The sequence below is a fragment of the Vicugna pacos genome, chromosome X, assembly GCF_048564905.1.
Source record: "Vicugna pacos chromosome X, VicPac4, whole genome shotgun sequence".
Classification (NCBI taxonomy): domain Eukaryota; kingdom Metazoa; phylum Chordata; class Mammalia; order Artiodactyla; family Camelidae; genus Vicugna; species Vicugna pacos.
In genome coordinates, this window is record NC_133023.1 from 109,174,699 (window position 1) to 109,246,787 (window position 72,089).

Consider the following 72,089-nt stretch of genomic DNA (forward strand, 5'->3'; position numbering starts at 1 on the left):
TGTTTGTTGGAATTTCTGCCCTTACTTTCAACTCTTTGGAAGTCACCAATCTTAAAGACTACACTTAAAGGGATTTTGTGGTAATCCATTAACAAGGGGAAATTTCCAAACTGTATTCTGGGGAGAGCAAACAGACTGGTTCTGAGAGCCCAGAGCATTTAGACTGGTAGGATGTTACAGTGCTAAATTCTGAGAGTCTTAAAGTAACCAGGCATGCAGAAATGAGGAGTACCTAGAAGAACTGATGAAAAAGGGACAGAAGGAACTGAATGCAAACTTATCTACCTAGCATTTGGGCTAAGAAGTAGATTTAGTGCACTACACAGACTTTTCAGGTTTCAAGTCCCATGCACTCACTCATATACACAACAAACAGGTTACTCATATCTTTGAGATGTAGGTGTTTGATTAGAAAAAGCCAGTAGCAAGTAATTTTTTAGAAAGCACTCAATATCTTCAGTTGTGTGATAGGTGGTCCTGGATATAGAGATGTACAGGGCATAATCTTGACTTTGAAATTTACAGTGAAGTTGGGGAAATAAGAAAAGTATACTGAAAAAGACATCTAATACTATATATCCTGAATGTCTACACCTGATAGATACAGGACACTCTATGATAGCCCAAAAACAAACAAACAAATAAAAAAAACAAAAAAACCCCACTATGAACTGGGGAAGTCAAAGACATTTTAAAAAGATAACAGGACTTGAGTAAACCCTTAACTCATTGACAGAGCTCAGCCAATCAGGAGGGATAGGCATCAGGCATTTAAGGCAATAGGAGTACTGGGTTCAAAGATGTGGAGAAAAGACTGAGGAATATCAGTTGGTGAAAACTAGAGATAGATTTAAGCTCAGCATAAAAAATAACTTTCTTACACAGTGTTTTCCAAAGAGAAAACAGAGTACCTTGAGATAAGTACATTGACATTGTATGCATTTATATTAGATACTAATTAACTAATTTGTGCAGATGTTCCAGACAATGTTCAAAGTTCAGATGATACTTAAATGTTACATCTGTCTTAAAACTGAGGCTTTATGGTAATACTGCAATTCTTGTTCCCAGATTCCCTATCACACCATCCTACTTGCCTGATGAACTGGGTCACACTGACATGACCGTCTGTTGGTACTACCAACAACTGTCTAGTTTAATACTCTTTACGTACTGTGTTCTATATGCCCATTTTAACATCATCCTATCACCTACAGATATTCCCAACTTCCAACTTATTTTCTCAAGAAATAACTGGTCTTCCAGGTCTGGGCGTTCTCATATAAGCTTGAATCCAAGTTCTCATTCTAATTCTTAATTACTTTCCAAATATATGAGAACAAATTTTATATAAACACCATAAGTCTTTCATTTTTTTTGACTGAATAACATTATTACTTACACTATGCCTTTAAAATTCTTCAGCAGTTCACTTTAATTCATCATTTCTCATCTTAAAATGATACCCAGTTTCATGTATATGATCTATCCAAAGCACAGTAGAATTAAATTCTATTAGCCATATGACTAAAGATTTTGTTTTGGTTCCAGTTGAAGTGGGTGAATTGAAATGTATGCAGAAGCCTCCCTTTCATATCTTAAATGTCTAAAATTATAGAAATAGTCTAAAAAATAAACACTTAAATTGTTATTGGGCTTCACACAAGAGGAGGAGACTTTACCCATCATAAAATATGAAAATCTCTTAAAATATAGAAAGTTGGAAAAGACGAGTTGGTGGGAATGTAAATTGGTGCAACTGTTATGAAGCCAGTCTGGAGACTCCTCAAAAATTTTAAATGGGATTATCATGTGATTCAACAATCCCATTTCTGGGTATACATCCAAAAGATATTAAATCACTATCTTGAAAAGATATCTGCATCCCCATGTTCATTGAGCATTATTTGCTATAGCTAAGACATGAAAAAACCTAAATGTCCATCAATGGATAGATGGATAAAGAAATTGTGGGGGAGATATATATATATAGAGAGAGAAAATTTAACCACACATGTAGCTTCATATAATCACCACTATATATTTTTTTCATATATATACATATATGAAAAATATAAATACACAGAATGGAATTTTTTCCACCATAAAAAAGAAGGAAATCCTTCCATTTGTGACAATATGTATAAACATTGAGGGCATTATACTAAGTGAAATAACTCAGAGGGAGAAAGACAAATATGGTATGTTCTCACTTACATGTACAGTCTAAACTAAAAAAGCTCAACTCATAGAAAAAGAGACTAGAACGGTAGTTGCAGGGTCTAGGAGGTGAAGGAAATGGGGAGATATTGTTCAAATGGTACAAGCTTCCATCTGTAAGATAAATAAATCCTAGGGATCTTACACATAGCATAGTGACTATAATTAACAATGTATTATACACTTGAACGTTTTGAGTAGATCTTAAATTTTATTAACACACAAAAGTGGTAATTATGTGAGGGGACAGAGGTGATAACCTTACTATGGTAATTACTTTGCAATATATATATATATTAAATCACATTGTATACCTAAACTTACATAGCTTATTTGTCAATAATATCACAATAAAACTGGAAAAAGAAGTAGAAAAGATAAGATTGAAGATCCTAGTTTAATACACCTCTTTGTTGGAATACTACATACTTACTAATAGGAATGAAGTATACCTATCTGAGGTAATACAGCAAAGTATACAAGCTCTATTAAGTGAAAAAATGAAAGGTGCAGAACTGTATATAATTTGTAGCATTTAGAAAAATATATTCAGGGATATATACACATGCTGGAATATACTTTCTTGTAAAGAAATAAATGCTTAAGAAGAGGTAACTCTCAGGGGAAGAATTAGTGGGTAGGAGTTATAGTAATAAGAAACATTCACTTCATTTTGTAATTTTTTGCATTTTATAAATTTAAACATACACATCTTTTATGTCAAAGGGGGGCAAACTTCTTATTGTCTTATTTGTCAAATTAAAGAAGTATAATTTTTTCTCTAATTTGCTAATAAGTGATTATTTTTATCTGATAATGTATCTGGATCTACTGAAACAATTTTACTTTTTCTCCTGTAATGCTATCAATTTTGGATGAGGATCTACTGAAATGATTTTACTTTTTCTCCTGTAATGCTATCAATTGTGGATGATTTTTTTTTTTAAGGAGCCAACCAAGTCCCAAGGTACTTTTAAGATTTTTTTTACAGACTGCTGAACATGTTTTAGAGATAATTTCATTTGGTGTTTTTTACATTTATCTTCATAAGTACGATTTGTCTATACTTTTCATTTTCTAGTACGCTCCTCATCTATTTGTTATCAAGAGTAGATTAGCCATGTGGGCACATCTATCTCTCCTTATTCTCTTTATTACTCTGCATAAAACAGGGTATGATAAAATTTGAAATTATGGTAAATCTGACCCATAAAACAGTTTGGGTCTGATGCTTTGGGAGGAGTATGGCTGGGAAAGAATTTAATTCACTCACTATTTTTAATGTTTATTTTATTAAGGTTTTCATTTCTGTTTAAGTCAATATGCACAATAAGTTTTCTCTATAATTTTGCTCATTTTATCTGATTTTTTAAAATTAATGAACAGATATCATAATTCTTTAAACATCCCTATTCTACCTTAATTTATAAAACTTTTTCTGATTCTAATATTTATTTTTGCTTTGTCTTCTTAATATTCCTGACAGAGGTTTGTCTATTTTACTAGTCCTTTCAAATAACTGGTCCCTCAGTTTTATTCTTATTTTCCATTTTATTAATTTATGTTCTTATTTCTATTATCTTGTTTTATTTTATTTTTAACCATTTTTAATTGAAGTATAGTTAATTTGCAATGCTGTGTTACTTTCAGGTGTATAGCAAAGTGATTCAGTAATATATATATTCTTTTTTTAAAACTTGTTGTTTATCTATTTTATATCTAATAGTTATAGTAGTTAGTATCTGGAGATCCCAAACTCCCAATTATATATATATTCTTTTTCAGATTCTTTTCCATCATAGGTTATTATAAGATAGTGAATATGGTTCCCTGTGATATAGAGTAGTTTCTTGTTATTTATCTATTTTATATATAGTAGTTTATAACTGTAAATCCCAAATTCCTGTTTTATCCCTCCGTCATCTTGCTTTCCTCTTTGGGCTAACCATGAGTTTGTTTTTCATGTCTGTGAGTTTGTTTCTGTTTTACAAATAAATTCACTGTATCATTTTTTTTAGATTCCATATATGAGAGATATTGTATGATATTTATCTTTTTCTCTGACTTGCTTCACTTAATATGATGATCTCTAGGTCTATCTATGTCACCGCAAATGGCATTATTTCAATCTTTCTCAGGGCTGAGTAATATTCTACTGTATGTGTATGTGTGTGTATATGTGTGTGTGTGTGTGTGTATATATATATATATACCACAACTGTTTTATTCATTCATCTGTCTGTGAACATTTAGGTTGTTTTCCTTTCTTGGCTATTATAAATAGTGCTGCTATGAACATTAGGGTGCATATATCTTCTTGAATTAAAATATATCCCCTGGTGTGGGACTGCAGGATCATATGGTAACTCTATTTTTAGAGTTTTAAGGAAACTCCATACTGTTTTCCACGGTGGCTGCATCAATTTACATTCCCACCAACAGTGTAGGTGGGTTCCGTTTTCTCCACACCCTCTCCAGCACTTATTTGTAGACTTTTTGATGATAGTCATTCTGACTGGTGTGAGGTGATACCTCCTTGTGGTTTTGATTTGCATTACTCTAATAATTAGCAATGTTGAGCATCTTTTCATGTGCCCATTGGCCATTTGTACGTCCTCCTTAAAGAAATGTCTACTTAGGTCTTCTGCCTATTTTTTGATTGAGTTGCTTTTCTTTTCTCTTTTTATTTTTGATATTAAGCTGAGGAGCTGTTTGTATATTTTGGAAATTAATCCCTTGTCAGTCACATCATTTGCAAATATTTTCTCCCATTCTGTAGGTTGTCTTTTTGTTTTGTTGATGGTTTCCTTTCCTGTGCGAAGCTTTTAAGTTTAATTAGGTCCCATCATCTTCTATCTGCTGATTTTTTATCTTTATGAGCCTGGGTTTTCAGGACTAATTTTCCTTTTTTCACCATCTCTCCCTACTCCTCCTGCCTAGTGGCCGTGGAGTTGCCTCCACTTGATACACCTAACCCAAGACTATACACAGAGTACTGCTAATCCAGGTATCAATCCAGCAAGTATTTTAGCTTATCCACTGATCATGAATTTACATCTGTGCTCATCTGTTCTCCTAGGACTTGAAGTTCATATAAGCATTGTAACTCCCAGTAGTATTCAGAAATAACTGAGTTCAACTTCCACTCATGACGAGGGATAAACTTTCTCAGACTTTGGTCTTAAGCAGTGTGCTTGGCTCTGGATTCATACCTTAGGTAAGGACTTTTAGCCTACTTTAACCATAGTAGATTTTTTTCTCATCTACCTCTGCCTTCATCTGAAGCTAAAGACTAGCAATTAAGCATGTTCAGTCCTGCTCTTCACTCTGTATACTTTTGTTTTATTCCTGGCCCATAAAGATATTTATCTTATTTTTATTGCTTTATTTTTTTCTTAGTATATTTTCTTTTTCATTACTATGTTTCTGGAGCAGACAGAACACATCTTGATCAGAATTGCTAGAGCATCTTCTTGACACTTATTTAATATTATTTAAAGATTTACATTTTTTGTAATTTATTGAGTTAAAATCAGTTTACAATGTTATGTCAATTTCTGGTGTACAGCACAATTCTTCAGTCATATATGAAGATACATATATTCATTTTCATATTCTTTTTCACTGTAAGCTACAAGATACTGAATATATTCCCCTATGCTATACTAAAGATTTACATTTTTGATGCAGCAAAGACTAATTATTATATCTAGCTGTCACTAACCCCTGTCATAGCTAAAGGAAAATACATGAACCACAAAAATCTGCTCAGCATTTTAGTGAGTTTCTTCTGTGAGAAGTCGTAAGGAACTAGGGAAGGATGTAGGATCTCAGGGCTTAGGAAAAAGACAAAGGGGCATAATTAATGTGATAAAGGAATTTCATAATTAGGGTAATGAAAAACAAGGATATATATGCTTAGACCTCTACAAGGAAAAAAATTTCCAAATGTTTTAGATGGCATAATAGGCCCTAATCTAAAGCTTCTGCACTGATGATGAACTCTGAAAATGATTTTTTTTAAACATATTCTTATTCAGTATTTCCTAATGACGTGTTACCTTGGCTAAGACAGCTGTACTTTCTGTGCTTCATTTTCTATTTATGGAATACCAGGTTATTACTCATTATGCAATTCACAGCACTACTCTGAGCAGTACCTAATAAAAGTGGTTATAAAACGCAATCGACAAATGTTGATTTAGATCATCAGTGACAACACTGACACAGTGCCAGAAACGCAGGTGAAAGTGCTTGCCACTGCAAAGCAAACAGACTTCCAAGTTTATATATTAACAAGTTTATTCTAATGAATATGATTTAAGAAGTATATCTTTATAGATGAATAGATAACACATAGAGTCTTTTAGAAGCTGAATTTCAAATTCAAACTACTCATTTTACCTATGATCAACATCGAGACCTAAAAATACTACATTAATAACATATAATAAATTCTTATAATTTATTTGAAGCTAAGTCATACAAAAATACTGGGAGGAGCAGACAAACTTAAGTGATTCTTAAAACTGTAAAACAATCTTCAGCCATCCATTCAGCAAAATGTTATTGAGCACATATATGGAAGACATTGAAAACATTCTTGGGGATATAAAATTATTAATAAGATGTTCTTTCAATCAATAGAATTATTATATAGTAGTATAGGTGAGACATTGTGACAAGGACTATTAATTTTCTCTAAATATAGATTACACTCACCATATTTGGTAATAAAACCTCAGTTTTTAGCTTGGTATCTCATCCTCCAGAATCAAAATTGCATTTCTGGGCCCTCTTTGAGGCATATATGTTCCCATGTTAGTTAGTTCTGGCCAATGACACACAGTAAGTGTCTTAAAAGCCATCTAGGAAGTAAATGTAAACAGAGGGAACATGCTCACTCTTTATTTCTTCTTCATTCCTGCTGGCTGGAATGTAGGTATGATGGATAGAACTGAAGCAACTATCCTAAGCAATACAGTAGAAGACACAGGCTAAAGATGATTGAACAGTGTAGACTGATGCCATTTTTCTGATGCTGTAGAGTCACAAAACAAACGTGGACTATCTTTTTCTATACCACTTTCATATGGTGAGAAATAGGATCAAATTGTTGTTTAAGCCACCATAATTTTGAGTTTTCTGTCCTGTACAGGCAATCCTGATCCTAAGTGAAACAGAAATGTAAACAAATATACAGTGAAATATCTTAAGTTCAGTAACAGAAGAGTAAATTTCCATAGGTGTTCAAAATGGAAAGATGGTAGGTATTAGGGACTACTCCCCTTCCCAGGCATCAAAAATTTCTCATGTTCTAACGACTTTGAGTTTATAATCAAAAATAATAAATCACACAAGGAAACAAGTCACCATGAGTGAAACTGAGATCAAAATACTCAGAAACAGCCTAAATGTTAGTATCACAAACATAAGTTTCTAAAATATTTAAAGAAGTGAAACAAAGAATTAAAATATGTGAGTAAAGCACAAGTGATGATAAAAACCAAGATATATAAATATTCAAGTAAAATTTCTTAGAAATAAATATGATATAAGAAAAGAAATTTAAAACTACTTACAAGAATCTTTGCTTGCACTAATAGCAGAACACTTTAGTCATAATAACCCCTCAGAAGACAAAAATTATAAGATGGACAAAAGACTAAAAGCAGTTTTGTACAACCATTTGAATACAGTGGGAAGCAACATAAAACAGGCAGAAATTGATCAGAAGTCAACTACTGAAAGATAGGAACTGTACTCAGTAATATTTGGGTCTTTATATCATTTTGCCTAAGGGCACTTCCTGAACCATGTAGCATGTTGTAGCAGAAAACTTTGCTCTTACTGTCTTGAGACGTTATAGGAAGAATTTAATGATGTAAAATGGCTGGTAAACTAAAGTGACAAAACTTTAGAAAGAAGGTACAGAGGAGTGAGCCCCCACATCAGTGCACGAATTCTGCCCAAAATCTTTGATAACCATCAAAAGACACTTGTGTGAAGAAGATCTCAAGAGTCTGGGCCAAAACAAGTCTTGAAGACAAGCCAAATGGCGATTTCGTCTGTTATCCACCACAGGAGAGACAGACTTAGAGGTTCGAGTTCAGCCAAGACAGTTATTTGTAGAAGAAAAATCAGCCCTCTTCCAAGGAACATAGCTGAGCTCATGGTTTTTATAATGTATAATCTACTATGCCCACCATAATTTTTTTTAATTACAAGACATACAACAAAGGAGAAAATGTGAAATATATTACTCCCAGAAGGAGAGGAGAAAGAAAAAGAGACAGATAAAAGATTTGAAGAAAATATTGTCAAAACTTTTCCAAAAATGAAAACTGCATCATTACAGAAAACTTACATATCAACTTAGAGATTTTAAAAGCTCAATGCCATAGGACCTTGTTATTTATTCAAGGTCCTACTGTATAGCACAGGGAACTATATTCAATATCTCATAGTAACTTACAATGAAAAATATGAAAAATAATATATATGTATATATATAAAACTGAATTACCATGCTGTATATTAAAAACAGGACATTGTAAATCAAATATACTTCAATTAAAAATAAAAATAAAAATTTTTAAAAGCTCAGTGTATACAGATACAAAGAAAAGATTATACTTAAAATGTTTAAGTTGAAAGAGGAGCTCTTAAAGATATCAAAAAATAACCCATTATACAGAGAAGGAAAAATAATAAAAAGGACAGTTGAATTCCCAGCATATACAGGAGAGGTTCGTGAAAATATAATGGCACCTATGACATCTTTCCAGTGCTGGAAAAACAAGCTGTGAAACAGAATCCTATATCCAGCGATAATATCTTTAAGCAATGAAGAATAAATGAATATATTTTCAGGTAAATGAAAACTGATTTTGTCACAAGGAGGCATAAGCTACAAAAAATGCTAAAGGAAGTTTTACATATATACTAATGGAAAACGATACCAGATGGAAATATGAATCTACAGGAATAATAAGGAGCACATAAAGTTATAAATATGAAGATAAATATAGATGTCTACATGAAAGGCATGGAGGAAACTTAAATGCATATTACTAAGTAAAAGCAGCTAGTCTTAAAAAGCTACACACTATATGTTTCCAACTATACAACATTCTGGAAAAAGTAAAAGTAAAACCATGTAGACAGTAAAAACATCAGTGATAGCTAGGGGTTAACGGGGTGGGGATTAATAGGTAGAGAATGGGGGAGTTTTAAGGCAATGAAACCATCCTATATGATACTATAATGGTAGATACATGTCATTATACATTTGTCAAAACCTACAGAACATACCACATCAAGAGTGAACCCTAAAGTAAAGTATTGACTTTGGGTGATTAATGATGTATCCAATATAGGTTCATTAATTATAACAAATGTACCAGTCTGGTGTGGGATATTAATGATAGAAGAGGGTGTGAGTGTATGGGGGTAGAGGGTGTATCAAAACTCTCTGTACTTTCTGCTCAGTTGTGCTAAGAATCTAAAGCTGCTCTAAAAACTAATGTCTGTTAAAAGAAATTTGAACCTAACAGAAATTAAAACATATATCCACACAAAAACTTGTATGTGAATATTTACAGCAGCATTATTCATAACAGCCAAAAAGTGAAAGCAATGCAAATGGACATCAACCAGCAAATGGATAAACAAATGTGGAATCCATACAATGGAATATTACTCAGTCATAAAAATGAATGAAGGACTGATACATGTTACAGCATAAATGAACTTTAAATATATTATTTTAGGTGAAAGAATTCAGTCACAAAAAACACATAATATATGATTTCATTTTTATGAAAGTTCAGAATATAGAAACCTATAAGGGACAGAAAGTTATTTGGGGGTGTTTAAGGCTGGGAACAGGGGATGACGGGAAAGGGAATTGTTAACTAAAGCATATAGAGTTTCTCTTTGAGGTGATAAAAATGTTCTAAAACTGACTGTGTGGTGGTGGTTGCATGTATTTGTGAATATACTAACAATATTGAATTTTATACTTAAATGAAAGAACTGCTGATATGTGAATTATGTCTCAGTAAAACTATTAAAAATAAAATGAGGTATGTTTATACACATATTAGAATGACTAGAATATATTAAAAAAGAAAAATTCTGACATTAAAAAGTTCTAACAAGGATGCGAAGCCACTGGAATTTTTGTTCATTGTTGTGAAAAATGCAAACTATTACAGCCACTTTGGGAGTTTAGTAATCTCTTATTGTAATAGAGAAGAACCTTTGTATTCTATTACAAGTTAATCACTCATGGGATGTTGCCTATAAGCTTAAATTATACATAATAGCCCATCTCTAGGAACCTTGCCTCCCAAGTAATGGACATTAAACTAAAATACCTCTGTTTAGCTCACAGGAAACATCCTGACTAGGCCCACCTGTGAATGACTGCAAGACGGAAGAAATTAACACATCCCCTCTGGAGTCTGGCTGGAACCAGGACTGCTCGGCTCCTTTTAGTACAAAAGAAGCCTGAATTCTAACTTGGGGAAGATGGTTCTTTGAGACACTAGTCCACCGTTTTCTCAATCTGCTGGCTTTCTGAATAAATCTGCTATTCCTTGCCGCAACAACTCATCTCTTGATTTATTGGCCTGTCATGAGGCAGGCAGTATGAGTTGGACTTGGTAACATTATAAATTCAAACTTATGTTAGTCAGCAATTCCATTTATAAGTATTTATCCAAGAGAAATCAAAGTGTAAGTTCAAAAAAACTTTATAGAAATATTTATAGTTGCTTTATTTATAATTCAAACATCAGATTATCCAAATGTCCATCACCTTCTTAATGAATAAATAAATTGTAGTATATCTGTACAATTGAAACCAATCAAAAGGTTCCATGCAGCAGCAAGAATCTCAAATGTTGTATGCTAAATGAAAGGTGCCAGACTGAAAAGCTATATACTGTATGGTTCTATTTATATGTCATTCTAGAAAAGGCAAAACTATCAAGAAAGGATATAGATCAATGGTTGTCAGAGGTTGAGAGTGGGGAAAGGTGATTGAAAAATACAAGAGGAAACTATTTGATGTGATGGCAAAGTTCTAATATTTTTATTTTGGTAGTGATTACATGGATGCATGTATTTGTTAAAAATCATAGACCTGTACCGCTAAAAAGGGTGAATTTCAACATGAAGTTTCAATATGAGGTAATCTATTAGCATAACTCATCACATATGATTTTGATAGAAACCTGAAAGTTAATTTATAATCTCCACCCATGAAAGGATTTAAAGGAAAAATTGGAGATAACTTCTCAAAATCATTAACAGATTTCAAAATGAGAGAAAATAAATCTTTGGTACTAAACTCAACAGAACCTATACAGAAGAAAATACAAAACTTGGAGCTGCATAAAAAAAGACAGAATTAATGAGAAGACATCATTTTCCTGAAGTAGGTAGCATTATAATGTACCTATAAAACTTTTCCCAAAGTTAACATATTAATGTAAAGAAAATAGATAATATTTTCTTTAACTTTTTCAAAGTAATTCTCAATGTTTCAGTGGAGGAATATAAGTAAGACTTGTCAAAGATTTTAAAAATTACTGAGTGGATAACTTACACTATGAGATATTAAAAGCATAAAAAAACATAATAAGCACTCTGTAGTAGAGTCTATGGCATGTGACTAAGAAGAAACTATAGTGACTATAGGACTATAGGAAGTGACTATAGGAAGAAAAACCTATAGAATATAAATAAAAATTTGTAAACTTATCGAAGTTAATTCATTCAATAGTTCCATTTTAAGTCAGTGGAGAAAAAATGTTTCTTTAAATATTTATAAAAATACTATTATGCTTTGTATTTCATATCAATTCATAAGTATTAATTTCAGACACATATAAAATATAAATAAGAGACAAACCATAAGACAAAATGTTAAAAGCTATGATAACATTAAAATTTGTATGTTAAATATCATAAACTCAAATTTAAATAATACTTGGAGAGATATTCTCTTTATGGTAGGCTAAAAGTTGCTATCTTTTATACTAAATATATATTAAACATATTAAAAATTAGAACATTCCTCATCTCATACTATTTCTAAGCCCCCTCAAATTAAAGTATAGATATAAAGGCAATTTCAGGCAAAAAAGAAAAAAAAAGTTTGAAAGGAAAGAAAGATAAAATAAATAGCCAATAAATATAAAATAAATTTCAAACAAAGGAATGGAAAATGAACTTATAGTATCATTGTAATTATCATTGCTGTTTATTCTTTAAATTGGGAAAGTTAAATTTAAAAAGTAATGCATTTGCTCTGTAATAGGCATGTTCCAACACTGCTAGCAAGAATGCAAATTTGCTCACTTATAAAAGAGAATTTGGCAACATGAATCATTAAACTTTAAAAAGGAATATTTTTTTAACTTTTATTCCAGCTATTTCATTGGTAAGAATTTATGCCAAGGTAAGTATCATAAATGTGTACATATTTACTGCAACGTTATTCTTGACATGAAATATATTGTAATAATTAAAAATTACTGTGCTCAGTAATATTTGATGATATTAGAAATTCTCAAGTCATATTGTTGAGAAAATCAAATTACAAAGAGTCTGTGGAGTTTGATGTTAAACTCAGTTTGAAAATTTCCACTATCGAGCTATTTTCTTACTACACACATATTAACAGAATATATCCCCTAAGGTTAACTGTTATTATCTCTATGTGGCAGGATTAAGGGTCTTTGAGCATTGTAGAAAGAGTAAGTAGAATGTATTTGAAAGTCACTAAGATATAAATAAAAGGATTACAAAGTATTTGGAAGAGCTTCAGCTAAATGTCGTAAGTGGTTGACTTTGCCACATAATTTTGTTAATTCCCTAATAGCTCTTAACAGTCTAAGAACAGAAGGTGAGAAGTCAATGACTCAGGTTTGTGGACTGGCATGATGGTAATCATGCAAAGTCAAAAGTCTGGCCAATTCTAGGAACCATGCAAAGATATCAATTAAAAGGTTGATTTATTTCTACAGGCCAGGTAAGGAAGTAGATGATATCAAAGACTGTTCTGACAGACATGGAAAATATCATGAGATCAAGGGATAAAAGATTTTAATGATGGTATAAGCAGGAGTGAGGCTGGGAGATGAAATGAGTATAATTAATAATAAGGTTGAAAGAGATTTCTTTTTAATTTTTTGCTTTAAATGTTTAAAATATTATTTTGAAATAATTTGAGACTTTCATAAACACTGCAAAAATAAAAATAAGTCTTGTGTACCCTTATCCAGGTTTGGTAAATGTTAACATCTTACATAATCAGAGTACAGTTATTAGTCACAAAAGGAGCACTGATACAATTCTATTATCTACTCTGAAGATATTATTCTGCTATCATCAATTTTCCTCCTAATGGCTCCTTTCTTGGCTAGGATCTATTCCAGGATCATGAATTGTATTTATTGCCATGTTATCCAGTCTTAAAAGTGGATGGATTTGAGTAACAGTGTACAAGTGCCAGGGCATGACTGAGTGGAGAGGTGGCAAAATCACACTGGAGAAGATCACACAAGTTTAGAATACCATTCACTTATTTATTCCTTCATTTATTCATTCAGTAAGTTCTTCTTGATTCCTTAAACATGTGTCAGACATATAATTATATGCTGGAGGTTGGCAATAGTAGAGGAACTATGTCATAGTCTCTACTCTCAAAAATCTCTAAATCTCAGCTACAAGCCCCTTTTATGATTCTGACCAAAACATAAACAAAAACAAAGAAACCAAAACCCAAAGAGGTTAACACTTTTATTAATTTACCTGAAAATATCTCTGTTACCAAAGCCAAGAACTGTCTTGTCAAGTTATATGTTTTACATTTCCCTTGGCACATTATTGAAATTTAATAAAAGTTAGTAAATGATCATAAGGAGCATCAATCCCTAAAGATCAAGATCACACATACATCACCATCCTCAAATATAAAGAAAATAGAAACATGAATTAATTTCATTCTTCGTATGAGATTTCATATAGAGAATTTTTAATGTCGTATATATCATGAGCAGTCATGCTAATAGTTGAACTACTACTGCGCTTCCAAATCAGTGCCTGCATTTCATGTTAACTAATAACTAATGGAATGCTGAAATGCTTCACCCCTGAACAAAATTAATTACTGGCGGTATTCTATGGCTCCCCACTGCCTATAAGATAAAACTACTTACTTAGTTAAACACTGAAGCCTTTTTACAACCAAATTCTGACCTTGTAATTTCTATCCTTCATGAAAGCCTTTCTCCATTTCAAACACTGATGCACAAGATATCCTGTATGCTGCCTCTTCCATTTGTACTGTTCATCCCAAATTCAAAATCTTCTTCCCTCCTAATTACTTAAAAGTGTACCCCTCCTTTGTTTCCCTCGTGCAGTAATTGCTCAATACTTGTTTCCTAACTAATTCTCTAGAATCCTTGCCTAAATTTTGAACTAAACAAAACTGTAACATCACTCTAAGAACACTGTCCTTTACCTATCAACAATACGAAGGCAGTTATCAAACAATGCAAGTGATGAAGACCCTGGGGATTTTCACAAGTATTCCTATTTAGAAGCTATCCTGGTTGTTTCTGCAAAACATGCACTTTCTTACAGAAACTATGATAATAAATAGGATATACATTTTGGTCCTCTGTATCTGCGATTTCTGCATCCATAGAGTCAAACAACTACAGATCAAAAATATTCAGAAAAGGATTCCAGCAAGTTCCAAAAAGCAAAACTTGAATTTGCTGCATGCCAACAACTATTTACATAGCATTTACAACATATTTACAGCTATTTACATAACATTTACATTGTATTAAGTATTATAAGTAATCTAGAGATGATTTAAAGTACATGGGAGGCTGTGTGTAGGTTATAAACAAATACTATGCCATTTTATATAAGAGACTTGAGTATTAGCAGATTTTGGTATTTGTTGAGGGCCCTGGAACCAATCACAGATACTGAGGGAAGACTGTAAATATCTCTTAAAATCCACATTACATCGTGTTTCCAAGAGTTCATTCTCCTGAGTACTATATATTATAAAATCTCAATACACATAGTTCTAAAATGTAAAACACTGAAAACAAATCGAATATTGTACAATCATTATTATACAGGCACCTTCAAAGAAATATCACAGAAGTAATGATTGTTGCATATAAAGATTTGTTCTTCCAAGATTAGGGAATAATGAGGTTCAGTTATGCAGAAAAATTGAATAAACTATTATTAAGTGAAAAATATTCACTCAAGAAGGTGGCATAATTTTCTTAAACAAATAAGCAAGTTATTACTCCAGTCTACTTTCAAGTATCAGCAGCATCAACCCCTAAAGATCAAGATCACACATATATCACCATCCCCAAGTATAAAGAAAATAGAAACATGAATTAATTTCATTCTATAAATGGCTTAGGGTGGTGCCTTGCACTACAGTATCCGTGGTCTATTTACCAATGCAGTGAAAGTGGTGAGTCTCTCCTGGTCAGTGCAACATCATCCCAGAAGGTGGCGGCATGTTGTTATGTTAATGTTACGTTAATTGCATATCTGTTCCATCCTAAGCCAACCATAAAGTACATGAATATGCTATCTGACCCTCCCAATTTTCAAACACTGGCTATACTGTATGCTGAAACAATCATCTCTCTATATCATATCTTTCTCCCGCCACAATCTTCCTTTCTGGTGTTTTCAACTGTTAAAGAGTTCAGACCAACAGTCAGATTGGTACTGTGAATGCAAAATACTACAAACCATATCAGTAAACACAGAATGCTGAAGCTATCAAGTCATCAGAGGCTGCCACCACCCCTCAGTGAAGAGAAGCCTGCAGCCCTGCCTCTGCAGCCACTCACAATGGTGCACCCTGAGGGGACCCCGAATAAGAAAGGACAGGATACTGGCCCTAGATAGCTAGGTGCTTGTCAAAGGGATGAACTCAATGAACCCAAATGTTTGCTCCCTCCCATGCCTAGAAAAGAGCTAAATTCTTTTAACTTGAGATGCCTGCTTTTCTTTAGTTAACAACTAATCTTGTAATGTTCCAACTACCTGGTCTTTGTTGTAAAGCTCCTATATCTCCTAGCTCCTCCCCTACCTCTTCGGAGCAGTCCCTCAGAGCTATGTGAGAGGCTGTCATCTAGGGCTCGAGTCCTCCCGCCAAATAAAACAGAACTCTCAACTTTTAGGCCGTGCGTTAATGTCAGTCGACATGCCTTCTGTCTAATGTAGTGAAGCCCAGTAAGACTCCTTAGAAGGGCATGTACGGCCTTTAAAAATAAAAATCTAGCATAAAGACAGGTAGTGCAGCACAAATTGATCACAAACAATTTGAGGCCCTTCAAATGACATAATGTGGATAACTTCCTACTTGGACTACCCTTTCATTTTGAATAATGGTGACAAAAGCCCCTGGGTCATTCCATAAGGAATACTATATGCTACTACATTTTAAAATGTTAACACTGATGACCAAAAAAGGATGGTGGATTCATTACATTAACTTCATTTTAACAGACTTTTATGCAGCACATACTAAAAAGAAAACACAGTACTAGGTGCTTGAGAAGACAGAGCGAAATAAACTTTCAGATTCCAATCATTCAGAAGCTCATATCAAAGGGAGTAGGGGTGCAGAAGTGTAAAAAAATATATATATGGATATGATATGTGCTCCCATCAAATATGAAAGGAGATGTTAATGAAACCTAGACAGCATCTATACAGCCTTGCCAACATGCAGAAAGGAGATCTACCCTCCACCCTCTGGCCTTTCTCCTCTCATCCTATATTCTGGTCAACTAAAACTTCATTTTTCCCCTGAAGTAGTTTCTATTTATTAGGCCCATTTTCTCCTTTTGCTACTTATGTAAAACTTTATTTTATGCAGGAAATATTCCAGACCTACACAATAGTATAAAAATACTACATCCACATACCCACCACATAATTGAGAAATACAACATTACAGGCAGTTGAAGCCCAATGTGTACCCGCAGTGGGTTGAATTGTGTCCTTCAGGAAGATATGCCCAAGTGCAGATCTCTGGTACCTGTAATTATAACCTAAATTGGAAATACTCTTTGCAACTGTGATCAAATTAGGTATCTTGAGATGGAGCGATCCTGGAGATGGACTGGGACCTAAATGGACTGAGGGATGTCCTTATAAAAGAAAAGACAGGGAGATTTAAGACAGGAAGATTTAAGACAAATAAACACAGAGAAGCAGGTCATGTGCAGATAGAGGCATAGACTGGAGTTCTCCTGCCACAAGCCAAGGAATGCTCTTAGACATCAATTTGCACTTAAACTCTGTGCCAAGCCCTATACCAAGTAGGACCTTGTAAATATTAGCTCGTTAAATTTGTACAGCAATCTGATGAGGTTGATACCATTCTTCACCTCATTTACTGATGGGGAATTTGAGAATTATTATATGAGATAGGATTGGAGATATTAAGTCCTGAGCCCAAGATCTCACACCCTGTAGGTGAACTGGGACTTTTACCCAGGCTGTCTGGTTTGAGAGTTTACACTCAACTGCTGCGCCTGCCCCAAAGCACCAGGTCCTGCCTCTGCAGGGTAGCTCATACCTTGAGTTTAAAGACACGGGGGACTGGAAATTGCTTTTGTGTCGAGTTTATGTTGACAGTTTGCCTAAAGTTAAACTGAAATAATCTTTACACATACACTCACACACACCCACACACACCTCCAAATACATCTCTGAGTGATAGAAGTTTTTTGCCTCTACATAGTTTTTACAAATATTTTACACATCTCCCAATTCTTACAAAACCTTAAGGCTATTTTTGAGATTCTTCAGTAGAAAAACTGCCTCACCTGAGAGAGATGTTCCATCTGGGACTCAGGCAAAGGTTTTGAGTGTGCCTGAGGCTGGGATATTATCCAAAAACATGGGGAAGGAAGCTTTTTACTTAACTCTGAGTTTCCCAGGTATGTGAGAAAGAAGAGAAGTCATTATGTGTAGGAGTTTTTCTACCCAAAGATTAATTAAACCTGTAAATTTAATTAAAACCCACAGATTCCCTATTTATTGTATAAACACAAGTACAACTCCTAACAAAGGTCTGGAGTTTTGTTCTTGCATTTTTGGAAGTGGTGCTGCTGATGCTGTAGTCATTTCTGTGTTTATTTTGTCTCAAATTCATACTGTTTGAATTCTTTGTCAGGATATATGTGCTATAGGAAGAAGCAGATTCTAGGTGAAAGTTGTCTAAATATCTGAGCTCAAGATACTATACTCTGCTCTATGTTGCTAAGATTCTACCAACTCCATGTCATCTTTCCAACTGGCTCCCTCTTAAGGTCTGTCTGTAGAGATTTCCTGAGACAAGAAGCCTGGAGGACGGAGAATCCACTATGTCTTGTCTCTGTTCCTGTTCCTCTCACTTTCACCCCAATAAAGGCAATAATAATCTTTTTAATGACTTTTAAGAAGAATTTTTTTATATGTCATATATATATATTCTTTATCCTTTCATTTGTCCATGAACACTTAGGTCGTCACTATTCCTTGGCTATTCCAAATAATGCAGCAATGAGCATAAGAGAGCAGAGCAGAAGTCATTTCCTCTGGATATATTCCCGGGACTGGAATTGCTGGATCATGTGGTAGCTCCATTTTTAATATCTTAAGGGACTTCCATATTGTTTTCAGTAATGATGGTACCAATTAGCATTCCCACCAACAGTGCAAAAGGGTTCCCCCATTTTACCACACTCTCACCAACACTTGCTACCTCTTGTCTTTTTGATAATAGCCATACTAACAGGTCTGACGTCTTAATCATGATTTTGATTGGCATTTCCCAGATGATAAGTGATGCTGAACAACTTTTCAAAGACCTGTTGGCCAGTTGTATGTTTTCTTTGGAAAAAAATGTATATTTAGATTACATACTCTCTTATTAACTGAGTTAATTTTTTTGCTCTAGATTTGATTGAGTTTCCTTAAATATTTTGGATATTAACCCCTTAACAGGTATATAATAATTTGCAAATATATTCTTCCACTCTGTACATACGTGGCCTTTTCATTTGTTGATGGTTTCTTCTGCTGTGCAGAAGCCTTTTAGTTTGATGTAGTCCACTTGTTTATTTTTGCTTCTGTGATCTTTGTTTTGGTGTCAATTCAAAAAAAATCATTGCCAAGACCTATGTCAAAGAGCTTACCTCTATATTTTCTTCTACAAGTTTTACAGCTTCAGGCCTTATGTTTAAATCTTGACTCCATTTTGAGTTAATTTTGAGGAATAGTGTAAGATAAGGGTCCAATATCATACTTTTGCATGTGGATATCTAGTTCTCCAGCACCATTTACTGAAGAGACTATCCTTTCCCCATTGTGTGGGGCTCCCCATTGTGTGGGACTCCCCATTTGGAGCTCTTGTCAAATAGTTGAGCATATATGTGTGAGTTTATTTCTGGGCTCTCTATTTTGTTCCATCAATCTATATGTCTGTTTTTATGCCAGTACCACACTGTTTTGATTACTATTGCTTTGGATTATAATGTAATATAAACTGCCAGAGATAAAGCGCAGGATTTGGGTTGCTTGAAAAATAAACTACATCAACTGCCTTCAATAAGCTCAATGATAAAAGAATTAGGGAACATTAGAAAGGTGTGTCACAAAATAGAGACTATCACAAAGAGATATAAATTATAATTAGGGACAAATAACAGCATATCAACATACATAAAATGAGAGTTGCAGAGGAGAAGAAGGAGAGAAAACAGAATAAAATATTTGAACAAATGATAACTCAAAACTTCCCAAATTAGAGAAAATAACATGAATCTATACATCTAATAAGTTCAACAAACTCCAGGCAAGATAAACTCAGAGGGCACATCATGATCAAATCATCAAAATTGAAAGACAAAGAGTGAATCTTGAAAGCAACAGTAGAAATGACTCCTCACATACAAGTAATCCTCAATAAGAATTTGTTCCAATTGCACTACAGAAACCACAGAGGGCAGGTGGCATTAGAATGACACAGTAAAAGTGCAGGACAAATGAACAAAAATACTCTGTCTACCAAGAAATCTATATATGGGAAAATGAAGGGGAGAGAAAGACATTTCAAGATAAGCAAAAATTAAGAGAGTACCTAACAAAGCACTGAAAGGAGTCGACACTGAAATGAAAGAACATGGAACATTTATTTAAGCCCCTGAAGAAATAAACCACAAAGGCGAAGTTAACTACACAGACAAGTGCAAAAGCCAATATTACTGCATTTTTGGTTTGTAGCTCCTCTTTTTGTTCTCATATATGATTCAAAATACAAATTATAAAGCATTAACAAGAAATCTCTGTTAATGGACATCAAATACACAAATACATCATTTGTCACAATAACCACAAAAAGGGAGGTGGCAAAGCTGGAAAGAAGAAGAGTTTTTGAATACTACTGAAACTACCTTGGTATCAATACAAACTTGATTATTATAAACTTAAGACATTAATTATAATCCCTGGGTTATCACCAAAAAACAAAAACAGCAACAAAAACAGAAAGCCCCCAAACATACAAACAAAAAACCCTTAAAAATGTAAAGGAAAAAGGAATGATAAAGGAATCACTGATGAACACTAGGAAAATTCATTTAATCACAGAAAAAGGCAGCAATTGAGGAGTTAAGAACAAAAAAAGGGTGACATAGGAAAAACAAATGGCAAAATGGCAGAAAAGTCTCTCTTTCTCAGCAATTACTATAATACCAATGAATAAGACTGTCCAAGGAAAAGGCAGAGATTGGCAAAGGGGATTAACAAAAACATCCCCCAATTATGTTATCTGCAAGAGATTCACCTTAGATCCAAAGACACATAGGGTGAAAAAAAGAGGATGGAAAATAATATTCTATGCAAATGATACCAAAGCGAGAGCTGGGGTGGCTACACTGATATCAGATGAAACAGACTTTAAGATAAAAATGGTCACATAGTCAAACAAGAGCCTTGTATATTAAAAAAGGGAGTCAGTATATTAAAAAGATGCAATAATAATGTATCTATATGTCCGAAAACACATGAAACAAAAACTGACAGAATCGAATGGATAAGTACACAGTTTCTAAATAATCCTTAGAGACTTCACTACTCCATTTCCAATGAAAGATAGATACATAAACAGAAGAACAATAATGAAATTTAAAAGTCGAAGGACAACAAATAACTTAGTACACACAAGCAAACAAACTCACATGTGTTAGGAAAGCAGCACAATGGAGACAGGCAAGGTTGTTACACATGCTTGAAACAGGCACTTTGTTTGAAGTTGATTTACAATATTGTGTTCCTATCAGATCCCTTCCATCTATTTTATATATAGCAGAGTGTATCTATTAATCCCATATTCCTAACTAAACCATCAACCTGACATTTCCCTAAGCAACCATAAGTTAGATTTCTACGTCTGTGAGTCTGTTCCTGTTTTATAAATAAGTTCATTTGTATTATTTTTTACATCCCACATAAAAGTGACATGATATAATATTTGTCTTTTTCTGTCTGACATCACTTAGAATAATTGCTAGGTACATCCACATTGCTGCAATAGCAATATTTCATTCTTTTTTATGACTGAGTAGTATTCCAATTTATTTGTTTATTTGTTTATTTATTTATGACATCTTCTTTATCCACTAATATGTCGATGGACATGTAGGGTGTTTCCATGTCTTGACTATTGTAAACAGTGCTGCTATGAACATTGGGGTGCCTGTGCATTTTTGAATGAGAGTTTTAGACTTCTCTGGATATATGTCCAACAGTGGGATTCCTGGATCATAGAATAACTATTTTTAGTTTTTTAAAGACCCTCTGTACTGTTTTCGATAGCGGCTGCACCAATTTACATTCCCACCCTTTTCTCCCAACACTCTTCAGCATTTACTATTCGTAGACTTTTTGATGGTGGACACTGATGGGTGTGAGGAGATACCTCATAGTAGTGTTGATTTGCATTTCTCAAATAATTAGTGATGTTGAGCATCTTTTCATGTGCCTGTTGGCCCTCTATATGTTTTCTTTGGAAAAATGTCTATTTAGGTCTTCTGCCCATTTCTTAATTCGGTTGTTTGTTTTTTTGATATTGAGCTGGAGAATGTCATTCTAAGTGCCAGAAAGAGAAAGAAAAATACCATATGTGATCGCTCATGTGGAATCTAAAAAAAAAAAAAACAATTGAACATAAATACAAAACAGAAACAGACTCATAGACATAGAATACAAACTTGTGGTTGCCAAGGGGGCGGGGGGTGGGAAGGGACAGACTAGGAATTCAAAATTTGTAGATACTCACAGGCATATGCAGAATAGATAAACAAGATTACATGGTATAGCACAGGGAAATATATACAAGATCGTATGGTAGCTCACAGCGAAAAAAAATGTGACAATGAATATATGTATGTTCATGTATAACTGAAAAATTGTGATCTACACTGGAATTTGACACAACATTGTAAAATGACTGTAACTCAACAAAAATGTTAAAAACGAGGTGTATGAACTGACTGTATATTTTGGAAATTAATCTCGTTTCGGTTGCATTATGTGCAAATGTTTTCTGCCAGTCCGTAGGTTGTCTTTTCATTTTGTTGGTGGTTTCCTTTGCTGTGCAAAAGCTTACGAATTTCATCGGGTCTCACTTGGAACAGGCACACTTGAGAGACAATCGGGGAGCTATATTATTCATGATCCTTCCTCTGTGGTGGGGCCTCAAGCTATGCCTTTCCACAACCCTTTAGAAGATCAACCTGGGCCTGTCCCAGGGGGGCTCCTTTCCGCAAGACTGCCCCATGACCTACCCCCTACTTCCCCCTTCTGACCCACCTGCAGTTCTCTTTATCTCCCATCCACCCCACTGGTGAAGGAGGGATCCCCTACCCTAATGGTGTGAGATGGCCAAGCACACGACACTGGCACCGGACAGATGTGATTGACAGCTCTTTTAGTCACACATTCACACCCGGGGTGAGGACAGGGCATGCCGTGCAGCACGGCAGGGGAGTTGTGTTCAGGAGTAGAGTGAACTGACAGGGGTGATGGGAAAGAGATTGCAGAGTAGCAAGAGAGTGGGGCGCTCCCTGGTTCCCACAAGAGGGCATGATCACCTTATTTGAAAAATTCCACTGGCTGGCAGGCAAGGAAAACCCGTTGGGTAGAGGAGCAGGTGGGGTGCAGCTAGTCTGGCTGATCGGAGAGAACCCAGCTGGGTGGGGTACTTGTCCCAGAAGAAGGAGACATTCAGGTGAGAGCAGGGGAAATCACAGTTAGGCCAGTGGGGTATTCTGAGGCTCAAAGGCATCACAGCAGCATTGGAAATTTGAGCTCTTAATGTACACATAGGAATCCTATGTAAAGAGATCTACAGATGAAAAACAATCCCTTTCAATACGCCAGTGACCTTGTCTGCAGAATGAAAAGGCTGGCCCTAGAATTCATACGGAATTACAGGAGACCGGGAATAGCGAAGACCATCTTGAAAAAGAAAGAAAGCTGGAGGATTCCACTTCCCCGTGTCAAAACTTACCACAGCAACAGTAATCGAGACAGTGTGGTACTGAAACAACACGAGACATACGGATCAATGGAATAAACTGGGAGTCCAGAAATAAACCCATAAATCTATGTTCGGTTGATTTTCAGCAAGGATGTCAGATCATTAAGTGGGGAGAAAGCGGAGCCACTACCAAAAAAAAAAAAAAAGATACTAGGACAGCAGGCTATCAAAATGAGTAAAGCTGGACACCTACAATCACTCCACATACAGAAATGAACTCTAAATGAGCAAAGATCGAGCTGTAAGAGCTAGACCCATAATACTCTTAGAAAAAATGTATTAGTTTGCTGGGGCCGCCATCACAAAATACCACAGACTGGGTGGCTTAAACAACCCAAATTTAGTTCCTCACGGTTCTGGAGACGAGAAGTCCAAGAACAAGATGTCAGCAAGTTTGGTTTCTTCTCAGGGCTCTGTTCTTGGCTTGCAGCCGGCCGCCTTCTCCCTGCATCCTTACATAATCTTTCCTCTAGTGTATGTGCAGCTCTGCTGTGTTTTCCTGTGTCCAAACGTACTTCCCTTTTTAGGACACCAGTCCGATTGGCTAGGGTCCAACCATATGACCTCCGTTGGCCTTAATTACCTCTTTAAAGGTCCTGTCACCAAACACAGTCACATTCTGAGATGATGCAGATTAGGTATTCAACATATGCTTATGGGAGTTACAGGATTCAGTCCTTCAGAAGGGGTAAATATTCATGACCTTTGCTTTGGCAATGGATTCTTAGATATGATGATAAAAGCATAAGTAAACATAGAAAAGGATAAATTGGATTTCATCAGAAATAAAAACGTTTTTGCATCGAAGGACATTAACATGACAGCAAAACCACAACGTACAGAATGGGATGAAACTCTTGTGGCCAGCATATATCTAATTAGGGTCTAGGGTCCAGAACACATAAAGAACACTTACAACTCAACAAGTAGCCGAGGAATCTGGTTTAAAACATGGGTATGAATAGGATATGAATACAGATTTCTCCAACAAGATACACAGGTGTGCAATAAGGGTATGAAAATCAGCTTGACATCCTTAGTCAGTAGGGAAATGCGACCAAAGCCACCATGTGATGCCAAAGCACACTCATAAGGATGGGTAAAACAGAAATATTTTTTAGGTGAAAAATAAAACATATTTACCAGGATGTGGAGACATTGGGACACTTATACATTACTGGTGGGACTCTAAAATGATGGAGTCACTGTGGGAAAATATCTGGCAGTTCCTCGAAAAGTTAAGTGTAGAATTACCACTCAGTGGGTCTGAGTACAGCAAAACGTTACTACTCAGTGGGTCTGAGTACAGCAAAACGTCTTGGACTGTTGACTGAGAAATTATTCTAGGAAGCCTGTCCTTTTAATGTCTGTCATGCCGTATTAGTCTGCTCGGGCTGCCACAACAAAATGCCATAGACTGGGCAGCGTAGACAAAACATTTATCTCCTGCAGTTCTGGAGGCTGGGCAATGCAAGGTCCGGGAGCCAGCACGGTCGAGTTCTTGGTGAGGGCCCTCATCTTGGCTTGAAGAGAGCCGACTTCTCCCTGTGCCTTCACATGGGGGTGGTGCAGGGGAGATCAAGATCTATGGTCTCTTCCTATAAGGGCACTAATCCCAGTGTGTGGAACCCAGCCTCATGACCTCACTAAGTCTTCATTACCTGCCAAACACCCTGTCTCCAAATACCATCACATTTGGGGGGGGGGAGTAGGGAGTGAGGTGGGGGTAAGGGTTTAACATTTGAATTTCTGGGGGGAGGGGGAACGGTACACAATTCAGTCCATAGCAGGTGCTTAGCTTAGCCCAGTTCTTTAAAAGAAGCCTCTCTCTGTCTGTCTCTCTCTCTCCCTCCCTCTCCGTCTCCCGCTCTCTCTCTTCGTTTTATAGAGTCATGAAGTGAATGGGGGAGCAGTGATGAAACACCTTTCAGCTCCTGTTTGTAATGTGTCTTCAGCTCTTCATTCTCACTACATCCGTTTCAACTTTGTATGTTCTTTTCTCAGTAGCTTTAGCAACATTAAGACCTCCACGTTCTCTTTCTGTCTCCTGTGCGAGGTTTTTACCATTGCTGATACTTGATCTATCCACGTCTTTCTCCCCCTGTAAATAACTGTGTCTCCACTGGCGTGAGCCATCCCAAGGTGGAAACTGGGGAACAAATCCAGGTTTGTATACCCCAGCGCACCACCCTATAGGGACACTGCAGTTTTGCTTGCAATGGTAGAATGAAACGGAAGGGACTTGGGTGGGCTTCAAGAGCCACCCAGAACTCGAAGGCCCCCAGGGAAGCTGAAGGCCTTGATCACTCATTGGGCCACGGGCATGTCAGTCTTTGCCTGTTGGCCAATGAGCTCAGAGCTGGCGCTGGAGGAAGTGGCTCTTTGTTGACGTTTCCAAGCTCCGCCTCCCACTGCCAGTCAGCCAGACGCTCTCCCACCTTGGGGACGGCCGCCACCACCGGCGCAGGCGCAGTCTCCCCGGGCCACTTCTCGGGCTGCCCCGGGGGCTCTCCTGTCCCGGGGCCCCCACAGGCGCCTTCGCAGACTCTTCTTGTTCCCTGCGCAGCCGGCTTCTCTGCCGCCCCCTCTGCCGCCCCCGCCACCTCCAGGCGGGCCCGCTGCCAACAGCCTCCCCGCAACGGCGGTCAGCCCGGCGGCCGCCATCTTCGCCGTAGTCGTCGCTGCAGCCGGGTCGGTGTCGGCCGCGTCCCTCCTGCCATGTCTGCCACAGAGGAGCGCGGCCAGATCCCAGGTGGCCGGGACACAGCTGTTGGCTGGGCGGGCGGCGACAACAGACTCCTTGGGGTCGGTGCGTCACCTTTGGAAGGGATGGATGGAGTCCAGGGCGTCTTCAGAGTCCTTCCGGAGGATGAGGGTTGGCAGGAGGAGGTCGCCGAGGCCGCAGCGGAAGAGAACTGGGCTGTAGAGCTGGGAGAGGAGGAGGGGGAAAGGGAAGAGTTTGAATTCGAGTTCGAGGACCAGGAGGAGGAGGAGTACCAGTCAGAAGAGGGGGACGAAGACGAGGAGGAGGAAGAGAGGGAGACAGAAGAGGAGGAGGAGAACGGGCAGGAGGGCACAGAAGTCGTCTCGGGTGCCCGTGAGGCCCCCACCGTGCGGTCTGGGTCCCTGTTCCGCATTCTGGTCCATTCCCTTCTACACAGCGACCGTGACCTGGTCCGGCCCCACGCGGGCCGCGTGGGGGCTCGGCGCCGCTTCTGGCAGCGCTTGGACCTTGCAGACCTTGCAGACCTTGCAGACCTTGCAGACCTTGCAGAGGGCCCCGCGCCTCCTCAGGAGGTGGAAGCCCCGGGAGAGGGACCTGTGCCCCAGGAGCGGGAAGACCTGGGAGAGGAAGCTGAGGTGTGGGGGGGCGAGGCCCTGGCTGATGCCTCCCAGTCCTGGGAGGCTGGAGCCTGTGGCCCCGAGGGCAGGGCCCAGGCTGGCGAGTGGCGGCCGAGTCCTCAGGCCCTCGCAGCCCCTGTTGGGGCGTCTGGCCCAAAGGCAGGCGGTGCTCAGCGCTTGCCTCTAGCACTTACGCAGCGGGTCCAAGCTCTCAAAAACCTCCAGGCACGACATGCGCAAGTAGAAGCCCAATTCTATAAAGACCTTTTTGATCTCGAGAAAAAGTACGCTGCCTTCTACGAACCTCTATTCGATAGGAGAGCTGCCATCATCAATGCAATTCATGAGCCCACAGAAGGGGAATGTCAGTGGGCAGTAGGTGTGGCGGAAGGGGCTTGGGAAGAAATGGATGCAGAGCCTGAAGGAAAGGGGCAAATAAATGGCATACCTCACTTTTGGCTGACAGCTTTTAAAAATGTCAAGATGCTCGGTAGGATGATCCGGGGAAATGACGAACTTGCCCTGGAGCACTTGACAGATGTGAAAATAAAGTTTTCTGGGGTCGATGAACCAATGGGCTTCACCGTAGAATTTATCTTTGAGTCAAACGAATACTTTTTCAACAAAGTTCTGACGAAAACGTACCGAATGCGCTCAGACCCAGATGATTCTGATCCCTTCTTCTCCAGAGGGCCAGAGATAATCAGCAGCACAGGCTGTGAGATCTACTGGAAAGAGGGGAAAGACCTCACCATGAAAACTCTCGAGCTGCAGAAGTGTGAGGGCCGTGGAAGTGTGGTACCAGCCACGGACAAGGTGCCCAGTCGTTCCTTCTTCACCTACTTCTACCCTCCTGATTCTCCTGAGGGTAGGGTATTGGATATCGCCACTGATTATAAGTTGGGCTATTTTTTCCGTGAAGTTCTGGTCCCAAAGTCCGTATTATTCTTCACGAAAGAAGCGACTGAATATCAGTGTGAAGACTCTGATGAAGAGGTCCAAGAAGCTGAAGGGCCAAGAACCGAAGAACCAGGGCGAGGACCTGAAAAGGATGTGGACCCAGCAGAGGGCAGCCCCGGGGAAGCCAGGTATCTGTGTGCAGCTCCGAGTATCACCCAGCCATTCCTGACATAGGCCTATTGTGTTATGTTTTTAAGTTTCCTCCACAAAGCAAATAGTAGTAAAGGAAATTTGGCTAAAGCCTAGTTTCAGGACAGCTTAACGTTCGTAAGGCGTGTATGCTAGATAATGTAGAATGGAGCGTGTTCTGAAATGTGCTTCGCTCCCAGCTGCAGGCCCTCCGAGCGGTAGCTGTAAGACTTCTGCAGGTGGGAAACTTATCAGACCTGGTAGCCCCGAGCACTGTTTGTCTGGAACACAGTTGCCAGAACAGGCGGCTGAAGTGACTGGAACGTGCGCTAGCTGGGCCTTCATCAGTGGGCTACAGCAGTACGGTCTCTTGTGCTAACTGGGAGAAAATGCCTGTGAGAATGTGACTGCTGACAAAGGTGTAGCAAGTGAACATTTTCAAGTGGGAGCCCACTGGTTGATTGATACCTGACTGTTCAGTTGTAAAGGTTTATATTTCATGGGACAGTCAGTCAAAAGAGAAGAACGTTAGCCTCGGTAAGACTGTTGTTCACCACTGAATTGGTGATTAAGTCAGCTTGTATCTTGCCTGTCCTCTCCTTCTCTTTCTTCCTTTGCTTTTCCCCGTCCTTCTCCTCTTCCTTTTTGCAGGCCTGGAAACAGAGGGTCTGGGAGTGACTGATGGATAGAGCACAGGCTAGTAAGGTGGAAAGACTGACTTATTTAATGAGTCTCTCAAGAAAACAACAGCAACAAAGCAGGCGTTTCTGGTGTTTGGCAAGTGGGAGAGGAGGTTGGTGTGAGGGGTGCATGATGGAAGACACGTCCAAACGTCTGCGTCGCAAGGGGAAAATGTGTTGATTTCTCTTGATGGTACAACAGGCGTACGTAGGATTGCCTGTTTTCTTAGATTTAGAAAGTCAGTGTTGCATGTTCTTGGCTTGCAATTGCTAATTGTCTCTTATTTCATCCCACAGTTCTCAGGCATAGAAAGACACGATGGAGGAAGAAACAACGAAATTGTTCTTCACGGATTTGAGATTTTCTGCTTCTCAGTAGCCAGTGGGAATTTTATCAACACTGGTTTTGTTCCCGATTTCATCATGCAAAAAGTGTTATCCACCTTCATCTGACTTTTCTCTTAAGTTTTTCAGATACGTTTGACAGCATTTGCCCCTGTTAAAAATAAAAGTTTGCCAGAAATGGATAAGCTGCAGAGTTCTTAGGTATATAACACTGATGCAGGTCTATCCTTGTATCTTTTCTTTTTGCTTTGTGCCACCTTACTGTCATTGAAACTGTGTCTTAAGTTCTTTTATTGCCGCCACAAGTTAATTAAAATGCCAGTGTATAAACAGTTAACGTAAAGGGAGAGGTGGAGGTCTAGCCCCTACTTCCTTCTATTGAAAGAAACCGACGGATGACCAAGCTCATCCGGAGACCAGATGGTGCCACTGGGCTGCTGTGGACCAGCGGCATCAGCGTCACCTGGGAGCTTGTGAGGAATGCAGATGCTCAGGCCCCACTCCAGAGTTACTGAATCAGACATTCTGAAGGTGGGCCGGCAATCAGAGTTTTACGTGTCCTTCAGGTGACTCTGAGAAGCACACTAGAGTTTGAGCATCACTGGTTTAGAGCAGTGATGGGTGTGGGGGGCCGGGGAGGACTGTGAGGGACTGAGCTTCTCCTGTGGTAAGGCCAGCACTGACCCAGCCACTTGACACTATTTTCAGTCAACTGGACGGGACAGCAAAGGCTGGAGTGGGGATGAGACTAGAATTCTCTCAAGGGTCTGAGACACAGAAAGACCTCCAAGAGGGGCAAGGATTGGATGGTGGCAGTGGCAAAAGTGGGTGAGGGAACAGACTAGTTTCAGAAGGATAGAACCGTTACGATACCACGAATACGAAGTTTAAGAGCATGTAAAACAATCACATATTGATTATGGACGCGTATATGTAGTAAAAGGCATGCGTGGGGGGGGGATGCACGCACGGAGTGTGTAGAGGGGCACGCATGAGAACGACAGACCCCTTGCTAAGGGTAGTGGTGACGTCTTGTGGAGAGGGGGAGAGAATTCAACTGGGAAGGGTTGCTCACAGGGCTGCCATAACCAGTTACCACAAGGTAGGCGGGTGGCTTGAAACAACATAAAAGTTTAATCTCCCACAGTTGCAGCAGCCAGCAGTCTGAAAGCAAGGTGCTCCAGGGGAAAATCCTCCTCATCTTCTCCAGTTTCTGCTGCCTCCTGGCCTTCCTTGGCTTGTGGCAGGAGAACTCCAGTCTCTGCCTCTGTCTTCACAAACTGGACAAACTGTAGCATATGTAAGCTGTAAAGTTTTCAGGGCAACGTTCAATTAAGGGCCTGCATGCCACGTGTAAAATTATTTGAAAGTTTCAAATCAACTAATAAACTATTAAACAAGGTATCTCATCTACCAAATAAATACACCATCTTGATTGCCAGGAAACCAACTTCAGATTTAGAATACTTTGCATATTTCAGGGTTTTTTCCTTGTTTAGCTCGTTACGCTAATTTAAAATCACAAAGCTATCGGTAACAAGTTTGTGTTAGCAATAGTTGCGTGATATTGAAGAGGGCACATTAGGAGACCGGGAGTCTCCAGGTCTGTCCTCTCCTGGGCCAGGCGTATTAGTTCTCCATTGCTAAACAAAACCAAATCACCACATAAATGATAGACGGATCAAACTACAGGAACATACCTAATGTAATCAAGAGTGTGACATTCCATTGACATTTTCACATTCTGATGGTTAGAAGAAAATCACAGGTCCAGGCCAACTTAAGGGGATGGAAAATTCAAGAGCAGGAATAAGAAAAAGTTTGAGGGTCACTTAGGGTCTGTGTACAACACCTGTTGTGTGCGTACAATACCTGGGCTCCTCCGAGTTCTGTTCCAGCGATGTGGGGAAAGGGGGACCCCCACCCCAGGCCACTGGTCCACATCACAGGCCCCAGGTCCAGCCTCTTCCTCTTCTCTACTCACTCTGAGCTCCATTCCTCACCTCAAGAGATCTCACATGCACATACGTGGATGTTGAAGTCCACTTGTCCCCTGTTCCCTGAATATAGTCACCAACAGTTGGTTTCCTCCCAGTCCTGGAAGTAAGTATAACAGTGCAGTGCCACTTAACCCTCAGAAGCACAGATCCAGGGAAGAGGAGCATGCAGGCTTCTTGGAACTTGGGGTTTAGGGCCACTGTGCAGCAAATTCAGGACCCCTGATACATGGAACAAGGTTGGGAGCAGGCTGTGTGCACATCTCCTTGATCTCACACACTGCACCCTTGGCTGTTTGCAGAGAGATGAAGCTGGAAGAGGGTGGTAGTGGCTCCCCTAAAGTGTGGGATCCGGGACAAGCCCCTCTAGCCTGGGTCTCAGAGCAGTAGTAAGACCAGCAGCTGGTTCATCACAGACACTGTGACAGCCAGCCTCTAAGAGCACCCCAATGATCCTGTCTCCTGGTGTTCATGCCCCAGAGTAGAGCCCTACCTCATTTAATAGAGATGACCTATGTGACCAAGCATTTGTCATGCAGCAATAGAAAACAAAACAGATGTTGTCACAGAGTAGGATTTTGTGGTAAACAACAACAAACAAGCAAACACCTGAAAGGTGGGAATGGCTTTGGAAATGGCCAGAGGGCAGAATCTGGAAGGACTTTGAAGAGAGTGTTAGAGATAGTCAAAGATGCTTTGAAGAGACCATTATCAGAAGCCTGATGGCCATCGTGGAGCCTGCCTGTGAGTGTAAAGGGAAGTACAAAAAACGTTATTGGAAACTGGAGGAAAGGATCCCTTTTTAAGTAGTGTAGTGGTGTGGGAATTAAAAAAAAATGAAGTGTTGAAGGTGCTGCCTGTCTTCTTACCATTCATGGCAAGATGGGAGACAATAAAGTTAAAGTAAAGGACGGACTTTAGCTTAGATAAAAAGGGAGACAGAACCTGCTGCTTTGAAAATCCCCAGCCTCTCCTAGATGGCAAAAGATACTAAAGTTAACAAAAGGCTTCTAGGCAAAGGCAGCATCTAGAAGCCTTCCAGAAAAATATGATGTAAAGATGAAGCCAAGGATGTGACAATAAGTCCTCTGTTTAGGCCTCAGGACAATCTGGGCCAGTACCTCAGAGATCCTTAAAGTGACAAAACAGGACTTCTAATAGAAGTTGAAGGATATTATTCCTAAGCAGTCTCAGTAGAAGCCCAAGGCCCAGAGGACTTATCTCAGAGAGTTGTGGATGTGCCTGTGAATGAAAAATACTGCAGAGAATACTAGTAAACAAAGAATGCAGAAGCTATCAAATCATCAGCGGCTGCCGCACCCCCCAGGGAAGACAAGCCTGCAGCCCAGCCTCTGCAGCCACTCACAGCAGTGCGCCCTGAGGGGACTCAGAATAAGAAAGGACAGGATACTGGCCCTGGATAGCTAGGTGCTTGTCAAAGGGATGAATTCAATGAGCCCAAACGTTTGGTCCCTCGCATAGGAGAAAAGAGCTAAATTCTTTAACTTGGGATGTCTGGTTTTCTTCAGTTAACAAGTAATCTTTAATGTTCTGACTACCTGGTCTTTGTTGTAAAACTCCTATATATCCTGGCTCCTCCCGTACCTCTTTGGAGCAGTCCCTCAGAGCAGTCTGAGAGGTTGTTATCCCGGGCTCAGAAGTGTCCACCAAATAAAACATAACTCTCAACTTTAAGGCTGTGCATTTATTTCAGTCGACAGTTTTGGCGACCATTACAAAGGGACCCAGAGCAGACTCCTCTCCTTCGCCTGAACTCTACGAGGATCTGGAGCCTTGGTACCAGCAGAGGCCTCTTGGGCCCATCCGCCTCCTCGGAGAGTCCATACGAATTTGGATGAGTCTCTCCTGGTTCTAGGGTCTCTCGTTATTAGTTGATGATCTAAGTTTTATTCAGTGGTGTTAAACTCCTCTCTGGAGGATAGGTTATCCTTGAAACAGGTTCAAGAAGTACCTGGGTTATCCTCAGTGGAAGGCACTGGGAGGATTTTACTCAGTTTAGACACTGAGTGGTTCTATCCTCAGTTAAAAGACTGGAAAAACTTTGTTCAGTTAGGAGAACAATGAGTGTAGGGTTGGACTGGGTAATTAGGGAAAAAACTGGCCTGTCATTTTTGCTTGAATTGGCAACCTTAATAGAGTTTGTTAAAATAAAACTGAAATTTTATGAGAGCTGTTCGGCTCCAAAGATGGGACCCTCCTCTTGGCCGGTAACGGCTTTCTTAGGTGACTGAGAAACTTTCAGGAGTGGTGGAGGCCAAGACCTCATACCATGCATATGCCCCTGTAGGGAAACCCACTAGCAATTGTACACTGACAAACTTACCTTAAAACAGGGAATATAACTTTCAAAACAAAAGAAAAAGGAACGACAGATTGCCAGTCTCCAACTAATACACCAGCCAGGTTTATGTACGTAGAAAGCTTACAACTTTAATTGGGAATTAATGAAAATCTCACCCTAAAAATAACTAAGCCAGGGCTCTTTTATTGCATATACAGTTAAGTTTTTTAAAAATGCCAGCCTGATAAAAGCTTTTTTCAGAATTCTGACCTTACAAAAACCCTTTTAGGACGAACTTGAATTTCTCTTCCTGTGTCCTTGAAATGTAAATGTTTTATCTTTCTCTGGGCATTTTGTGTGTATGTATGTATGTATTTTTTTTTTAAAGAAAACTTGGACTCTGCCATCCAAAAGGTACAAATATGATACATATGGCAACCAAGCAAATAAATTGGGATTCTGAACAATACTTTGATTGTACCAATTCTCAGGCATTTTGCCATCTTAACCTTCGTTGCATCAGCCTGGACCACAACGGCCTTTACCTTTTGGGGAGTAAACTTGAATTTTATTTAGGCAGCACCCCCTCAACTCTCTTGTGGGAAAGCCTCTTCATCTTATTGGTTTGAAATCATTACTAATTATATATATATATATGATGTGTATATATATATATATATAATGATTAATATATATAAAAAAATACATAATACATATATATTATATATATTATATACGTGTATATAATATATATATAATACATCATATATATATATAATACATCATATATGTATATATATAAAAAATTGACGGCCAGATGATGGATCCTTTAAATTGGAAAAACGTCTAACTTGGTAAAACTTTGGAGAGCTCTCATTATGAATAGCAGTTTTATTTGTACCTATAAAAATCAATCAGATTTAAAGGTAAAAATGTATATGTCTAATGGTTAACCTAAGAACTCCCTCAGTTTAAAACAAAACTTGGTTTGGAAAGCGATATTTGTGTTTTCCCTTTCCCCTCAATGGGTTTTAGAGATGCTATAATAAAAACATTAGAATACTTGATGTTAATTAGGTTGAGTAACTTGAAAAAGGAATATAGAAAATGTCTAAAAGACTTTTTTTTTTTGACAAGGGAAAAAATAAGGGACTTATCCCAAATGGATAAATACTTTTCAGATGGTTATTTAAAATAGGATAAGTAAAATGGACATTTATGGATTAAGATACAAGGTTTTGATACTACACTATGTAAGGTTAAAAAGGCCAAAGGGACCTCCTACTGGTCCCCAACATTAAAGTTCAAACAAGTCCGCTTTATTTACCCCAGTTTAAAATGTATATATTTATAGGGCTGGAAAAAATATATACACTGAGATACTTGTTCAACAATTGGGGCATCAGTTAGACCAATTGATCAAATTTAAAAATTGACAAGGGCCTAAGTCCTTTGGCTCAAACTCCTCTGGGGATCCCAGAGACTTTTATATAAAATTAGATAAAATGGACAAGAAGTAAAAGAAAAAGGTTTCTAGCACTTCTTCTAAAAACAAGTCTTATTGGTTGTGTTAGGTAGTTTAGATGGAAATGAGCACTGGGCAGGGGGAGAGGAAGAGGAAAGGAATAATCCAGAACACAAGGAACCTGAGCGGTCAGTCAACCAGAATGCAGGGAATGTGAGTTATCAATGAATCGATCAATACGAAACCAGGATATAAAAAGGAAAAACGAGGGAACGGCGCCATGTTTCTTGTCTTGAATTGGCCTGCTCCCAATTCCTAGGAGTGTACTATCTTTCACTATTTTTTTTATTTCTCCAATAAAAATCTTGCTTATATCACACTTTTTGTCTCTTGTCAGAAATCTTTTTTTCAGGTGACTAAGAACCACGGTAATTCTTATTTTCCTTTTTCCCAGTAACATTAATTTTGGTGCCATGACTCAGATTGCATGCTTAAACCTAATCTTTCCTCCTTCGTTTTCCTCTCCCTCCCCAAGGCCAGCCAGCTGAGCACAAGCTCCTGGGGCCAGCTGTGGCAGCTGGACCAAGAACACAAGGTGTGGTAGCCACTGGCTAAACTAAAGGAGATCACTCCAATTAGACCATGGAGACACCCAGCACACAATGGGATACCAAGAGTCTAGCCTTGCTGGGACTCCTTTGGGCTGAATATTGCCAGCTGGGACCATTTTAATCTTGTAGATTTTGGCCCTCAAAAGAAAAACACTTATCTCTAACCCTAACTCACTCCTCTATTTTTGCTCCCCCTTTCTCTGGCTGTCCCAGTTGAGCAGCTCTCCTGCTCCTGGATCACTGACCACCCACAGGGTTAAAACTCACTATTTCCTTGGACTGCGGTGACTCCCAGCTCATGGTAAGATTATGGCCGCTTTCCCCATCCAGAGAGGAGGCTGGGATGCCGGATCCTCCTTCAGTGGACCAATGACCCTGGGACACCAGGCTCTCTTCGGTCCATGGCTTCAGGGTACTCTTGGCTACATGCAGAAGACTCAGACATCAGACTATAGCCTGTGGGCTTCACCTTGGGACACTGAGCTCTGAAGACCCTCCTTCCCCCAGTATCCTGCCCTTCAGATGGAAAGCCAACAGCTGATCCCTGCTGACACTCCCCTGGGCTACATCTTAGCCCAAACCATGGCCCATAAATAGGAGCATAAATTCAACCACCTTGCTCCAGCTTAATCTCTTCTACAATACACAAGACAAATGGTCTAAAATATCATATATCCAGATCTTTTATTTGCTGAGGGACAGCAATGATCTCCTAAAGAAATGCAAAATAACCACCTTGGCCATGGTTACTATCAGAAACCTGCTATCCCCAACACCTCCTTGAAAGGGCGCTCCCTTAAACGTACGTCCTCCCCTGCTCTCCCTACCATATGCCCCTCCTTTAAAGGGTAAATTTCTCACCCAGTCTGCCCCTGACATTAGATGAAAACTCTAAAAGGTGATCCAGGAACCTGGAGTAACTCTTGATGAAATGCTAACCATCGCTGCCAGTTTTTTATAATCAAGATCAGGTGCAAGAGGCCAAGGCTCAGGAGAAGGAAAGAGGGAAGGAGGCCAGGCATGCCCAGATGATTATGTCCCTTCAGGGCAGCCACCATCCTTACATACCCAGACCCCAACAGATGAGTCCAACAACAAGTGCAACATCTGCCACCAACTTGGTCACTGGGCCAAAGAATGTCCCTACAGGGACAGATCTTCAAGATCTGCCTGTTTGTGGTGTAACAAGCAAGGTCATTGGGTGGCCTGTCCCTCAAGCTGTGGGAGCCCATGATTGGGTTAACAAATTGTAACAGACCCCAGCCGCTTATCTCCTTAAAGAAGAGCAAATGTGCTTAGTAACTGCCTTGCTTGCATAGTTGAGGTTTTAGCAAGGACCCAGGCCCTCTGCTATAAATGCTGGGCGTGCCTGCTGTTAGATAGTCTTCTATCCCCAAAACAGCCTTGGGCTGGAATGGTAAACAAATTATAAAAAACTGCAGACTCAGAGTTGAGAAGGCTGGTTAGCCAATGACGGGTAAGATCCCCTGGGTGGGGGGCAACCTAAGACAGGCACAGCCGCCTGAGTCCAAGAAAAATGTTGTTAAGCAGCTGATTCTCATGCATTCTGCCCTGATAAGCTGAAAGGCTCAACACGAATATGATTTACCAAAAAGGGTCTTCTGACCTTGAGCCAAACACCAACAATAAACAAAGCCTTTGTACTCATTGTGATCCCACCCTGTCCTTCCCTAAATTCCTGCATTCCTCCTTTGACTGTACACAATAAATATGGGAGCATTTGAGAGGCTCGTGGAGTTGGCTCCCGACTCCCTCTCACTCTCTTGACTTTTTCCACAAAGTCTTGAGTAATTCATTGTGTCTCGGTGGGACTTCTGCTGGCCAGAACCCACAACTGGTGACGAACCCACATCGAGCCAAAATAGCCCACTGGGGAGAACAAACCTATGATCTGCAGATGGTCATCTGGGACTAAAGAAGCCCCCCTCAATCAGCCCCAGTGCAAGAGATCTTCATCACTGGGCTGGAGCCACAGGTACAAATGGATGTAGCAGGTAAGACAATGACTTTTCTTTTGGATACCAGGGCCACCTACTCTGTCCTAACTTCCTTCTCCAGACCCTTCTCTTCTAGATCCTACAACACACCTACCCTTCTGGTCATTAAGAAGGATGGGGCCTATAGAGTAGTCCAAAATTTAAAAATTATAAACGAGGCTGTAGTGCCTTTTCATCTAGTGGTTCCAAACCTCTATGTATTACTAATAACATACCTCCAGGAACCCAGTGGTACCCTACCTTAGACCTAAAAGATGCTTTCTTCTGTATACCCCTTAGTCCCCAGTCTCAATAATTATTTGCCTTTCAGTGGGATTCATCCAATGGGTATCAAAGCCAGCTAACCTAGACAGTACTACCACAGGCGTTTAGAGACAGTCCTCACCTCTTTGGGCAAGCTTTGGCTCAAGATTTCCAGGACTTACAGCTTGAAAAAGGAACTATTCTCCGATATGTAGGTGTCTTACTTATCTGCTCCCTTACTCGAGAACAGGCCATCCAACGTGCAATCCAAACTCAACTTCTTGGCTGCGCAGGGATATAAAGTTTCCAGGTCCAAGGCCAAAATGATCAAACAAGAAGTAACTTATCTAGGAGTTGTTTCAACTTCTGGAAATCATAGCCTTTCCCCTGAATGAATTCAGGGACTCTTACAACTCCCTAATCCCACTGCTTGAAAAGAGCTCAGAGCATTTCTTGGATTAACAGGTTACTGTAGACTTTGGATCTCTAACTATGGGTCTATAGCCCAACCTCTATATGACAGTTTAAAGGGTAAGGATGATTCTACCTCTCCAGTGGGGTCCTTCCCAATAGGAAACAATGGGAAAATTAAAAAATCTAGTAAGATCCCCAGCATTGGGGCTGCCAGATCCCACAAAGCCCTTCCAGTTCTATGTTCACGAGAGAGGAGGAGCCTTGGGGAGTCCTCACCCAATAGCTGGGTCCTACCCAATAGCCCATGGAATACCTCTCTAAGTGGCTAGATCCCACTACTTGAGGCTGGCCTTTCTGCCTAAGAGTGTTGGGAGCCCTCTTCACTCCATTTAAGTAGGTATGACCCTTGTTTGCCCCCTTCGTCCCTTGGCTAGGATTGGCTCTATATATTTGACCTCTAACTTTTCAACCTTCTTATAAAATGTGTTTCTTCTCATCTAGAGTCAAACTTCAAATGGCTATACAACAAGGTAATCCACCAATCAGCCAAGACAGTTTTTATACTAGCCTTCAATGGACACTGACCCTTCACTCACCACTGGCCCAGTGATAGGATAGCCAGCTAGTCTGGGACCCCAACGAGTTCCATTGTCACCCCAGATCAGCAGGAAGTAGCTAGAGCAGTCATTGCCCTCTACATCCCAAGGATTTGAGGTCCTATGACTAGAGGGGGGAATGTTAGGTAGTTTAGATGGAAATGAGCACTTGGCAGGGGGAGAGGAAGGGGAAAGGAATGATCCAGAACACAAGGAACCTAAGCACAAGGAACCTGAGCTGTCAGTCAACCAGAGCACAGGGAACTCGAGTTATCAATCAATCAATCAATACAAAACCAGGATATACAAACAGGAAAATCTAGGGAACGGTGCCATTTTTTCTGTCTTGGATTGGCCCGCTCCCAATTCTCTGGAGTATACTATCTTTCACTATTTTTTTTTTAACCTCACTGATAAAAGTCTTGCTTGTATCACGTTCTTTTTCTCTTGTCAAAAATCTTTCTTTCGGGTGACTGAGAACTGATCTTGTTATATCTGTTGCAGATTTGTCAAAAAAATAATAGTAATTTGCTGTAATAAAATTCTTATAAGTAAATCAAATGTAAATGAGATAAGAGCTTTTGGATAAATGCTTTAAAAATAAGTATATTTTAGAAATGTATACTTAAAATAATCTCTACAAATATTTGGAATCTTAAAATTCTAGAGTTGTGCTAAATTAAGTTAAATGATGGGAGTTTATTAAATAACTAGGTCATTCCCAAATACAGTAAGATATTAAAACATTCATTACTAAACATTGGTTTCCCTTTACAGAGAAGCTAAAGGTATTTTGGGGACTATTGATAAATATGTTTGCTGCCACCCTAAGAGATTTTCTATTAAAAAGCACATGCTTTTAGAAATTATTATTGGTATTTATATTTGTCAATCTACAGAATACTAATGCAGAAGACAGTTTATAATTGCTTATTTCCTAGTTTTCACTGGAAATTAAGGATTGTAAAAGTGTTCTAATTTAAATATGTAATTAAAGCTACTACAAAAAATAACATTTTTGGTATACAGTAAAAAATAGAGTGTATGTTTTCAGCAAAAAGGTATAAAACATGAAATTACATTTTGCTACTTAGAGTTGGTAGTTTCTAGATGTGGGAATTAAGGGATAAAATAATATGGATACAGAAGGTGATAGAAGGTTATGGAGAATCCTGAGAAAAGAGTTTTGTGTATGGCTGGGATTGACTAAATGGATTTTGTTAAGAGTAAACTGAAACATGATTGGGTTTTAATTCTCTATGTTAAGAAAACAAAGTTTCTTAGAGTGCTACTTTTGATAACAGACTGTGTGAGTGTGCGTTAAGTAATTTGTATCTGTTTTTAAAACCACTGTCACTTTGGTTGAGTAAATGAGTATTGTTTAACAGTGACCTATGATTTTATCTGATCAAGTGTTTTGAAACTTTTTAACAAGCTTCCCAAAATATCAAATTTTGATTAAATTCTTTTGACCTTCAGCTAAGCTAACTTTGGGATGCTTCAAAGGGCCCCTGAAATATCCCAAAGAGAGATATTAAACTAAGTAGACTACATACATCTCAAAAATGTTCTCCTAGGACAGTCTACCCAAGCAATAGAAATAAAAGCAAGAATAAACAAATGTGACCTAATTAAACTTACAAGCTTCTGCACAGCAAAGGAAACTATAAGCAAAACAAAACGACAACCTACAGAATGGGAGAAAGTTTTTGCAAATGAAACCGACAAAGTCTTGGTCTCCAGAATATATAAGCGGCTCATACAACTTAATAAGAAAAAAACAAACAACCCAATCAAAAATGGGCAAAACACCTAAACAAGCAATTCTCCAAGGAAGAAATACAAATGATCAATAGGCACATGAACAAAATGCTCAATATCACTAATTACCAGAGAAATGCAAATCAAAACTACAATGAGGTATTACCTCACACCAGTCGGAATGGCCATCATTCAAAAGTCCACAAATGACACATGCTGGAGAGGGTGTGGAGAAAAGGGAACCCCCCTACACTGCCGGTGGGAGTGCAGTTTGGTGCAGCCACTGGCAAACAGAATGGAGATTCCTCAAAAGACTAGGAACAGACTTACCATATGACCCAGGAATCCCGCTCCTGGGCATGTATCCAGAAGGAACCCTACTTCAGGATGACACCTGCACCCCAATATTCATAGCAGCACTATTTACAACAGCCAAGACATGGAGACAGCCTAAATGTCCATCAACGGATGACTGGATAAAGAAGTGGTGGTATATTTATACAATGGAATACTATTCAGCCATAAAAAGTGACAACATAACGCCACTTGCAGCAACATGGATGTTCCTGGAGAATGTTGTTCTAAGTGAAGTAAGCCAGAAGGAGAAAGAAAAATACCATATGAGATCGCTCATATGTGGAATCTAAAAAAAACACACCATAAATTCAAAACAGAAACAGACTCAGACATAGAATATAAACTTGTGGTTGCCAACAGGGCAGGGGGTGGGAAGGGACAGACTGGGATTTCAAAATGTAGAATAGATAAACAAGATTATACTGTATAGAACAGGGAAATATATACAAGATCTTATAGTAGCTCACAGCAAAAAAAAATGTGACAATGAATATATACATGCTCATGTATAATTGAAAAATTGCTCTACACTGGAATTTGACACAACATTGTAAAATGACTATAACTCAAAAAATGTTAAAAAATAATGAACTAGACTTATTTAGTATGTTAAATTACTTTTAAAAAAGTCAAGTAATTGGGGATAAAACTTAGGTTATATTGTAGAAATAAAAGTCACTAGTATAGTTATTCTAAAATTCTTAAAAACCTATGTCCTGATATCAGTCATAATTCTAATTATTATCTTAAAATGTTGTATGTCAAAAATATCCAAGTTGCTTGTTAATTGCGTTATAATCAAATCTTTAACCATGTCATTCTAAGTCTTGTCATATAAACTGTCATTGTTTTACTCTAATGCTTTTATAAAATGAAGATCTTCAGGAAGATTCATAAAAAGGGTCTTTTAAACAAAAATGTTCCTGATAAGTTTTAGATCATACCACTGAACTGGTAAATTTTAAAACTCTAATGGAAACCTGATGACTTTATGCAGATAAAAATTAATTACATGGAACTAAATGAACTGATAAATATGATTGATAACTTAATGATTCTAGAGAAACATACTGGCCTTTACTGTTTATTTTTCAAAAAAACCCTTTCCTCTTATTCTATGACCTACAACAAGTTGATAAAGTATGCCTTTGTAAACAAGCATAAAACATTTATCTTTTTTTCTCATCTTGATCCTTCCAAAATTTCACTTCTCCAGCTGTCTCCCCTGTGGATATGAGGGTTATTGCAAACAGATTACAACTAGTTACACTAATCATTGTTGTAATTTGTTGTTTCTAAATTGTTATTCTCTATATGACTTTATTAATGTTACTAACTGTATTGCTTATTCTATTTTATAAGATTGTTGTCTCTTGTATTTCCCAGTGTGTAACTAGGCCTCTGATAAGATGGCTAAACATCTTGGAAAAAATAGATCACATTATAACCCTGTATAGAATAATTATAATAGTGTGATTATACATATGAGAATGAGCAAGGAGGGAAAACATTTCCTGGATCATAATACACTAGTAAGACAGGCATTCCAGAGAATCTTGAGCATCACCAGAGCCTAGTCCAAAAATTAGCCCATTGAGTGGCATGTCAACAGAATCTTCCACCTGATCCTAGGAATGAGACTTCCTAGGACCCTCAGACAAAATTGGTCATGAAATGTCTCTGAAAATATTGGTCGAATTTAGGACCAAGGGGAAACACTGTGAAAAAAAATACTACAAACAATATCAGCAAACAAAGACTGCTGAAGCCCTCAAGTCATCAGCGGCTGCCCCCACCCCCTCCCATGGGAAGACAAGCCTGCAGCCCAGCCTCTGCAGCCACTCACAGCAGTGCGCCCTGAGGGGACTCAGAATAAGAAAGGACAGAATACTGGCCCTAGATAGCTAGGTGCTTGTCAAAGGGATGAACTCAATGAACCCAAATGTTTGCTCCCTCCCATACCTAGAAAAGAGCTAAATTCTTTTAACTTGAGATGCCTGCTTTTCTTTAGTTAACAACTAATCTTGTAATGTTCCAACTACCTGGTCTTTGTTGTAAAGCTCCTATATATCCTAGCTCCTCCCCTACCTCTTTGGAGCAGTCCTTCAGAGCGATCTGGGAGGCTGTCATCCGGCCAAATAAAACATAACTCTCAACTTTTAGGCTGTGCATTTATCTCAGTTGACAATACAAATAAAACCCATGAGAACTCTTCTCCTTAATATTTTCTATCATTTCCTCATGAAAATCACTGCAACAGAGGCCACCTTGTGACTTCCTGAGAAAGGTAAACATGGGAATGAATTCTGTGAAAAAAAAATTATTATCGGAGCCTTGGTGTTTAAAAACAATGAGTTCCTATTGAATTATGCATCACTGTCTTTGAAATCTGCATGCAATTTCAGTGTTCTAACTTATTCACAGATTTACCTGAAGGAAAGAGAAGCAAAGGAGACGGACTAATTGAGAGCATTCAATCATTATGCTATAGATATTGTCATTTATTGTGCCTCTAAAATATCTGGCATATACTTTTTCCAAAGTGACATTTCAAGAATTTCTGATACCATCTATGTTAAAAGAGAAAAGCAGTAGCGTGGATAATCAAACAACAAGTGACAGTAAAATGTAATTTTTTTGCCTTAACTTGAGCATAACTGGATTTGCTTCTTTCTGGAAGTTTACATTCCTTAACATCATACCAATTTACAGAGAGCTTCTCTTTCCCACATGAAAGGCAACGTATTAGCGAAAGTAAGAGGTAGAGAAGGCTACTGTGGAGTTGTCTCCTTCTCTTTCCCCATTCAGTGTGCATCTTCTCTCTCCAACTCTTTTTCTCACTCTCCAATACTGATCACAATTCCAAACCTGACTTTTGTTTCCTACCAACGCCAACAAAGATGCATGCTCTAATTGTCATATCCGGGGCCTCTTGATTGTCCTCAGAGAATTTGAAAACCAACCTATTTTAAAATCCAAAACAAGGAGGACCCAGGAGTAGAATAATTGCCTAATGGAGGGAACATTTCAAAAGAACAAATTCTACCCAGAAACCTCTGTATTTATTCTGGTTGTATCAGGTGCTGTGTAAAGAAAAAAAAAACCCATTAATTACAATGCTAGACACAGTAAATACCCGCCCCCGAAAACCTTTTTGATTTGCACTGCATTACAATTACAATGCCAAGCACTTGAACGTATATGCCATCTAGTTTTTTGTAACCATTAACATCCTAAGCACAATGATCTGGCTGAGTAAAATATTTGCAGTTTGCTTTTCCTCCACCATGAGCAGACGGCAATGTATACTCCACTGCAGGATAATATCTCTAGACTGAAGTCCAACCTGTGGTAAGTGGAAATGTCAACCTTGGACTTAATGAATCCCAAGCACAGCATTAGCTCACTGAAGTAGAAGGGGAGAGAATTTTAAGGCTTCATTTGATTTCATAAAGGGGAAGAAAATCACCACCTCTATGATTCATACCATGAAACAGCCAATGAGGAAATGAAGCTTCAGTTTTTACCACCGACAAATCCTGATCTGGGGGTTACACTGCCTTCATGAAGAAAGGCACTAGATCAGGGTTTGATGGGCTTTGTCTGGTGTTCATGATTATATTTAACGTTGCCAAAAAAAGAAACTCCAACAATGACTCTGCATACCATTTGTCTCTTTGATGTCCACACAGCCAGAAAAAAATTACTTGTCTTTGGGAGAAAGAGATCCGTAAAGAATTCCTAATACTGAGAGCTAGGTCAATTTACCTGATAGTCAGATACTACACCTAATACTTTTAGATTTTCCAACATGGGGAGAACTGCTTTCCCATCATAAACGAGTATACAAAACAATGGCAGTATGGGCAGCTGAGTTCTCATGGTGAGAGGGAGCCCAATGGTGAGGCACAGGATTCTTGTGCATGTTGGACACCGATAAGAAAAACACTGTGAATTTTCAGAACAATAGTATTTATTCTTATTAGGGCAGGTTGGTAAGGACTATATTTTTAGAAATTTTTTATACTAATTTAATGTCTTACCACAAGTAAAAGGTGTCACGTTTGTTTTATTGAGGGTTTCTAGGCATCACACACACTGTACCTCAATAGATATGCCGTCTTCTCATCTCTAGTTTTTCCTTAAGATTATAGAAAAAAGTATACTGAGAAATAATCATGAGTCATGTTTGGCACAATCAAGATTTCATTACTCACCTAATTAACATCTTATCTCCATTCGTTACAGTAGCAGCAATCATTATGTTCTGTTTTGGTACCCAATTCTGCCTTTCTTGAAGCACTTGTTTACAGTGTCTTTGGTCATCATCTCAATATACATCTAGGCTTCATCCATACTTGTGATGAGCTAGAGCTGGGGGTTAAAAACCTGAAAGGAAGTATGGGGGGCATGGCAAGTTGGTGCCCCCTCTCCTTAAGGATTGTAGAATGAGCTGCTTCAGGTTAACCATATACTACAGTGGAAGTGGTCTGAACTACCCTGAAGGGTTCATTTGCTTGTGCATCGGAAATGGAGTGTAACTTCACTATACTGCAGAGATTGCTGGTTACTCATTAGCTCTTTCAACTTCTGGAGAGGAAATGAAATTAAGTTAAAAATTTTCAACCACCGTAGGGAGTTGACAGTGTAGACATCTGCATTGTTCTCTAGCTAAGACTTCTCATGTAGGCCATTTGCTGCCTGAGGAAGGTAAAATGAAGACAGATCTATTCCTTCTCCTACTCTCCCTTTTCTCATCTTCTCTCCACTCAAGTAGGGAACATGTTTTGACCTGCAGAGAAATAAGCAGGGTGTCTAAATTGTGTCCCCAGGCTGCACAGCAGAGTAAGAGTACAACTGAAGCAGGTGTAGTGCTAGGGGAAAGGGTGGGGAGGAAAGCTATTCAATCCGAGAACAGTGCTCTATGTGGGAAGAGAAAAGGGAAAATAGAAATAGAAAAAGGGAAATAACAGTTTCAGCCTAGCAGCCAGTCCCCAAGTTAAAAGCAGACAACACTAAGAAATGAGAGCATACAATATAAAGAACACTTCTCGGTCGCTCTGAACTTTACCAGCTCTTGAATATCTTGTCAGGACAGTCAGGGTACTCAAGTTGCATCAAATATATACTTTAATTCAGGAGTGCTAGATGCACTGCAGAGGGAGGTGGATGAGAGGGAAGAATTGCAGCTGAGCAAAGATTGTGACAGTGGCCTTTGCCCCCTTCTACTTAGCTGTCAAGTTTACAAAAGGCCTGGGAGAAAACCAGAAATCTCCCTCTGCACTTTTCAAAAAAAAAAAGAAATAAGCTAGTTCTGGGAATATTCCTATTGAGAGAAAAAAAAAAACCTGGAGCATCTTCTCTGAATTTCTGATATATATGTGTGCCTATCAATCCCAGCCTATCAGTCCCCTGCCCCTCATCTTCCACCAATATAAAAATCGCTAATGCCATAAAATCATATGTAAACATTAGAATTGTTTAACAGTTATTCTGCATTATTTATACAGACTCACAGAAAGGGTCTCATCATCTTATTTTGTCATCTACCAATATGTAAAACCCAAAAAGTCTGAGATCCTCTGAAGGAAAAGAAACTGTCTAAAGATACTATCTTTCTAGTAGTGCAGGGTAGATTTAAATAAGACTGCACTCAAATGAGCTGATTGTACCTAGAGTGGCACAGGCTTTAAACAACTCCATGTTTTCTCATAAGCTTTTCCATTAGAGTAGATGATGGGGCACAGATGTTGAAAGGATTTGTTAGCACACACTGTGAGAGCGGACTGATTTTCTGACTTACGCATATCAGGCAATGGCAGCTGGACACCAGCCTAGTAGCTCTCTTGAATGCATGATGTTAAGGATTCTGCAATGTTTTGATTCATTATACAGTCCTAGCTGAGCTAGGAAGGCACAGTGATATTTAGTATCTGACATTAGAGGGAAGAGATAGTATAATTTGTGTGTGGGGTGCGTGGGAAAGATATAATAATTTGGAGGACAATTAATTTGATAATAACTTTATAATAATTTCTATAAATGATAAATAGATTATAAATCGTAAGAAAATTAGTATTAGCATATACCATGAAACAGTCAGTCTTTCGAAAACACGTAGCTACCCATTTCTGCATACTTTTTCTACCTCAGTGACATCCTCCCACCTCTGGAACCACCTACAGTGTTTACTGCTGAACCATTCAATTTAGAATTTATCTTGAGGTAATGGAAAGTGCAGTGGACTGTGAAGCAGGAAATTCTGGTCCAGCCTCTGCCACCAAATAACCGTGGGAAATTTGAGCAAGCACCTCCACTACTCGATCCTCTGTTTCCTACCATGGGAAATAAGAAGCCTGGATTAGTTAGTTGAATCACTAATATCCCTTCTACCTTCCACATCCTGTCATTTCCAAATATTGTTCTCCAACTGCTTCATGCGTATCAAATAATCTCAGGGTTGAAAGAGGCCTTAACAGCCTACTCCACATACCCACCCAATATCTGAAACATTACAGTATAACACTGATGTCAAATGGCTATTCAGCCTTTGCAGAAACACCTCAGTTCTCAGAAACTCAGTATCTTTTGTGGTGGCTCCTTCTATCTGTTTATACTTCAGACTACCACAAAGTTCTTAAAATAACATCAAAATTAAGTATTTCTGTTCAATGAAAGATACCATGAATAGTGTTAATGAACAGAAAACTGATTGAAAAAAGATAAAGTGCCTAAAACTGAAAATTAATAATATCCAATATATAAGAAACTACTCAAAATAAGCAGGGAAATGATAGAAATTACAATCGAAACTGAGCAAATTATCCCAATAGCAGGTTTACTGATGAAGAAAGCCAAATATTAACAAATAATTAAAGAGACTATTTAACACAAATAATCAGAGATATGAACTTAAAACAGTGAGTTCTCAGTTTACATCTATTACACTGATCCAAATTAAAACAGTAATAATCTGGCAAATATTGGCAGGGATGTGAGAGTAGTTCAGGCCTCTGGATGGCCCAAGGGACAGATGAAGTCCTTGCACATTTTTGAACAGTCAACAATAATGGGTTTTACATTTTTGATGGGTGATAAAGAATAAGAAGAACAAACAAGTTACGCAACAAAGACCTTATAACTTATTGAGTGGCTGGGCCCTAGCCCCACCCACTAGTAGGCCAACACAAGCTTTGGGACACCCAAGACTTCACATCTAGTTGTGTCAGGAAATGGCCCCACCCACCAGTGGATGGGGATCAGCCCCAGGGTCTCCTGGACCCTGACTTCACACACCAGTAAGCCAGCACTAGCCCAAAGGCCCCTCAGGGTTTTTCAGCCAGCTGTATCAGAACTCAGCCCCATCAGTGGCCAGTAGCCACCAAACAAGGCAGGGCCTGGCAACCAGTTGGACCGGGGCCAATGAACCCTACCAAACCACCCACAGTAGTCAGCCTTCCACAAAAGAAGGACCCACACAGCCCACAGAGGGGGCACCCTTACAGCAATAAAAAGAAAAGACAACCTAGTGAATCAGAGAAAATATTTGCAAATGATATGACTGATAAGGTGTTAATATCCAAAATATATAAGCAGCTTATACAACTCATCATCCAAAAAATAAACTACCTGATTGAAAACTGAGAAGACCTGATAGACGTTTTTCTGAAGAAGACATACTGATGGCTAACAAGCACATGAAAAGATGCTCAACGTTGTTAATCATCAGGAAAGTGCAAATCAAAACCATAATGTCGTATCACCTCACACCAGTCAGAATGGCTATTATCAAGACCACAAATAACAAATGTTGGAGAGAATGTGGAGGAGGAAAAAAAACATTTGCACACTTTTGCTGGGAATATAAATTAATGCATCCACTGTGGAAAACAGTATGGAGGTTCCTCAAAAAAACTAAAAATAGAACTACCATATGATCTAACATTTTTACTCCTAATTCAAAAAGATACATGCACCTCAATGTTCATAGCAACATTATTTACAATAGCCAAGAACAGAAGCAGCCTAAGTGTCCATCAATAAGCAGATGGATGAAGAAAATATGGTATACATACATAGTGCAATAATACTTAACCGTGAAAAAACTGAAATGTTGCCATTTGCAACAGCATGGATAGACTTGGGAAGTGTTATATTTAGCGAAGTATGTCAGGCAGAGAAAGACAAAAACTCTATGATATCACATATATGTGGAATATAAAAAATAAAACTAGTGAACAAAAAAGAAACAGATTTACAGATATAGGGGGCAAACCAGTGGTTATCAGTGGGGAGAGTGAAGGGAGGAGGGGCAAGATAGGGGTAGGGTATGAAGCGGTACAGACTATTATGTAAAATAAATAAGTAACAAGGATGTATTATACACCACAGGGAATACATCAAATATTTCATTTTAACTAAAAGTGGAGCATAACCTTTAAAAATTGTGAATCACCATGTTATACACCTGATACTTATATAATATAAATCAACTATATTTCTATTTTAAAAGACTGAAATACTTAATATCTGGTCCTTTACAGTTAAAATTTGCTAACCCCTGGGCTTCAGGATCTTTCATGTACTGTTATTGGAAGGAGTCATTCTTGAGAACAATATGGAACTATTTAGTCAAACTAGGTATATGGACACGTGTAACCCAGGATATATGTTCTCACAAACATAGGTTCAAAGGGGTACACGTCCAGAGCTATTTACTTCAATGCTGTTTATGGTGGTAAATAGTTGGAGGTGACTGGGAAATTCATAACTTGGTGTTTGATAAGTAAAATATGCTGGATGTACATTGTGGAGATTATGTAGCATTTAGAAATGACAAACTAGATATACATGTGGCACATTATATAGAACTTTGAAACATAACAAATGAAAAAGCAAATTAAATAGAATAAGATCTTATCTCACATAACAAATGAAAAAGCAAATTAAATAGAATAAGATCTTATCTCAATACCATTTATGTAAACTAAAAATACACAAGGACAAGACAACAAAACACACTTTACAAGTAGTCTTAAACATTAAAAGATTAGAACAACTTCCTGGAGGGAATGAGAAATGGAAAAAGATAAAAAACAAATGAACAAATATGGACCTTGCAAGCAAAAATGCTATCAGTTTGCCATCAGTTGTGGAATATGATTAACTCAACCCTCCACTTTGATGCTGTTAGGAAAAAAAAAGTTGTTAAGATGATTTTTTTCTCTGTGTAATTCTATCTATTCTTTGGTCCAGTTATATTCTCTGTCATACAAAACAAACACAATGTTTTTTCCACACATGCCAATGACAACTCTCGCCGTCTCAGGTCCTCTTTATCCTACATAAACAGTTCTAGCACCCAGATGAGTTTTCCCAGTGTGACAGAAATGCACATGGTATTCATGTGTAGGATAACTATCATGTAGGTGAAAGGAACTTCTTATTTAATTCCGAACACTACACTTCTCTCAAAGAGGTCTAACCTGGAATTAGGAATAGGGGTATGTTCTAACTCTTCCCAGTCTTACACCACATTTAACCCTGCACTAGACATACAGCAGTAACTTTGCAAATGTGCTTTGGTTAATTGACTGTACATTAAGTATATACTTCTTCATTGCATACAACTAAATAATAAATCAGCACAGGCTTAGTTTCTTGGACAAATGTGTCCTGGACTGGACATACAGATAATAAAACCAATCTATCATAAACTCAAGTGATGAATTTCAACAAACAGTACAGAACTAAAATTTCCTACAAGTAATTGGATAAAGTCAAAGCTCTAGTCAATGAACTTTAATGGGGTCACATATGATATGAGATTAAATGAATTATTTTCTGATGGCTTGGGGATTTGACACAGTGTTGGTGAATGTCATGTCTATATGAAGGAATATATTTTGTGGATTCACTTAGTTTACAGAAATAACGGTTGTTATTCTGATGCCACAATTATCTATCATTTCTCTGACTTCTAACTCCAAATCCCTCTAAAATGGTAGACTCAATTATAATTGATAACCAGAGAACTGAGTCTACATGTGGATTAACAGAATTTTAATAAAAAAGAAACTTTAATCTTTAAAGCTGATTATATACTTGTAATGGAGAATTATATGAATATTTTTAGGAAACTTGAAGGAAAAGTGGAGAACTCAAAGAAAGAATATTTAAGGCTTTACAGGACCTATTTAGCAGTATTATTCTTATTTGTATCAGAGCATCTCATAGTAGAAAAGTGTTTCACCTCTTTCTAATCCAACACACTCTGAAACATAGCATAAGCTTTCACCATCTCCCTCCAAAATTGAAAGTTTACTTATGAGACCTAGAATACATTTTTCAGGCTCTGAAGGTGAATGTTCCATGACTTTTTGCTATATATCTGCCTGGAAATTTTCCATCCCAGAAACTAAGCATGCTTAAATAAGACTTATTTGCATATCTGAACGTCAACAGGGCCACAAAGAGCTTTCACAATGAAAGCAAAAATACCAAAGTGAAACAGACACAGTTGCGACTCTCCAAATTTCAAGAAGTTGTATGAGCATCTGATAATCCATCTCACTGTCTCTTCATTGCCAGTAGGTTTATCACAACTTCCACAGTTTGATTTTTAAGCAGGCTTAATTGTAAAGTGTTGCAATTAGCTCACTAAAGTGTTTAAGGCAAAGTGAAGAATTGTAATTCATTTTGTAAAGATTCAGGAGGACAGGAGAGTCAGGAAAGGGACTCATTCACTTTTCCTCGGATACTCTTGATCCTCTTTGGGTGTAGGTAAAATTCAACAAACTGAATTGACATTCACTTCTGATTGTAAAATATGTTTATATATCTTTTATGCAGTTTTAATTTCTATCATCCGTAATGCCTGAAGAGGAAGGAAGTAGTTAACTTGGGGAAATTTTTCTGTTTTTATTTGGGTTTGAATTTTGAAGCTGGGTACATGCAAAACTGTGATAAGCAAGCTTTAACTTGCAACAGAAATTTGATTTGAATGCCAATAAGCCTAGTATTAGACATTTCAGGCTACTTACTAGGCAAGAATTCATAGGGGAAATCAACTTTTTCTTTCCTGATATGCTCATCAAAACTCTAGGTCTTCATTTTATTTGAGATGTACTGAACGTTTATGACTTCACAGAATGGCCTAGAGCGTAACTTTCTCTGCAACAGTTGGTTGCCTACAAATATCCACTTCCCCTTCTTTTTCTTTGCAAAGACCCAATTTATTTCATGTTTCCAGCCCTTCCCCACATGACTCAAGGGCTAAGGATCCTATTCTTGGCCCAAGGCACAAATCTGGATCAATCTAGGCCAATTATTATGTTCCTAATTCCCATTGCCAGTGTTTGGTTTAAGGGTAATCGTGAACTGTGGCCAAAGAGACATGAGTTAAGATTTGTTAGGGGCCTCTGAGAAATACTTCCTCATTCCTCAGAAAGCGCCAATGGCATGGCCCCTTTTCTGCCTCTGGATATTGTCATATCTGCATAAAATACATGGAACTGCTGCAGCCATCTTGTGACTATAAGGGAAATCACCGTTAGGATGAAGCTGATAATAAGTTCAGAAAAGTAGAGAAACAGAATGACTCATGTACCTAACCATTTAAACTTTATTCTTTCTAAGCTATTAAGAAATACCATTTACAAAAATTTACCATAATTGTTCCATCCTATCCATGTAAGTTCTCAAAGATAAGTAATAATAGTCTTCACTTTTTCTATCTGCATTTAAAAATTAAACTAATGGTTAAATAGTGGACTGAATGCATGTGTTTTTCTCCATTCTTACCTGAAACTCTTACATAATGATAATAATATAAAATACTATTAGTAGTGATAATAATAATAATACCAGTTGCTATTTATTGATCAGGTACTTTGTGCCAGACACTGTTCTAAATACTTTACATGTACTAATTCCTATGATATAGGTATTATATTATCCCTATTTCTCAACAAGAAAATAAATGAAAACAGAGATCCAGACAAGTTAAGTAAATTGCCTATGATCTCCTAATGGTAATAATGGCACCAATGGATTCAAACCCAGACAGTTCAGTTCTAGAACCGGTGCCCTTAAACACTATGAGTGATTAAAAAAAACAACTCATAAACCCACAGGACAAAGGAAACATGAAAGGAGACAAAACCTGATGACAAATATCAACACATTTTTGAAAGACAGAAAACAAATGGAGGAATACTGACTGAACAAAGCTGAGAAAACCAATGTCTTAAGGCTTACAGAGGGGGTGCTAGTGAGAAGCAAACTAATGCAAAATATGGAACTTGGGAAAGGGTCAGGAGTTCAAGACACCCCAAAAGATGATGGAGAAGGAGGTATAGAGCAGAGAAGAAGGAATTATTTAAAGTCGGTATAAGAAGAAGTTAGGCTCCCCCTTCTTCACCTTAGTAGATGATCAGTACCAATTCTTCAGAGAAATTTAAGAAACGCTGTAGTGATATCAAGCATGTGGCAGGTGGAAGAAAGAAACTTCTTTTTAAGCAATGAGATTAAGTAAAAGTTTTCATACTGAACATAGAGATGCCCAGACTCTTTCTGGTTCCCCAAACACAAGCAACCAGACAAGAGATGAAATAATTAATCTCTGAAGAACCAGTGTCTTCCCAGATGGAGAAAACGTCACACAGTGAAAACTTCATATATATATACAAATTGGGATCACTCTCCTTATATCGCTGTTTCTGTACACTCTACAGTGAAGATTACCGTTGACTAGCAGAAGAACAAAGAGCTTTCACTCTTAAATATAAATTGACCGGTCTCTGTTCACTCTTTAAATATGAATGGAGAGCCAAGAATGACCAGACATTTGGGGACGACTTCCAAAGTGGTATGAATGTCGAATGAATGTTGTTTCAAACATGCAAGGAATTAAAAATTTACCTCTTCTGCACCCTCTCTCAGGAAGTCATCAAGAATGTACTCCATCCAAACAAGGGGCTAACACAAGAATGAAGTGTGGGGGAATCACGGCAGGCTTTAAACTGTGCCTGCAGTGACTGCCCCCACACCCTTCCCCCACATAACCCCGCTTCTGCATATTAGCATGGCCTACTCTCTCATCTTCTTTAAAACTTTGCTAAAATGTCACTTTATTAGAAAGGCTTTTCCAGCCTCATTCATAAAATATTCCCATGCCTCTTTATCTCATTACTTTGATTTCTTTATGAAATTATTCATTGTCTGACAAACATTTATTTTTTTATTTTTATTTCTCTTTCCCAAGAATCTCTAAGTCCCAAAAGTACAGGGACTTTATCTGTTTTGTTCATTGCTTTATTCCCAGAGCCAAGACAGTGACTGTTAGTAGTTTTTCAAGTATGTGCCATTATCAAAACCCTCTACCTACTTTAATCCCTAATCTTACAAATGTTCTTTCCTCTGGTGTTATATGTATTTTTGCACCTCTTTATCACTGCTCATATTATTACACTATGACATATGTCCCTATAATTTTACCTTGGGGCAACCAATTGACAGAATTGTCATGGTTTGAGTCATCATTTTCAGACATTACTTGACTTCTCAATAGTCTTTGACCCTGTTGATGTCTCCCTTCATTTTGAAATGCTTCCCTTGGTATCTGTAGCACCAGAGTCTTCTCTTGGTCTTTATGCCTATCATGACTGCTCTTTCACAAAAACTCTTTAGTGTATTTTCTCCTGTTCATCAATTAAATGTTTCTTTCCAACAGAGTTTTCCTATAGACTCTGCTTTTCCCTTTTGCTCTAGACATTCTCCAATGGTTTTAACCACCATCCATATCTAAGTAACTCCTACAATCTGTATGTCCAGAGTTCAGCACACTGCTGGTTACTAATGCTAGCCAATTACTGAAGAGTCTGATCGAGATCAGTCCATCTCACATGTAAGAGTTTAGAACTAATGGATTCTGTCTCCAATGATTGGCTGATGTCATCCCAGGATATATGCTAATAACTGAAAAACAGTGAACAATCACCATTAATTTTCTCCTTGATGGAGAAACCTGTTCTTCCCCTTAGAGAGCTCTTTCCTTCATAGTTCACTGAAAGCTTGATTATATCTACCTGATCTATGACAGCTGAGTACTCTCCTAAGGATAAACTTGGGTCTAAAATTGAGCATGTGACTCAGATAGCTATGGTGACCTCCATGAGGTCCTCCAGAAATCATATCCACACTTATTCTTTGGTAGCAACTTTATATATAATCTACAGTAGGGTCAGACACTAGAGCCCATATTACCATCTTTATCAAATGACAATTCATCATTTTTAAGATATGTTGTTTGAAAACTATGTTTATATGCTAATGTCTGAAGTTTAAGAAAAAGTAGGACTAGATCAGATCCTGAAAAGGTACAGTTTGAAAAATTCTTAGTCACATCAAGTTGGATTACTACTCTCAAAGGGCTGCAAAGATTGAAAGTTACAGGTACAACAAGAAAACTGGTAGTTGCTTTGGAGTTGAAGTATATAGTTCTGGTCTTGATACCTTCTGTTTTGCTTTGAAGCTCTATTCTTGGTATTACAGAGATTTATTTCAGAGTCCTCGTCTGTATGCATTTAAAATGAGGAGGAACTACTAGTTAGTAACCAGGGCTACACACCCCAAAGATCAAGTACTTATTAGGATGTTGCCAGATTATATCTGGCATAAATTTCTCATTATCATCCTTTCGTTCCAAAGAAAGTCATGATATTTCTCTTTCACCTGATTTCTGATTGAAGCAATTATTGAAAATATAACAAAATAAGGAGAGGAGGAAAATTTTAGAAATATGGAAATTAACATAATAGTATAGAACTGTAAACAAGTAGTAAAACAGAGTATTTAAGAGTCAAGATCTCAAGTTAGAAAAATCTGGATCCAAATCTTGTCATTACTATTTGCTGGCTGTAAGATTTTGTCAAATTAAATCAAATTCTCTGAACCTCAGCTTACTCATCTGTAAAAGTGAGGTTAAAAATTACTTATTATTTGCTGTAAATATTAAATGAGATATAGGATGTAAAGCACCTCATTCAGTGCCTAACACATAGTAAGTGGATTAAAAAATATCTATTCTTGGTATCATTATTAATGTAATTATTAGTATAATTATTAGAAGTTACAGAAAAGAATCCCTGGCTTTATACCTCCAAACTAAGAAAAAAAAATCAAATAAGGATCTTTTTATAGCACTTTTTGATATTAAGTAATTTAATGTAATGCAGCCATCTGTTTCTTCTTCTCACATTAGGGAGTGTCAAATGTATTTAACAGGAATTTTAAACTGTTAAATGATCCCCAAACTAGGTCCTTAAAGAAAGCAATGAAGTAGGCTCCAAGGGACTTTTAAGAGAGATATTCAGGAGCCTGACTCTAGGGGTCTTGGCTCCATCACTGCCTCAAATTGAGTGTTGTCTTTGTTGTTGCCCACGGTGATTCATGCAGAGGTAAAACAGTAATGTGTCTACTGAGAAGTTGGCTTACATGTCCCAGTCTATTTTCTCTAGTTTACGTATCATCTGTTCACCCCAAAGGCCACTGTTGTCAAATAAAGCATCTTGCTCTCTGAGATGAGAAATTAAACCAATAAATAACATTTACCTCCAATTTTGTATAGAAAAGTGCAACACTGCTCTGTCAAATAAAACATAAATCTCCTCATTTTTCAGGAAAGAGACAAAGAACTACAGCAAACTGTGAGGGTGTGTGTAGCAACACAAAAATCCAACGTTTTCCTTGGACAAGACTAAGGGTGAGTAAAGTGCTCATGTTCTTTTTTAATCCCTTACTTTGTAAGGTAACAAGATTTCTCATGGTCGCTTTCTATCTCTGAAAGTCTACGCTAATTCCTCTCCTATACTATAAAGAAAACGCTTACAATTCTTCTTTCTGCTTCCCGCCGGGCTCTCTGAAACTGGGTTCAGGTTTGATCCAAGGGGCAAACACCCTCTCCCAGCATTAGCTGTAGATTCAGGCTTGGGTAGAATAATCCCAACAGTGGTAAAGCGAAATGCCACTGAAGAGCACAGCAAAGATTGTGACTAGGTACCAGGTAATTTAAAAGCCCTAGCCCTAGTATTCCTGATACAACGCCAGGTAACATAGTAATATCTGGATACATACATATGTAATGAATGACTCTTTGGTATGATGCTAGAGATAACAAGAACCTTTTTTTCTAAATAACTTGTTTAAATATATTTCCTTCTCTTACCTATCTTGGACTGAGATATGCTCATGCTGCACTGTGGGTGAGAAAACCCCCTTTAATAGAGACTCTGAAGAAATTTTAAGTGACTAGCAGTCTCTAGATGATTTCTCAAGCACAAATGGCAGTGTTACGTAATTATATGATACCTGTCATAATCTAGATCCTTGAAAGAATCGGAACAAATTAATTATTGAATAGGTGCTTTGCCGAACCCTATTGCTCTTTATCTCTAGCCACATAAAAGCAAATCAAGGCGCGAGCTCTCAATTTTAATATGGTAATATCCTGGTGAGGATGCCACAATTTATATGTCCACTTAATTTCTGGTTATGTTAAAAAAATATATAAATCATAGATACACTATATGTACAATTATTCTGTGAAATATACTCTCTTTGCACTGTTGAAAACTGACCTACCTGCCTATCTATCTACCCACTTACCTACCTATTTTAGCTCAATGGAGCTAAGAGAGTATTACTGGCTTTTGAATAGGAAGTTGTAGTTTATGTTTTATAGAAAAAAATTTAAGGAGAATTTAATAAGAAAATACTGTTTCAACAGAATGACTTAGGCTTTCTGAAGTTATAAGAACCTGTGAAAATCCTGCTACTCTAGCCACCATAACAATATCCAAGGTCTTAACACAGACACTCTTTAATTCTTTATCCTATCTTACTGAGTAGGATGTCTAAACCTACTTAAAACACGGGTCTTCATTGTCTTATTATTTTTGTGCTCTCACCTTGACAACATGTGCCTTAGCAGAGGGATCTCCTTTTATTCTCTCAACAACTAATGGCAGAAAAAGGAATGTTTTAAATGGAAATCTGACTGGGATTCCACTAAAACAGCAAGGTCCAAGAATGTTATCGCTGTTCTTTTCACTATACTTCCAACCATTACCCTCAGGATTTTAGTGATTTCTTTGTTTGGTGTTGTCATTTTGTGGTGTTATGTGCTGGGGAGGAGGCGGTAGTACCATGGAGTACAGTACTGGTCTTTCTTTCCTCCTTAAGATAGCTCAGAGGTTCTGATACTTGCTTTATATGACAGGTTTCATTTCTAAAGCTTTCTAGGTGATAAAGATGATTAACTGGGGCTTAGAAAGAGTGAAATAGCATACCGGACAAGAGCATGGTCTCTGAAGTCACAGAGATTTGAATTCAAAACTTGACTGCTCCTTACCAGCCTGTGATCTTAGCAAGTTACCTAACCACTATAAACCTCAGGAAGATAATGCTTATTTTGCAGTGTTATCTGAGGAATAAATTAGTTAATATGCGCAAACCTACATAGTCCATCATCTAACAATAGTGATCAATCTAGAAATGGAGGCTATTCGTAGGTTTAACTAACATACCCCAAAAAGTACAAAAAAAAAAAATTACATGTTGCATTTTTTGACATACCCAGCAGTTGATTATAATAGTGCTTCCAGTTCCTCTCTTTATTCCTCCCACGAACACACATACAACCACTCAGTGACTGCAAAGATAATTTTTCAACATAAGTGAAGTTCTATCAATGTTGATTTAGAACTTCATCAGTGCCCTTCAGTATCTTACCCCATAAGTCTTGGTGCAAGCCGCATGTTATTCTTTTCAAAGGGAAAGATTCATTTTTATTATTTCAGAGATGTCACATATACTAGAGTAACCCATAAAAGAAATCGATCTTGGGAAAGGCAATTTCAGTTGAAAGTCTGGACCATGAAGATGGCAGCAAGACAGATTGCGGTTAAAAAATTTTCCATGTCTTCCTGATGCTAAACTCCTTTGCTCTTGTCTCAAAGAGAGAAGAAAAAAAAAAAGAAGCCCTCTTTCTTGAAAAGACTAACCTCTTCTCAAATGCTCATTATCCCACACCAATACTATATTCTGTGATAATCTGCAACATCAGTTATCCATTTTTCTCTTCTCTATCTTCAATTTTCACTTTCCATGCAAGCTTGCCCTTTACTTACAAGTACTTTAAAGTAGCACAAATCTTTGCCACCCAAACAAAAAGTAACTTCCCTTAACTTTAAACTTCTATCTCTCCCCTTCCAGTTTTGCTTCTTTGAAAGCTCTTTCTCACTAGCTACCCTTCAAAACCATTTACTGACATCTTGATGCCACTCTAACGAAACAACGCTCTCAAAGATCAGTAATAGCCATTATCAATAGTCTTTTGTGGTTTCTTTGTATCTTTCTCTTCTTTAAAGCTCTGTGGCACTCATATCTTGTTTCTCCTTCTAATTTAAAATTTTCCTCAGTCTCTTGAACTGGATCCCTTTTGCTCTATTTCCATTCTTTACATTTAAGCATCTCTCAAAATTCTATTATTACTTGGTTCTGTGTTCTGTTTGGCCCATATTCTCTTTCTGATTACATGATCTACTTCTATAATTTTAACATCATCCTAGCATTGGTGACCCCTAAATCTGTATCTGTAGCCCCAATCCTGCCCCTAAATTTCACAATTTAATTTCTAAGTGATTGCTTTGTAATTCCACATGGTTTTTCTACTGGCTAAAAAAAACCACACAGTGTTCAATCCAGCATCATTTTTTCCACTCCTTTACCTGCTCCTGAACTGTGTTTCCTAACTCAGATCATGACAATAGCTTCATCCTAGTTATTTCAGTGAAAAAGATGTCCAATCAACTTCAACTCCTCCCTCAGCCATCAAATATTATTCAATTCACCTCCAAAGTAACTGGTATCCATCTTGTAGTCTTAGTTTCAGATAATGGAGTTGCATTAATAGAGGGGTACAGTTGTCATCTATAATAATATAATTTAGTCTTCTAACTAGAAACTCATCCTTGTTTATAATTTCTCACTCACATACTCCATCTTTATTCACTCAATGCTACTAATTCTATATCTGAGGTATTTTCAACGTTGTTTCCTTTCTATTCTGGCATCATCATCTCTCACCTAAACTACTGCAATATTCTCCTGACACTGCTTCTAAGCCATCTTGTACTCTGCCCCAGAGATATCTTTGGAGCTTCACACATGGTAAGGCAACGGAGATTTTAGAGATATATGAAACCAATATTTTTAGTTTATGCCATTACTAGTTTTAAGTTTTCCCACTTTTTGAATCAGTAGATGTCATAGTTTTGAACATAGAACAGAGGTACTATTAGACAATGAGGTTAGAACAGAGAGAGTATTAGACAATGAGGTTATTAATTAGTTCTTGATTTCAAATTCTTTTGTTTGTATATTTGAGGTCCACAGTGAGAAAATCAGTCTCAGAAGCTGAAATTTGTTGAAAAAGAGTTAGGTGTATGTGTGTTTCCACAGTTCCAAAAGCTTTGCTTTAAAAATATAAAGAACAAAGCATCGAATTATAAATTTCTTATTTTATCACAAATCATAAAACAAAGAAGATACCAAGTAGATTTCCTATGACAGGAGGGGAAATAAAAAATTAAATAAAAGGCAGATAGTAGAGACATTCACAGGTTATAAGATTAAGGTTAAGATGTTGTCTAATTTCCTAAGAAAACATGTGGGGCATGCACGCACCAGTACTTAGCCACAGCAAGCAGACATGTAAGAAATCCTGGGTAGGTTTTTGGAGAAGATAAAATTAGAATTATCTTATTCACTGCTTCCCACTTGGAACACTGGAAAGAGACCACATTGCAGCATGCCCTGCCTCAACATAAGACAGTCCTAGTAGAGGAAAAAATGGAGGCAGGGCTTACTTAGCTGAGGTTTCCCAGTTTCCCACAGCCAGCAACATAACATACAGGAAATCCAGAAGTCCCCACACACCTTAAAGAAGTTGCTATAAGGACACATATACTTTCCTGGGCATCTAGACACCATCCTAAGAAGGAAGAGAACAAAAAGATAACCCTTCAAAGAGAAAATATATACTGACAGGCAAGTTTCACCTTGAATTGGCTTGATATTTACATAAAATAGATTGTTCTATAAATTAGGAGACTTTAGATAGCCTTTAACTACGCATATTCTTTTTTATCAGCAGGTGTGGGAGCCTGAGATCAAGATACATTCAGAAAAAGAAAATCAAGGCAATTTTGAAAATCTGAGTCATGTTGGGTAGATTTTTACTCTATTCCATGGGCATTCTCTGTAATCTGTGATCTGGTCCCAACTTTTCTTTATACCTGTGATCTGGCCTCTATAATCTGGCTCCAACTTTTCTTTATACTTTTAAGATATTTTCGTTAATGTGTTTTTAAGCCCTAACTAAATTAAATTACTCACCATGAAATTTCACTCCTTCTTTTACTCATGCTGTTCCCTCAACCTCAAATGCTCTCTCTGCTTCTTCGATCCATGAAAATACGACTTACTCTTCAAAGCTCAATGTACTTATCAGCTCTTCCACAAAGCCTTCCCAATCGCCCCAGCCTTGGCCCCAGTTGGAAGTAATTGGTACTTCTACCACCATCCCAAACACATTTTGTATCTCTCTGATTAAAAAAAATTCTTCATACATATGTTGAAAGCACTGAATCTCCTCTGCCTTAACATGCTTAGTAATACTTCATTAAATATTGAAGATTATAAAAGCTCAGAGTTACTGTTCTTAATATCGGTGATCACAAAGCAAGGCTGTAGCTATTGAAAATGTGGAGGATCATTCTAATTATTGGAGGTAATTCACTAAATGAATAGTGCTTTAATAAATGCCTGATTTTTTCCAGCTTTACTGAGGTATAACCGACAAATAAAATTGTAAGACTGTTAAAGTATACAACACAGTGATTTGATACATGCATATGTTGTGAAAAAGATTCCTCCAATTGAGTTAACACCTCCATTACCTCACATATTTACTTTTAAAAGGTGCCTGATGTTTTAAAGTCACTTGCTTCTGTAAATTAGAGATCTTTTTTAGAGTTACTTAAGTCATTTGTCTTGAGGAGACATTTTGGGGCCTGCTATCAAATCCACTAATTTGAGATAGTGTTTACAGAGAAGAAATAATGTACTTTACACCATCACATCACAGGAAAACTACATTTGAGGGTATGAGAGTTCATTGGGAGACCAGAAAGTATTCAATAGGTCTGCAGTCTGCTTTGGCTTAAGATTTAATTGCCTGGGCTAAATCAAAGGGTACTGAGTTAATTTAAGTGAGCTAATCCCTGAGAAAGCTGAATGTTTCCCTAAGTGCCACTAGAGGGCTCAGTGGGAGCATTGGTACTGGCTATCCTGGAAAGATGCTGGGAGACAGCCACAAGCAGTATTCGGGAAGAGAGACTCTGGAGATGCTGACCGGCATCCTGTAGACTCGATCAATGGATATAGGACATGGGCTATACGGAAGAAAGCAACCTCAGAAATGGCAACCATCATTCTAAGAAGACATATGATGAGCCTAACACCTTAGGAGTTACCTGAGAAGACCTTATGACATTGAGAACAGCCAATGGACAGAACATGCAGAGCTCCACACAGAGGAAGCATGCATTAGGGGACATCAATCAGAAGATAAAGCATTGGGCTAAGGAAAGTCCACCTGGAGACTAGCAGAACTTCTTGTTTCCCAGAGTGAGTCACCTCATGGGGTAAAGGGATCAGTCATCCATCTTTTTTTCTATCTCGGGGAGGAGGGTTTAAAATGATATGTTAGTCTTCCTGTTACTAAATTCTCTTAAACTTTACAGCTAAGAAATATTAACCCCTTTCTTCTCTTGGTTTTGGAGCCAATGCTATTCCTGTTCAGGGTGAATAGAAAGGTGTTTTAGACCACTATTTCAGGAATTCAATATCAGGTTAACTTAGCTACTGATACCAATCTAAGTTTGTAAACCGATTCTATTGCCATATTCTCAAAACTCCTGTGTTTTCCTTCCCATTTCTTTTCTTTCTTTCTTTTTTTATTTTTTTTATTTTTTGCCAATTACCCTAGGAATAATGGCCTTTCTTGCTTGGACCCAACTTTAAAAACTTGGTGACTGCTACCTCTTCCTGGATACTTCCAACACTGGCTTTACCCTCTTCTTTACTGACTGCTGTTTGTACCTCTGGGACTGTGATCATAATCGCCTGCCAGTCCCTAAAAGTCTTCTGTATGTCCTAGATCTGCCCTCTTCCTTTTCTCCGTAGTGTTCTCTTACCTGACAAATCTCTAGTTATCATTCATTTGCTAGTTATTTAGAAGAGCTCCATTAGGTAGAAAAGAATCATAATTATCTGTGGGTCTACAACCTCACTTAAAACTGTCTGATCATCTAAATCCTCAAAATTGGGTATAGTAGTGCTATCAAGAAAAAATTATGTTAAAGATGGTAAGGCAGATTTTTATTTGGAGGGGGCTACTTTAATGGGGTTTTTGTAGTAGAGGGGAGTGGTTGAGATCAACTCCTACAAGGACAAGTAGGGGTTTACAGCCAAGGAGCAGGGTGGGAAGTCAGTGGATGGAAAATTAAAAAGTGGAAACCTCTGAGGTAGAGGGATTTTGGTTAAAACTGACTTAACAAGATGTTTGTTGAATGCAGGCCAAAATGACAAGATTTTGAGGGTGGGAGATGAGGAATTTGGTTAGATATCAAGCTTAGGGGATTTTCACTAAACTGACCCAGTAGGATTCTTGCTAATGCTGGAACAAATAGGCCAAGGACAGAGTTCAAGGGTGAGGCCTTGTCAAAAAGAGGACAGAGAAGAGCCGGCCTAAACTTTGTTCAAAGAACAGGGTCTTAGCCCATAGCCAACCCAGGAAGAGAAATTCTGAATTACAACCTGCATCAGACTCTGACCCAGAGAGAATGCGGCTCAGGAAGAAAGTTACAAGAGCTTCTGCATTTCTTTCTTAAAACCAACAATCTTTGGAACCTGCCAGGGCAGAATTAGGTAAGGACTAGCAAAATAGATCTATTTCTTCAGCACAGTTATGGGATATTCGACAAACCCAGTTCTAAAATAAATTGACAGAATTGTTCTTCATTTTTGTGCACTTGTGGTTAGCACAGTAGTTTTCCGTCAGCTGTATCTGGTTTTCTGTATCTATCTCTATGAAGTCAAAATCATTTTTTCTGAAAACATGAACTTAATGAATCTTAGCTGCTCCTTCACAAATTTTGTTATTTAAGTGAGCCTTGGGCCAAAGACGGAACTCAGCTTTTTCTCAGAGAAAATTTGTAAAACAATTGCTCATCTCCTCCTCTCCTCCCACCACCCTACCATCAACAGAATCTCAAAAGAGTGATTACAAATGTAAATTTCGCCAGTTGCTAACCTCCTTAGAGATTAATCTCCATCTGTCAAACTTGTTAAATGAATCTTTGAATTTAACTGATTCCAAGCAATCACTCTCCGGAAATAATAAATTGTGCACACTTTCTAGAATGTAAGTAAACATTAATTGAGGGTTTACAGCATGCCAGACACTGCTTTAAGCAATACTAATACATACAAAAGACACATTGCCTGCCCTCAAGGAACTCACTGTTTGGGGGGATGGGGCACAAATAAACTGTTAAGATACAATGTAATTAGCTCTAACATCAAATTGTTCACCCTGGAGGAGTCCTTCTACTTCAGTCTTGAGAATGGAGGGTAGTATTTGTCGACTGAGATAAACGCACAACCTAAAAGTTGAGAGTCATATTTTATTTGGCGGGAGGACCCGAGCCTGGATGACCTGAGCCGGGATGACAGCCTCTCATGTTGCTCTGAGGGACTGCTCCAAAGAGGTAGGGGAGGAGCTAGGATATATAGGAGCTTTACAACAAAGACCAGGTAGTTGGAACATTAACAGATTACTTGTTAATTAAAGAAAACTAGCCATCTCAAGTTAAAGAATTCAGCGCTTTTCTGCGTATGGGGGGAAGCAAACATTTGGGCTCACTGAATTCATCCCTTTGACAAGCACCTAGCTATCTCGGGCCAGTATCCTGTCCTTTCTTATTCTGAGTCCCCTCAGAGGGCACCACTGTGAGTGGCTGCAGAGGCTGGGCTGCAGGCTTGTCTTCACTAGGGGGTGGTGGCAGCCACTGATGACTTGATGGCTTTAGCATTCTTTGTTTACTGATACAGTTTGCAGTATTTTTCCTTCACATACTGTATAGTTTGGAGGACCCTTTAGTCAAATACATCTGGGTCCAAATCTCAGCTCAATATGATGCAGGAAAACAGATGTGAGGCATGAGAAGGGCCGTATCCCATGTTTCGGTTGAGCCCCTGGGATGTGCCCTGCCAAGCGTGGGTCCTTGGCTTCACGCAGGAAAGGATTCAAGAGCGAGCCACAGTTGAGTGAAGGCAGATTTAGTCACAGAGATAAATTGAAAGGCAAGAGAAAGGCCACGAGGTGTGGGGGTTGGGTGCTCAGATTAAAAGTAGGTACCCACTCCATAGACAGAATGTGGGCCGTCTCTGAACAGGGAGAGAGGGGCGGCCGCAAGGCGCCATGCTGCTGGTTTTTAATGGGCTTGGTGGCTTCATAAGCTAATAAGTGGAAAGACCAGTCTAAGGGGAAGGGGCTGGGATTCCCAGGAAGTTGGCCATTTCCCACTCTTTGACCTTTTGTGGCTAGCTGTGGGACTGTCATGGTGCCTGTGAGCGTGTTATTCACCATGTTAATATAGTACAATGAGTGTATAATGAAGCTCAAGATCTACTAGAAGTTAAATCTCTCATCATCCTGAGCCTCAAGGCCTACTGGGGGTTGAATCTTCCACCATTTTGATGTTAATTGCTGTGGCATTCCTTGAGTGGCTGTGCCCTGCCCCCTTCCATCCTGTATCACTATCACTTGTCTAACACTGTGTCTTTAGGCAAATTCCATCACTGTAAGCCTCAGTTTCCTTATCTATGAAATGGGAGTGATAACAATTTCAAATTTACTAATGTATACCTCTTAACACTAGAGGAAACACAGTAAATGCTTAGTTAATTTTAGCTATTATTACAGCATTATTAAACTGGGAAAGACTTTACAGAGGGTGTGACACAAACAGAGTGGAGCAAGATTTATCCACCTCATCACTATTGGTGTTTTAGGCCAGGTAATTCCTTGTTGTGGGAGGCTGTTCTATGCTTTGAAGATTGTTTAGCAGCATCCCTGGCTTTTCTCTACCCACTAAATGCCAGTAACAAGCTCTCCTCCAAGTTGCAACAGCAAAAATGTCTTCAGACATTGCGAAACATGTCCTGGGGGACAAAAATCACCCCTGGTTGATAACCACCAAATTCATTTCCTTATCTTAATGCTGTATTAGAAACACAACAGTGGCACTGTTTAGGAGAACGGATTTTAAGAGGGGCAAAACTGGAAGAAGAAAGATCAGTTATTAAAAAACATTCTGATTTCTCTTTTTCTCACCTGCTCCATCAGCAACTTCTGTCAGCAATAACTCTACAAGATATCTGAAATCTACTTGTCACCATTCCGATTGCTATCATCCTAGTCATCTGTCACCTGGACTCCTGCATTAGCTTCCTATCTGATTTCCCCATGTCTATACTTTCTCCTCTACACTAGTCTATTTTCTACACAGAAGCCGAAATATAAATCAGATCACAACTCTTCCTTGATTTGTATTTCCATTAAACCTAGATTAGAAATCCAAGCTCGGTAGAATAGTCCAAAAGGGCCTAAGTAATCTTATTCCTGCCTCTTTCTAACTGCATCTCCTATCACTCTTCCCTATTAAGCTTCTGTCATGGGGACCCTTGCTATATGTGAAAGCATTAAGCTCATTCCTCTTTCAAGGTTACACTTGTTTCTTTCTAGAATGTTCTTCCTCCATTCAGTTGGCTGATTCCTTGTCGTCAATCAGCTTTCCATTCAAATGACATTTCCTCATAAGCATTCTTCCTGGCTACTCTGTCTACAATATACACATACACACATGCACACCCAGTCCTGATTCTCTTATCTTGCTTTACTTTCTTAATAACACTGGTCACTGTCTGAAATTATATTATTTATTCATTTGTTTATTGTCCTCCAGGAGAAAGTGAGTTTCACGAGAATGAGGATTGGTCTGTTTATTATTGTATTGTCAGCACTTACAACAGGGCCTGGCACACAGTAGGCACTAAATAAACATTTAGTGACTAAACATGATCTTAATCTAGGAATGAACTGATGTAAGACAGAACTAAGGCAATGGCAGTGAGTAAAGAAAAATAAACTATATTAACTTGATAGAATAAACGGGAAACTTGGTGACTAACTGGATATGAGGTATACGTAAGAGCGAAGAATTAGGGAGAACTCCCAGATTTTTGTCTTTGGCAAATAGGTGAATGGTAGCAGGTAATAGTAAGAAAGGGGACATATGATGAGAAAAAGATTTTGAGGGAAAGTTTGAAGACACTTAGTCAATATGCTTAGTCATGTAGACATACATGATAGGCTATTGGATATAAATTCTGGAGATCTGGACATTTTCATACTGAAAGTAAGTATGTGGGAGTCATCCATTTACTTTGATAGGTAAAGCTATGGTAATCGATGAGATCACCCTATGAAAGTGAGTAGAGTAAAAGAAAACTTAAGTTTACAGACATGGCACATGTCAAAGCTAACATTTAATATTTATGTTGGTGGGGTATACCACAAAGGAGATAGAAAGTCAAACACCTAGAAAGGTAGAAAATTTTGACCTTAAAGAAGTCAAGGGAGAAGTGTTTAATGGAAGCAGTAGAGTTAGCAGTGTCAAATGTTATACAGAAAATTTCTATTAGATATAGCCATGAAGGATCACCAGAAATCTTGGCAAGAAGAGTGTTAGTGGACTTTGGGAGATATAATCTAAACTGAAGTAATTGAAAAAATGGGAGGTGAAAAATAGATTTGTTAGAGTAGACTATACTTTTCAGAAGCTTGTAATCCAAGAGAGGGAGGGATAGAGTAATAAGATTTAGATTTTTTTTTTAAATGAGAGCAGCTTGAACATGTATATATGCTAAAAGAGATCGGAATGGAAAGACAGAAGTTGCATTTACTGAATATCAAAATGTATCAAAAGAGGGGAGGTCCCTGAAAGGGTGGGAAGGATTGTAATCAGAAAAGAGGTAAGTGGATTAGCTATGAGAAAGAGTTCTACTTGGGAACAAATGTAAATTGTTAAGGATGGGCATGGCTATACATTGTGTAGATCAGTGGTGAAAGGGGTAGAAACTTTTGAGAGATCCCAAGCCCTGGCTAGTAAGACTAGAAGAAATAAGAGAATAAGTAATTATAGCCAACATTTATTGATCGCTTACACTTACTGTGTCATATATATATTCTTTGTGAAGTGGGAGACATGGTCACCAGCTGGAAAGGAGAAAGGGAGATGGTAGACAAAGAGGTTGAAGACGATGGTTAAAATGTGAAACGGCTTTGGTAGGAAATAGGAAAAATTTCTTCCATGTTCCAGAGACATACAAGAGGGATCCTTTGCTAATTTGCTCTTTTAAAAAATCTAGACATAAACAGAAATAGGCACTGGATTTTCTCCTAATTATAGACCTTGGGAAAGTCAGTCAAAATTTTCTGAGTCTTAGGTCTCCTCCTCTGTAAAACGAAGGGCTTAGACTTGCTGACCTAACTACAAGGTTGTTTACAGATCTGGCATTCAATGACTTTGGTTCTGTTGTCTCTAAACCAGAGGTCATTATAAGACAGAGGGCTTGATCTTGTCTTGCTTCAATTGTGAGACACACTGGGAAAGCATCACACCAATTGTGAAGAGGAAGGAGCAGGAAACAGAATTTAGGCTGATGTCTGTCAGGAAACAGAGGTAGGAGTGAGTAGTATGTTAAAGGTACAACACAAAGGGGCAAAGTAATCTTAGGCTTAACCTGTTTTAGTGATAGGGATTATTTGATATGGTGGTTATAGCATGGCAGCAGTGATTTCAAAGTAGTGGTGATGTTAAGAGTCAAATGGGTTTCCACACAGTGGTTCTGAGTTTCTAACATGGTACTAGCCTTAAACTGGGAACAGAGAATGCTAGATGCAGTCCCTAAAAGAAGGGGTCAGCCAAAATAGACAATGGTTCATAAAAGGACTCTAATTTCAACAAGAGGGATTATAGATCAAATTAGAAAACCAAGGTAGTGTCCATCTAAGACATACCGATTTCACAAGCTTACTCAGTGGGCAGATAGGGGTTCCAGTTTCCTTAGACGAGATGTATTAGACTTTAAGCTACAAGCCTAATTCCATTCTCCACTTGTCAAGAAGATAAAAGTCCCGAGGTACAGCCTTGGTGAGGACAGGCTCATCTTTTTATTTAACAATCTCTACATTTTCTAGTCTCTCTTTCCAGTTTTATTTCTTCCTACTTCCCAAAGTGAACGCCCTGCTGCATTCAGGAAGATGGATTCACTGTCCATTGAATGCTTCCACCTCTGCCTGCATCATCGTTCATATAATTATTTGTATTTGGAATGCTCTCTGTCATCTTTTGCATCTATCTGAAATCTACTTATCCTTCAAGGCCCAATGCAATGCCGTCTACTTCCTTTATTACTCACCGTCTCAGGTCATTCCATATATCTACACTCTTAAAGCAATTATTGCCTGCACCAAGTTGGTATTAAAAATAGGATTGCACCTTGAAATTATTATTTCTATCTGGTTTATTTTTGCTTCTTAGCATCTGTATGCTGCAAATAGAACACCCAATGTTTGATGAATTAATGCAAATATTTACATACACACTGAAAAGAGCCAACAGATAGGGGGAAAAAAGATTATTCTCAATGACATGTAAATTTTGTGGCAAACCTTGTGCAGCCTCTTTTTCTCAAACTTATAAAATTTGCTTTGCCAACTTGGAAAGTCTTCAAATGAATCCTCCAGGAGAGGAGCAGAAGGGAGAACACAGCTGTGGAATGAAAGTACTAAGCACTTTCCTAAACTGTATGTATACATATTTTAATACTTTGTTAGAAAATATGCCCTGGAAAGTGACCAGCGGGTGCCTTACGATGTGAATAATAGGCTAGAGAAGAGTAGAAAACAAGAATTTGAGATAATAAATCATAAGGGTTAAGTAAGGAACTAATTCCACAAAGATTAAAATGCCTAAACCCCACCCTCTTAGAGGATGCTTTTTCAGTGAAGGTAAAGGAAGAATACACATTTGAAAAATGGTCTGAGCAGAACCAATATCTTTAGAGTTTCTTTCACCACCACCAAATTCCATTTTGAACTTTTAAATAATGATGTGTAGGTGACATTTTAACTTTGGCATAAAGCTGTAAAGAAATGAATCCATATTTAAATGGGTAATATGAAAAATGAGTGGTGCTATGGTTTATAAATCTAAAACGTGACAAATGCCACCACATTCCAGAAAATAATCCTTCTATTATGTGTATGTTTCATCTTCCAAAACGCTACCCAAAGTGGTAAAAGAAAGACCACAAATGGGAGTTGGAACCAATCCCCAAGGAGAATGTAATCAATAACTCTAAGAGATAACTGCTCCATTTAAAAACTTATCTCTGATAGGGCTTTATTTCAAGATGATTGTAATTCTATTTAGCTATAATGTTAAATGGAGTGTGAGCAACTTTCAAATTCTGAAACTACTTCCATTATGAAAGAAAGTTAAAACTGGAAGCAAATCACCACGTGCTGAGTGGTCAATTCCTACAACTTCAGGACAATATTGAGTCAATATGAAATATTATTGCTGTTAAGTCATATGAAATATCAAAATACTTTTAGACTCATAATGCTAGAATTGTATTTCGGTGGATGCTGCCAGAAAGCAAAACCATTGACTTTTTCAACAGACTCTTGGTGATCAAAAGAAATTAAACACAAAGCCAATCCTTATCAGACACCTCTAATAACAGAACAAACTCCAAGTGGTTTAGAGTTTAGGGCAGGAGTTAGCATTTGTAGAGTAGAGTTAGATAAATGGCTGAAGCAGGTTTGAGGAACAATTTGCAAACTGAATGACACCAACAGAAGCCATGGGAACACGTAAAGATTGTTGCACTGGTGGATTTCTTTTCATAAGATTTTAAAAAATTACATTAGCATTCATATTCTTATCATAGTTTCTAGTAAATGAAAGTTCTTACAGGTTGATAAGAGACAACAAGTCCAGACATCAACAGATATTGTTAGATAACTGTGTGGCAAAAGGCACCATTAGTGTGGTGACTTTACTACTATTTAAGATCTGACTTTCCTCAAACTAGGAGTCAGATCTGCAGGAAAAGCATGTTTATGAAGCAGATTGTCAATTGATTTACAACAGTAGAGAATCCTTTCCAATTGTTGTAATACTTGTGCCTCTGCCAGGGTACCCCTTCCTGGAATTTCAGAAACCCCAGGAAATTAAATGAGTAATTAGAGGGTCACTTGGTGAAGATGGAATCACAACCAAGGGACGTGCATATGATGGAGGACTATTTCACACAGGCCACAACAAAGCCCTATATATCATCGCTGCTCCGATACAGAATCAATTGCTTGAGTGACTAAAAAGTATGTCTTGCAAATTTAGCCTCTGGACAATGCTAACTCCGTGGCTCCTTAGCTCCCCTGTCTGTGCTCTAGAGACCAGTGTTACTCCAACTCTTGGTCAGCCCTCCTAGGCCAACATATCCAGAGATGCATGCATTCTCATTTTTTGTGGGGAAAAAAGATAGTGATAACAGGGAACTAGAAAGAAAGAAAGTAACATTAAAACCATAACCAAAGAAGAAAATGATAAACAAATGTAAACCTAATGATAAGTCTACGATCCTTTTAAATTAAATAATAATAGCAATTGAACCCCATTACCAAAATGAGAAAGCACTGATTGATGCTAAGAAATAAAAGTGT

The 72,089-nt window shown here is 38.2% G+C and overlaps 1 protein-coding gene across 1 annotated transcript; it reads left to right on the top strand.

Moving 5' to 3' along the window:
* The first annotated feature begins 26,110 nt into the window (after positions 1 to 26,110).
* On the top strand, positions 26,111 to 29,525 carry LOC116279261 (uncharacterized). Its single transcript, XM_031675286.2, has 2 exons — positions 26,111 to 28,314; positions 29,293 to 29,525. The coding sequence occupies exons 1-2, from the start codon at positions 26,111 to 26,113 to the stop codon at positions 29,303 to 29,305; spliced, it is 2,217 nt and encodes a 738-aa protein (XP_031531146.2). The 3' UTR covers positions 29,306 to 29,525.
* Positions 29,526 to 72,089: the final 42,564 nt, after the last annotated feature.

Excerpts from the sequence above, each read along its gene's own strand:
- LOC116279261 (XM_031675286.2), top strand. The coding sequence starts at position 26,111 with ATGAAACGGAAGGGACTTGGGTGGGCTTCAAGAGCCACCCAGAACTCG.